Source organism: Glycine max, chromosome 15, assembly GCF_000004515.6.
Source record: "Glycine max cultivar Williams 82 chromosome 15, Glycine_max_v4.0, whole genome shotgun sequence".
Taxonomy (NCBI): domain Eukaryota; kingdom Viridiplantae; phylum Streptophyta; class Magnoliopsida; order Fabales; family Fabaceae; genus Glycine; species Glycine max.
Window position 1 is genome coordinate 9,458,179 of NC_038251.2, and position 70,203 is coordinate 9,528,381.

General features: G+C 31.3%; 8 protein-coding genes and 1 pseudogene across 13 annotated transcripts in view; 7 read left to right on the forward strand and 2 right to left on the reverse strand.

Moving 5' to 3' along the window:
- Positions 1-5,826: 5,826 nt before the first annotated feature.
- Positions 5,827-23,473, forward strand: LOC100816692 (sister chromatid cohesion protein PDS5 homolog A-B). Its single transcript, XM_006597553.4, has 33 exons — positions 5,827-6,145; positions 8,118-8,321; positions 8,503-8,684; positions 9,372-9,498; positions 9,632-9,850; positions 10,365-10,581; positions 10,660-10,805; positions 10,915-11,057; positions 12,458-12,607; positions 12,692-12,740; positions 12,822-13,013; positions 13,478-13,660; positions 14,258-14,412; positions 14,599-14,725; positions 15,473-15,622; positions 15,717-15,773; positions 15,918-16,054; positions 16,180-16,297; positions 16,472-16,615; positions 16,715-16,911; positions 17,660-17,816; positions 17,918-18,058; positions 18,591-18,662; positions 18,753-19,349; positions 19,447-19,554; positions 19,690-19,769; positions 20,194-20,245; positions 20,335-20,415; positions 20,534-20,571; positions 20,799-20,858; positions 20,948-21,090; positions 22,486-22,922; positions 23,036-23,473. The coding sequence occupies exons 1-33, from the start codon at positions 6,053-6,055 to the stop codon at positions 23,084-23,086; spliced, it is 5,007 nt and encodes a 1,668-aa protein (XP_006597616.1). The 5' UTR covers positions 5,827-6,052; the 3' UTR covers positions 23,087-23,473.
- Positions 23,474-25,153: 1,680 nt separating this feature from the next.
- On the forward strand, positions 25,154-27,857 carry LOC100779624 (C2 domain-containing protein). 5 transcript variants are annotated; one of them, XM_006596937.4, is made up of 4 exons: positions 25,154-25,420; positions 26,252-26,372; positions 26,484-26,579; positions 26,859-27,857. In XM_006596937.4, the coding sequence occupies exons 2-4, from the start codon at positions 26,262-26,264 to the stop codon at positions 27,150-27,152; spliced, it is 501 nt and encodes a 166-aa protein (XP_006597000.1). In that variant the 5' UTR covers positions 25,154-25,420; positions 26,252-26,261; the 3' UTR covers positions 27,153-27,857. The 5 variants fall into 5 exon arrangements, with proteins under 5 accessions (XP_006597000.1, NP_001242301.2, XP_006596999.1 ...); NM_001255372.2 differs by having other exon boundaries at positions 25,206-25,420; positions 26,255-26,372; positions 26,859-27,831; XM_006596936.4 differs by having other exon boundaries at positions 25,233-25,420; positions 26,213-26,372.
- A 2,231-nt stretch (positions 27,858-30,088) lies between these two features.
- LOC100817233 (DNA oxidative demethylase ALKBH2) lies at positions 30,089-32,149 on the forward strand. Its single transcript, XM_014767496.3, has 4 exons — positions 30,089-30,310; positions 31,008-31,124; positions 31,291-31,412; positions 31,809-32,149. The coding sequence occupies exons 2-4, from the start codon at positions 31,075-31,077 to the stop codon at positions 32,000-32,002; spliced, it is 366 nt and encodes a 121-aa protein (XP_014622982.1). The 5' UTR covers positions 30,089-30,310; positions 31,008-31,074; the 3' UTR covers positions 32,003-32,149.
- Positions 32,150-34,503: 2,354 nt separating this feature from the next.
- Positions 34,504-37,531, forward strand: LOC106796088 (wall-associated receptor kinase-like 1; annotated as a pseudogene).
- A 3,959-nt stretch (positions 37,532-41,490) lies between these two features.
- On the forward strand, positions 41,491-45,588 carry LOC100818297 (WEB family protein At1g12150). The gene is made up of 3 exons (XM_003547248.4): positions 41,491-41,650; positions 41,848-42,041; positions 43,125-45,588. The coding sequence occupies exons 2-3, from the start codon at positions 41,877-41,879 to the stop codon at positions 44,688-44,690; spliced, it is 1,731 nt and encodes a 576-aa protein (XP_003547296.1). The 5' UTR covers positions 41,491-41,650; positions 41,848-41,876; the 3' UTR covers positions 44,691-45,588.
- A 177-nt stretch (positions 45,589-45,765) lies between these two features.
- Positions 45,766-50,434, reverse strand: LOC100780513 (phosphatidylinositol/phosphatidylcholine transfer protein SFH9). Its single transcript, XM_003546156.5, has 11 exons — positions 50,140-50,434; positions 49,996-50,033; positions 49,248-49,331; positions 49,078-49,131; positions 48,796-48,873; positions 48,632-48,685; positions 48,455-48,514; positions 48,256-48,351; positions 47,759-47,860; positions 47,563-47,643; positions 45,766-46,311 (listed from the first exon to the last, which is right to left on the reverse strand). The coding sequence occupies exons 1-11, from the start codon at positions 50,192-50,194 to the stop codon at positions 46,024-46,026; spliced, it is 990 nt and encodes a 329-aa protein (XP_003546204.1). The 5' UTR covers positions 50,195-50,434; the 3' UTR covers positions 45,766-46,023.
- Positions 50,435-56,734: 6,300 nt separating this feature from the next.
- Positions 56,735-58,931, forward strand: LOC100781056 (U-box domain-containing protein 54). The gene is made up of 4 exons (XM_003546157.5): positions 56,735-57,248; positions 58,011-58,135; positions 58,218-58,333; positions 58,445-58,931. The coding sequence occupies exons 1-4, from the start codon at positions 56,966-56,968 to the stop codon at positions 58,641-58,643; spliced, it is 723 nt and encodes a 240-aa protein (XP_003546205.2). The 5' UTR covers positions 56,735-56,965; the 3' UTR covers positions 58,644-58,931.
- A 2,038-nt stretch (positions 58,932-60,969) lies between these two features.
- Positions 60,970-63,131, forward strand: LOC100818837 (U-box domain-containing protein 35). The gene is made up of 4 exons (XM_006597554.4): positions 60,970-61,539; positions 61,961-62,079; positions 62,540-62,655; positions 62,739-63,131. The coding sequence occupies exons 1-4, from the start codon at positions 61,158-61,160 to the stop codon at positions 62,983-62,985; spliced, it is 864 nt and encodes a 287-aa protein (XP_006597617.1). The 5' UTR covers positions 60,970-61,157; the 3' UTR covers positions 62,986-63,131.
- Positions 63,132-66,145: 3,014 nt separating this feature from the next.
- The window catches only part of LOC100781600 (serine/threonine-protein kinase D6PKL2), a 4,067-nt gene continuing 9 nt past the window's right edge, over positions 66,146-70,203 (reverse strand). Inside the window, exons 1-3 of one of the 2 annotated variants that reach the window (XM_014767923.3) lie at positions 69,978-70,203; positions 68,119-69,149; positions 66,146-67,147 (exon numbers count right to left, since the gene is read on the reverse strand). The exon at positions 69,978-70,203 is cut by the window's right edge and continues 9 nt beyond it. In XM_014767923.3, coding sequence (XP_014623409.2) covers positions 66,265-67,147; positions 68,119-69,062 — 1,827 coding nt within the window. In that variant the 5' untranslated portion in view covers positions 69,063-69,149; positions 69,978-70,203 and the 3' untranslated portion in view covers positions 66,146-66,264. Of the gene's footprint in view, positions 67,148-68,118; positions 69,150-69,760 lie in introns of both variants that reach the window. The other variant, XM_041009992.1, reaches the window with a different exon arrangement.

The following is a 70,203-nucleotide window of genomic DNA, read 5'->3' on the forward strand; positions in this document are numbered from 1 at the left end:
AAAGAGGAAGGAGATTTTAGGCGACGATGTCTCGTCATTGCTGGAGAACGATGAGGTGGCGATGGTGAAATTAGAATTACATATTGCGACAATAACACGGTAACACCGCAAGGCCAAGTGTTGCGGTAAACCCACTCTCTTAGCTATTAGAATTCACACAATGTGATGGTAACACCTTTAACAATCCATGTTGTTTGGTGGTGGTTGCATCGTTCTGTTAGGAAAGAGGTTTGATTCTTGCATTTTTTCTTTCTTTTTCATGTAATTTATGGTGATTTTTAACCTTCAAAAATCATGTTTTAAAATTTTCATACTATTTTTTTTATTTTTTCTGTAATTTATGGGGGTTATTAACCCCCAAAAATTGTATTTTAATAAATAAAATTAATAAAAAAATATAATTCTAGACCAAAAAAATGGATTAAAATTTTACAAGAATGAAAAATATACGAAAAAATTTACAAAGCAACATTTGAACTTTGGTATATTTATAAGGATAAAAAATATATTTGAATCTTTTTTAACTATGGTCCTTGTAAGTTTACTTTTCTTTATTTTTAGTCTATGTAAATTTGTATTTTTTTCAAATTTTAGTCATTGTCATCTACATCTATTAAAAAAGCTTGTGTCTAAAAGAAGGCGACGTGGCAATGCCACATGAGCGAACCAATGCTAGCTTTACATGCCATGTATTTGTTAATTATTTTAATATAATTATAATTATAATTATAATTTTTCAAATAAAAATCAAAACTCACCGTTTTGTTTTCAAAGACGTGAGAAATGTGTGTGGTTTTATACAAATAGGGTTTTCTAGTTTAGGGTTATTGTTCTCTTCTTCTCCGTTTGCCGAAGAAGTGAGTTTGTGTGGAGAAGTTGTGGGTTCTCCTTGTTGCCTCCCTTTGCACTGTTCTTTGATATTTCGCTCTTTCGTGATAAGACCTTGAGGCAAATGTTTGTATTCCCTTCTCTCTCTATGAACTATTATTTGTATTGCATGAAATTGGGGGAAGTAAAGAATAAGGGAGATTTCCAAGTGCTGAGGAGTAGATTTGGGGATATTGATTAATGATTATGTATCTTTGTGAGCATAGGTGGTCTGGTTAGGCAGAGACTTTTTTTGCCAGATAATGAATAGGGAAATAATCCATGTTTGTGTGTAAATCTTGTTAGATATTTTTTATTTATTGACAATTTATGTGGTTAATTGATTATTGGATTAAAGGTTATAAAATTATGTTGGGCCTGGAATGAATTTGTGTTAGGTTAAAATGATCCTTGCAAAATTGAATTTGTTGTTTTGCTAGTTGCAATAAGTTTTTCAACAATGATTATTAGTGGCTGTAGTTTCGTTAATTGTCTATTGAATGAGTACTCAAGTTTTTTTAAAAGCCTAACGAAACCAAAAAAAAGGACCATCTATCTGATTGCAACATCAAATAATACAACAATAGGAAAAAAAAAAGAACTCATTATTTTACCTCTCCAAATCTTGTTTGACTACCCCCAGTGCAAATGTGTCATAGCTTTATAATACTCTGATTTAATTTGGTTGATAATGATGGTTCAATTGCTATTATTCAACTAAATTACACTGTCAACAAGTTTGCCACACAAGCCTGCATAAGTGTACAAAGCTAAAAGAAGCCTTCATAGTATTTATTTTTAACATATTATTCCCCTTTCTATACACTAACTTTTTTATTCAAGAATAATAAATTATAACTTCTATCTTCATTGAACAAACTTACAAAATTATATTTTATGGTAGCTATGTTGTTATGCTATGATACATAACATAATTTTAGTATTTGCATGATTTTATTTCATATGCAGTACAAGTTTGTATTTGTAACATATAAATGTATTTTTTGAAAAAACATGTATATGTTTTTTGTTGCCTTTATCTTTTGCTTGATGTGGTATGTAGCTCCCTCGCTCTCAATAATATACTTTTATATGCAACGATTGTATGACTAAGTATATAGTATTTCAATTTATAGAAATGATATAGTATTATCTTAACTTTCCCTAGGTTGTTTAGGTTATTTCTTTTTTTTTTTATAAATATTTTTAAGTTTGTAATTTTCTTCATGCAGTCAATCTTTTTTTATATATATTTGAGATATTTCAATCTTAAGTATATTATTGATAGTATACACTAAAATATAACTATATGAATTGTAGTTATGATTAAAGTTAATATGTTAATAAAAATTCTTTACAATTGGTTAGATGAAAAATAATGAAGATAATAGAGATGTGGTTGTTGAAATTCTAGAATCTAAAAAGGATGTGACCTTCAAATGTTGAATTCTATTTTATAGGTTTAATGGAAGAGGAAGTTAATTCACACACAAAAATGGAAAATGAGGTTAAGAAGGATAATAAACAAATCACTATTCTTACAAAGGGTGCATGGAGGTACCTTAAGAAAGAGTTAAATATGAAATTAGGCAAGGAGTACACACCTAACCTATTTAAGAAAAAATCCAATCAATTGGGAGGAAAATGGAATGATCTTACTTCACTGCTGAAAATGGAGACTGAACTAGGAGACAAGTCAAGTACTAGACGAATTATTGCCATAAATGATCAATGGAACAAATTATGTGAGGTATGTTTCAATTTTTTTTTGTAATGTGAGGTATGTTTCAATTTAATATTACATTATTTGGTATGTTATTGCATATTATTTTACAAAATATTAACAACCTAAATTATGTTTTTTTTTTTTGCAGAAATATACATTTGCAAAGCAATTTAAAAAGGAAGAATGCTTGTATTATGATAAATTATGTGTTGTTTTTTGGGACAAAACTCCCTCTAGTGCAAATCAACATCCCTCTACCAAAAGTCCTTCAATTAATGATGATGATGATAATGAAGAAGACACTAATTTTGATCAAGAGGGAGATGTTCATCAGCCAAAAAGGAAAACAATTGTTCATGTTAGTGAGGATAAGAAGAAACTGAAAGCAAGAAAAAGTGATCAAATGACATTTGCTAATGCTTTGACAAATTTTGGAGAAACTCAAAATAAGCTTGAAATTTTGGAAAAGATGAGTGCGGATCATGTCACAACATCAACTTTTAGTGCTACAGGGGAAGTAAATGGACAAAAGTCACAAAACAATAAGCAAGATAAGGAATCCATATTGGCTTGTGTAAGGATTCTTCAAGGACTTCAAGGCATTGATGGTGCTTCTTTTACAAAAGCATTAAAGTTATTGAAAGAAGATGCTTTATGGAGATGTGTGTTTTTGGCATTATCTGATGAGCGAAAGAAAGATTGGGCCCTCAATCTTCCTTAGTAGATTTTACTATTTATTATTCTAATTGATTTATCTAAGCTTGTTGGATCTTTCAATATTCTAGTTAACTTTTAAGTTTGTGTTTGAATTATGACATTTTGTTTTTTTTTTTATATTTGCTTTCATGAACTTGATTGCATGGATTGTTGGAGTTATAAATGTTATTTACTTATGGTGTTATTTAGTGTTTAGACAATTAGTGACAAATATCTTTACAAATGGTGTGATAATAGTTGTTAACTTGCATGATAATTGTGATGGATATGACTATTAATAGCTTGATAAATGATTTTGATGATGAAGAACTCAAAAATATCATGTCTTTATGTTGACTTTGAATATTTTTGAGTCATCATAACATCATATAAGTAACTTGCATACGTTCTAAAGCATAACAACAAGAAATAAATATTTCAACATAACATCAACATTTTTACCAAGGAATCCATTGCAATCATATAAATTTGTACACTAGACTTACTACTTATATACTATGTATGTAGATTTGACTCCATGGAGGTTAATATAAGGTTGAGGATTTATCTGAGTCCCAACTATTATCAATAACTCAACCTCAACATTTTTAGCACTAGGTTGGAGATTTGATTGAACATCAACTCCCATCAATCTCCCAACCCTAGCATTTTTCAGCATAAGACCAAGGATTTGTTTAAGTACCAACTCTCATCAATCACCTAACATTAACATTCACAACACTAGGTTAGGATCTATCTAAGCACCAACTCTTGACAATCTCCAAACCTTAACACTTGCATTCTTAAGCTTTAGCAATAATACAAGCCAACAACTTATTTATTCATAAGCTTTAACAATACCAAGTCAATAACTTATTCATTTATAAGCTTTAGCAACAATACAAGTCAACATAAGGCAATCTTATGTGTATGTTATATTATACTATTTAAAAATATTAACTTATTATATTTTCAATTTTTTTTTCAGCTTTTGCAAAATTTTGTATGTTATATTATTTAAAAACTTTTGAAACACTTGTAGTTTTTGAATAGTTGTTATTATAAGATGTATTTCCTACACTTGAAATACGTTGATAATGGACTAACACCATTTTAATCTTATTGTATGATAATGTAGGTGATACATCTTATAACCATAGATGATAATCTATTTTCTAATAAGTATTTGATGTTTTTAGGTAACATTGAAGATTTAGTGTTTAAATGATAATCTTAGATTAATTGGTTTAGTGAAGGGTTGTAAGTCCTTTTTTGGTGGTGTCATCTTTGAAAAGTATGGCATTGGAGGGGTCTTGACATTTGGTAGTTTTAAGGTGACATGAATCTTAACTCATGGATTATATAGTTTTAACATGCATTTGGGCATGCAAAAAAAAAAAAAAAAAACACAAAAGGAAAGTTGACGAGACTTTGAAGGATCATTCTCCTCAATGTAGGAAGGTCCAACTTAAATGTTTCTATTTCACACTGTAAACTAGCCCATAGGATAGATGTACAACTAGGTCAAATGAGGAGTTAGTCTTATATATTATGGGTTTTGATCGAGTTTAGTTTAGTTTACATAAACAATCTGCATATATTATTGCTTATATTGAAACTCACGATGAACATCAACAAAAGTTAATCATTATATTTTTCATGAAACTAAATTTAAACTAATATTAATACCCACAATGTATGGACCTTTTAGGTTAGATGTAAATTATAATAGTTGTATAAACTATAGTTTATATTTAATTTATATTTTCTATAAATATTTTGAAAATAACTTTATAATTATTTTTTTAATAAAATAATTTTTTTTTATATTTGTATAAACAAAGGACTGTTTAATTATATTACCTCTAATAGAGTAAAACTAAACATGTTTCTTTTCTTTAAGTATTTTAGTTTAAAAAGTATAATTGATTAAACTAATACAATCACATTTCAGCTGAAATTTGACATCATTATTAATCGTTCAACGACAATGCTATTTCGTACAAGGATAACAAGTACTACCTTTAGAAAAAGGATAACAAGTACGCATTTTCACACAAAAAATGTGAAATAAGATTTGTGCAAAACAAATATTAGCTAAAAAAATAAGAAAAAAATATTCATAATATTTGGACAAAAAATACCATTCGTCTAATTTTTAACCAAACGTTTTTTCTTTGTAATGATAAAAAAACGGTTTTTTTTAATAACTATCATTCTCCATGGTTTTAATATGGTTCTGATAAATGTATGTTCTAAATAAGGGAGTAGAGTACGTAACCGACAGCAACTATAAAAACAGTTTAACCAGCAACTCTAGAATGGCAATAATCACTTTTTTTTTTTTTAAAAAAAAGGTTAACTTCATTAAAATTGTACCTTGCGTTTACTTACGTAGTACTTTCTGAAGAATGAGAAGGGCGCAATTGCAAGACGCACGGGTAGAAATGGGAAATTTCGATAGTTAAAGGGCACGGCTGCAAAAACAAAAAAGTAAAACTTTAAAAAGTCAGCAGTGCGTGAAGTTTGGCGTAGATTTGGATTTGGCTTCGCTGTTCGAAAATCGAACACAACACAAAAACAAGATAGAGAGAGAGAGAGAGAGAGAGAGAGAGAGAGAGAGTGAGGCAGAGAAACGAAACGAGAACCCTTGTCTTATTTTCACTCACTTCTTCACTTTCTTCTTCTTCCTCTGCTCCATAGCTTCCTCGAAACTCCTTGAAATTGCACGCGCAACGCTGAAACGACGTCGGTTTGTGCAGCATGGCGCAGAAGCCTCACTTTCAGCTCGAGGAGCTGGGATCCAAGCTCCAATCTATACCCTCCGATGACAACGTTCTCTCCGAGCTTCTTAAGGTGTGTGTGTCTTCGAATTTCTCCCTTCTTCGTTTCGCAATTGGTTTTTACCTGCTTCGAGAATTTCGTGTTTTTTTTAACGGAAATTTTGAATTTTTATCTTTATTTTTGGTTTTGGGGGTTAGTTGTGTCGTTATTTTCTGTTTGGGGAGCTACGGAGAAGAATACGGTGACGATTTTTCTCGGTTGAGTTGATTTGTGTGTTGGAATGAGTGAATTGAGGTCGAATGCGTGGATTGGTTTTGAGTTTTGTGGATAGGTTTGTAATTGTTTGAGGATTTGGGTTTTGTTTGTTGGTTTTTTTGCAATTGAGAAGAACAATCAGGGGATTTAGTGTGTTTCGTGTGAGGCTTTGGTAAATTTGAAGCGTGTTTATGGAGGCAATTTTGAGTTAGGTTAATTTGTGAATGGTTTTGAAGGTGGTTTAAGTATGTTTACTAGGTTAATTTGTTAAGTTTAATAAACTGTGCATGTTTTGGATGGTTAAAATGTTAAGTGGAAAAAGGATGAAGCTACTGAGTGTTGCAACTTTGCATGAGGATGGAGGGAAAGAAGTGAGATTAGAAGTGAAAGGAAGAAATTAGCAGCTTCATTTTATCTTATTGTCTAGAAGTGAAAGGAAGAAATTAGCAGCTTCATTTTTTCTTATTGTCTAGTTTTTGAATGAGTGAATCACTTACTTTATTGAAACCTGGATTTATTCGAATCAACGTGATGGCATTAGTGAAAGAGGGCATGCATGGATGAATTGGGGACCAATTTCCATTGTGTAATGTATTTGAGGTTGAAATTGTTGTTTACTAGAGTTGGATTATGAAATAAATTGAGAAGGATATAAACACATACACACACCCCAAAGTGTTGAATTAGAAAGATGTGGCATCACACTTGCTGAGTGATTGGTCAGCTTATTAGTATTGCTCTTAAAGTGTAACTAGTTGACATATACTGTACTAAGCATATTAGCTGGTTTCATGGCACAATATGATGCATATGTGGTAATTAATTCTGTCTTTTTCCTTAGGAAGGCTTTTACATCTCTAGTTCCTTAAGTGTTACTGTTTATCCTCTTTGAAAAATCTGAGAACCCTTTTAAGGGAGTACATGGATGAGGTGGCTCAATATGTATGCCATTCCTGTATGTTGGTAACCATATTGTGGTGCTGGCTTTGTTCCTACTAATAATCATAGGAACCAGCTGGCCCCTAAAATATTGTAACTTCAGTACCACTGGTACTCATTATTAATATATCATATCTATGTTTGCTGAGCAAAAAAAAATGTATGCCATTCCTGTATGTTGGTAACCATATTGTATTAACTAGTAATTGTGGTTTAGTCTCAAAATTCTTGGTCCTTGTTGATAAAGCAGTCAACAATAAGAATAGAGAAAGTTAAGAAACACATTAAGCAATCGACAACATGAAGAGAGAAAGTTAAGGCTTAAGAAACATATTAAGACTTCATTTAAGGTTTAGAAACTACTGTTTAGGTTGGTTGTATGGAGATACGACAGTCTTATGACAGTTCTTTGCTACCTAGCTTCAGAATCTTTTAATTATGGATGAACTCTCTAATCATTCCAGAAAATACTAATTTTGTTTTAAGTTTTTATAGAAAATTCTTTCTTTCTGCTCAACATTACAAGGTGTTGCCAAGAATGGACTTTTCAGTAGTACATAGCATTTCTATGTTATGGGTTTTCCATTATCTGATGCAAAATGAACATGCTATCACTAGAAAAACAGAAAACCAAGTTTACACTTTACAATTAAAACCAGTCCATAAGTGTAAAATGCTTGAAGTCAAATGTGTGCTATAACATTTCTAATATATATATATATATATATATTACCTATGTTGCTTCTGTACAGCATTAAAATTTTCTTTTCAAATACAAGTATTTTTTATTGGCAACTGTTAACCTCCCTCTACCCTTCCTCCCCTCAACAAAATATGCTCCCATCTGCAGCAAGCAGCAGCATGCCTAACTGACTTGGATCAATCACAATCGGCTTCAACATTAGAGTCAATGAAACCCTTTTTTGGTGCAATTGTTAAGCCAGAATTGCTGAAGCACCAGGATAGTGATATCAAGCTTCTAGTTGCAACATGTCTCTGTGAGATAACTCGAATCACTGCACCTGAAGCTCCTTACAGTGATGATGTTCTAAAGGTACCTTTCATTTACTCTTACTCTGGTTATCTGATAATATAATTATAAATTTAGGTTGTCTTATTATTCATAAGTTCCAGTATAAATAGTCTCTATCGTTTTACTTTCAGCCAAACATGAAGAGAAATTTAGTTAGGAACATAGTCTCCTACATCCTAATCATTGTTAGATCTTTTTGCAGGACATTTTTCAGTTGATTGTGGGCACTTTTAGTGGTCTGAGTGATACAAGTGGTATATCCTTTGACCAGAGAGTTGCTATACTGGAAACTCTTGCAAAATATAGATCATGTGTTGTAATGTTGGATCTTGAATGTGATGATTTGGTGAATGAAATGTTCGGTACTTTCTTTGTAGTTGTCAGGTTAGTTTATCACAAAGCCTTTTACTTATTTAGTTGAAGGTGTGTGAGTTCATGACAAAGAGTTATATTGTTTACTTGAAAGCTTCTGCTATTAAGCTTCATGAGATTGCAAACTTGATATTTTGTTGGTGCTCGTAGTTCTGGAGTCTGTTCTTTTTTCCTGGTAAAATAATTTGATAAAATGAATTAAAGATAATTAGACAAACAAAAACTATATCTTATTTGTATACTTGGAATGTGATGTTTTGGAATGGAGAGACAAATATTGTAATTCTGAAATAGTGAAACTAATATCTTTCATTCTTTTGCTCTGTCCTGCCTATCTTGTCCTTTTGTTTTTATTTTTAATTACATTGGGATACATTACGTGTGATGCTTGGCATATTATTGTATCTGCAACTATGCTAATATACTATATATAACACTAGTTTTTGTATACTTAGATTGATTTCTTCTTGATTTGTTGACTTTTTTTTTTATCTATTTCCTAATTATTCTATTATTTCTTTGAATTGTCTAATTTTGATTTATCGGCATATGTATTGAGTAATAATTGTGTGCTTTTAGCTTTGAAGTGTTAATCATATGTAGTACTTTTTGAATGCCAAATTTTCTATAGTACTTTTCTTGATTAAATATCTTCTTTGGATTAATGAGTGGTATTTGTGTTCTTTATTTCATGCTCAGAGATGATCTTCCGAAAAGTGTTCTGTCATCCATGCAAACTATAATGGCTGTTCTTTTAGAAGAGAGTGAAGATGTCCATCAGGATCTTTTATCTATTCTACTGTCTATGTTAGGTCGTGGCAAAACTGTAAGTACATTTCATTATATTGTTTTTCCTGTTATAAGGAGATAGCTGATGCTGTTGGAGGATGAATCTTGTCTTTTGTATTATCTCTAATATTATACAGGAAACATAATTGTCTGGATTTTCTTAATTTTAGAATGTTACTGGGGCTGCAAGGAAGCTTTCCATGAATGTCATACAGCAATCCATGGAAAAACTTGAACCGTGCATTAAACAATTTTTGCTATCATTAATGTCTGGAGACAGCAAGACAATGAACAGTCAAGTTCAATACCATGAAGTTATATATGATCTCTATTGCTGTGCTCCTCAGACCCTATCTGGAGTTCTTCCTTATGTCACAGAAGAGTTAATGGTAAATACTGATTTTGTTGGTTTTTCTGATGCTCTATACGGTTTCTAAAGTATCATTTGTTTCCATTAAATTGACCTTGGTGCTTATAAAGATATTTTTCATAATGTCAATTTTATGTTATCATGTCCTACAATCTTTACACTTCAAATGTCCAATCTTGGGTGTGAGGGGGGGTTTGTTGAGATCCCACATCAACTATAGATACAACCAAAGTAGAGCTTAAAAAGGCTTCTACAATCCTTACCTTACCTATAAGCTAGTTTTTGTGGTTGAGTTAGGCCTAACCCAAATTTAGGACTCTTAAGTAACCAACATTTTTAATTATTTAAACAACCTACTTTGTCTTCCTATTAACTACCTTTCTCCCCTAATAGTTTCTAATATCACCATTGCCAAGATTCACTTTGGCATCTTTTTATTTCCCATCAAATTTAGTTTGTGTCATAGGTTGTTATATTCTCGACTGTCATTCAAAGTGATGCCAGGATTCTCATTTGTAATTGGACATTTGCAGGCTGATCGGCTGGAGACACGTTTGAAAGCAGTGAACTTGGTTGGTGATATAATTGCTCTTCCTGGATCCTCCACTTCTGAAGCATTTCAGCCTACATTTTCAGAGTTTTTAAAGAGATTGACTGATAGAGATTTTGGGGTTCGCATGTCTGTCCTTGAGCATGTAAAGAATAGTCTGCTGTCAAATCCTTCAAGGGCCGAAGCTCCTCAAATAATCTGTGAGTCCAATGATATTCACTCTCAGATTTTTATGTTTTTATCATATCTGCTAAATTTGTTTGGCTACAACTTTTTAGCTGCCCTTTGTGACCGGCTACTGGATTTTGATGAAAACTTTCGAAAGCAAGTTGTGGATGTTATCTGTGATGTGGCATGTCATACCCTAAATGCAGTCCCTCTTGAAACTGTGAAGCTTGTTGCTGAGCGGCTTTGTGACAAATCTGTATGTATACCTCTAAAATCTAAATTACCCTTTTTCTAACATTCTCTCTTAACTCTTGACAATTTTAACTCATTGCATCTCAATTCCTTGTTTGGCTTTACATTTCCAGCTACTTGTTAGAAAACATACCTTGGAGAGATTGGCCGAGATTTATCGAGTTTTTTGTGAGAATAGTTCCATTGCAGTTAATCCCAGTGAATATGACTGGATTCCAAGGAAGATCATTAGATGTTTCTATGACAAAGATTTCAGGTGAAACACTGATGCTGCATAAGATATTTGATTATATCTGCATTTATTTACGTCGTGGTCATTATTTTTTGTGCAAGAGATTTTGCATTTCCATATGTTCGAAGAGAAAGGGAACATAAACCATTACTGTTATGTGAGAATAGAATAAGGACTTGAGCCATTGTTTTCTTAAAATTAATTTTAGTTGTAAATTTGAAGATGCTATTGTGACAAATTGCCTCTATGATCACAAAAAAAAAACACTAATGAAATATTTCCACAATTCATCTGAAGCTACATACTATTCAGTTTAACTCAGATTTGTTGAGAAAGTAGATGTGTTTTAAAACTTAATATAACACTACTAATTACATCTTATCTTATATGCTGAAGATTTTTTTTAATGTGAGGCTGAGGTTTGTATCTTAGAGTAAATAACTAAATATCATACCATGTGCCTGAGATATATTTTTGTTAGTATTAGTATGTCTATTTTTTCTCTCTTTATGAATAGATTTTTTAATTTAACTTTTATTCACTATCAATATAAAAAAGTTTTGTACTTGCATCAATGATGTATTGCCACATCATTTAATGAGTTTGACTTCTCAAGTAATTCTTAGTATAGTCAAACTCATTAAATAGGGTAATAACACAAGATTGGTTATAGTGCAAAATATTGTACCATGATGGTGCATCAAGTTTAAAATTTCTATTTTTATTTAGGGAATACTAAGATTAAAATAGGTGTAAATTTTAAATAACTAAACAACTAACCACAACTTACTATTATTTCCATGATGAAGTTTATATTTAATTAATTATATTGTGAAGAGACAAAAGCATTTAACCTGATATTTACTACAATAAAGATTAGGACTTTGTGTTTTGCATAGATGCTAACTTCTTGGTGTGATATGAATGAAAGAATTTTAGTATATCCTCCTAAAACTTAATAAAGAATTAAATGACAGTTGATTCATTTAATGTTTAGGGAACATAAAAAAGCATTCAATACTTCACTTACTAATTAGGAAGATTATTAGGAGGTTTTGAAATTATTCACCATTAAAGATAGTATGAATAATGAAATTCAAGTGGTTTCTCCTCATAGATAATCTGTCATGAAGAAAGCCCTTGTTATACTAGGTCAATGGCGTTCAAGTTGTCCATTGCCTTGCTTTGCTTTGCTTTTTTTTTTGTGTGTGTGTGTGTGTGCTTTTGATACTTTTGCCAGTTTCCATGTATTTTACTAGTACAAAATGGAAAGAGGTGGATGTCTTAGCAGTGAACACTGTTGTAGTCCTCTAAGTTTGTTTCTTTCTTTTCCTTTCTGGTATGTTTTAATTTTCTTGTTTTTATTTTCTTAGGAATAAAATGTTTTAGTTATTGATATTTCTTTTGTTCATTTCATTCTGCAGATCAGATATAATTGAATCTATTCTATGTGGGTCCCTGTTTCCATCAGAGTTTTCAATCAATGATATAGTTAAACGTTGGGTTGAGATTTTCTCTGGGTTTGATAAAGTGGAGGTCAAGGCTCTTGAAAAGATACTTGAAAAAAAACAAAGGTATGTTTTTTTTACCTCTGTTATGGCTTATACTCTTCCTAGTGTCTCACATTTTCAGTTTTCATGGTGCAAATTTGGTACCAGGTTACAGGAAGAGATGCAAAAGTATCTAGCTCTGAGGCAGATTAGTCAGGTATGTTACCGTGGAAGTTAGAAAGTTGAACTTTCAAAGGAAATTTGATGGGAAAATGGGATTGATCTCATTTAAATGCAGGAAAAAGATATTCCTGAGGCCCAAAAAAAGATCGGGTTCTGTTTCCGTGCAATGTCCCGTTCATTTGCTGATCCAATAAAGGCTGAAGAGAGTTTCCAGATTCTTGATCAATTGCAAGATGCTAATATCTGGAAAATTTTGACAGATCTTGTTGATCCAAATACTAGCTTCCATCAAACTCGTGTATACGGGGTAATATCATCTGAAACTGATAGATATGGTTTTGGAGATACTGGTTAGGGAAATCATAGTTACAAATTGCATGGGAATTGATCTTTGGGGAAAAGATATGTTAATTAAATCTTTGAAGTTTATACCCAACTCTTGTGGGATAAATTTATGAGCTTCAAAACTTGTTGCTAATGCATTTAAATGTGTCTCTTGTATTTGCTTTTCTGTTACTTGTATGAACTTTTTAATAAGGTACCAATTAAATGAACTGCATAGATGTCAACATTGTAATTACAAAGAGCTTTTCAACTTTAGGAGTCTATTAGGACTTAGGAGAGTAGTATTTGAACATTCAAATGGTAATATCTCATTGGATTAGGACTAACTGCTCTTATGTTTCTTTTTCTATTATTGGAAAGAAAGGAACTATAATTTACAGTTTGTTATTTACTGCTGTTGGCTACTTATTTACTTTTGGTCTCCAGGATGATTTGCTTAAAATATTTGGTGAAAAACATCAGCTCTATGAATTTCTGAATACCTTCTATATGAAGTGTTCCTATTTGCTTTTCAACAAGGAGCATGTAAAAGCTATTCTTTCAGAAATCAACACACATAAATCTGCAGAGAATGATCAGCATACACAATCTTGTATGAATATATTGGTGGTAAGAATATGCCATTTCTAGGTTTATTGACTTATTGCTCTTGGTTTTTGGATATTTGTATTATGTATTGTATATGGTAAACAATTTTCACTGCTGGTGAGGGGCAAACTAAGAGTTCCTAAACTTTTCTATAGCTGGTTCAGATTGCAAAGCCTTAGTTTGTCTTTGGCTAGCTGATGGTTAATTCATCCCAGAAGTTTTAAGAGTCACTTAGAAGGCCAATAACCCCTTTACGCTTAAAATGTAGAGAAAGCACAATCCTGCCAATAATATGATTTGAAGTTAGATTGAGGGAATGAGGTGGCAAGAATTGTGCTTGCTTTTTGTTAAAGGACGAATTGATACCAATACCATGTCTGAAGCATATTCGTCTCTTATATTTAGGCTGTTAGGAGAAGGCCAAATAATGGTTTATCAATATCTTTAGATAGTGTTGAGTTAGGATGCTTGTATTTATGTAGTGCCCCTTTCAATTATTTCATAGACTTCTACGATTTGTAATCAATCAGTGGCATGTTTTCAGTCATTTTGGACAGGAAAATTAAAAAATTGGACTCTCCTTTTCTAACTTTCATGTTAACTTGTGATGAAATGCAGATAATTGCTCGTTTCTGTCCAGATCTTTTTAGTGGCACTGAGGTGGAGCTGGTGAATTTACTGAAGGATAATAATGATATGATTAAAGAGGGTGTTTTAAATGTTTTGGCTAGGGCTGGTGGTACCATTCGTGAACAGCTTGCAGTTACATCAAGGTGCCACTTTAAATTTGATAACTCTTATAGATCCATTTTCTTTTATAATATATTCTTATTTCTCCTTGTTTCATGTAATTCTGTAGACCTTATGTTGCAAAGTCTATACTGTTAAGTGTTAAATTAGATAGCTCTTTTAGATCTATTTCCTTTTATAATATTTTTATTGCTCCTTGTTTCATGCAGTTCTGTAGACCTTATGTTGGAGAGACTATGTTTAGAAGGCAGTCGGAGACAGGCCAAGTATGCTGTGCATGCTCTGGCTGCAACAACAAAGGATGATGGCCTCAAGTCCCTTTCTGTTCTGTACAAGGTTACATATATTTAATTTACTTGTTATTGGATAATGTTGGAAAACCACCTTCATTGCAGTCACCCCTAACCCACCTCAGTTGTGACCTCTTTGGGGGCTGTCTTAATTGTAGCCTAAGGGTGGTGTTTAGTTCCACATCAACTAGATATATGGCTTAAATAAAACTTATAAAGCTTGGACAATCCTCAGCTTATAAGTTGGTTTTATGGGGTTGAGTTAGATCTTAAGCCCAAATTCTATGATGGTATCAAGCTACCTTAATTGCAGTCACCCCTAGCCCCCTTAGTTTTGACCTCTTCAGGGGCTGTCTTTATTGCTGCCTCAGGAGTGGTGTTTAGTCTCACATTGACTAGAGGTATGGTTTAAATAGAGCCCCAGTTTAGTGGAGTTGAGTTAGACTCTAAGTCCAAATTCTAAGAGATAATTATACCAATCTCCCTTGAGATTAGTCATAATTGCCCATAAATCCTTGTTTGAAAAATTACACCTACCCCTCATGCTTTGTCATTTTTAAGGAGACTCTTTATGGTCTGTACATAATAGTAGGGGATGCATATATGATTTCTTAAAAAGTAAAGGTGTCAAAGTATAAGAATGATTCAATACATAAAGTAAGGGAGATAGGTCTAGTTTTCCAACCTAGAAGGGTGTGAGTGTAATTTGGGCCTCAAAGGAAGTAGGTGTGATTCCCCTGTATTTCTGAGTTTTTTTATTCTGATTATTCTCTCCTTATATGCCCTTATGCAGAGACTTGTAGATATGCTGGAGGAGAAAACACATCTACCTGCAGTATTGCAGTCTCTGGGGTGTATAGCACAGACGGCAATGCCTATATTTGAAACTAGAGAGAGTGAAATTGAAGAATTTATAATAAACAAGATTCTGAAAAGTGATAGTGTAAGCCTTTTAAATTCCATTAAACGGTGTGCTCCTTTATAAGATGAGCATGGAAGTAATTAATTCTATTTAAATGCTTGTTTCATGGTTTCAGAAAGAAGACCACTCAAGAATATCTTGGGATGATAAAAGCGATCTTTGTGTTTTGAAGGTAGAAAGATATTCTACTCTATGTTTTTAGATGCTTTTAATAGTATTGGTATTCTGTAATTTGACACATTGGATAGTGCTTGTAAGTGGTAAGCTTGCCATTTTGAGCTTCTTTTATTCTGTCTTTTTTTTTTTTTTGCTGCAGATATATGGCATCAAAACCATAGTGAAAAGCTACTTGCCAATCAAAGATGCTCATGTTCGTCCTGGTATAGATGGTCTTTTGGATATCCTGAGAAACATGCTGTCTTATGGTGAAATATCAAAGGACTTACAGTCAAGGTATATCAGCTTCACAGACCTATATTTTTTAAATAATTAATATGAAAATTGTCAGTTTTTCTCCTTTTCATTTCAAATTGGTTCTGGGGTTCAGATACTGTGTACTCATTTATGCCCTCTTGCAGCTCAGTTGATAAGGCCCATTTGAGGCTTGCTTCTGCAAAGGCAGTTCTTCGTTTATCAAGGCTTTGGGATCACAAGATACCTGTCGATATTTTCCACTTAACTTTAAGAGCAACAGAGGTGTGTTCATCCTTCTGTACACTTAATTTCTTCTTTAGCATTTATGATTTGTTCACCACATTATTACCAAGAGAGACTTGCATTTTTACATATGCGTAAGCTGAAATTTGTTTGTTGAACTTTTCATTTCAATATAGAAATAACTGTTTCTATGTCTTCTTTTGGGTCTGATAGATTAGCTTCCCTCAAGCTAGGAAGGTTTTCTTAAGAAAAGTTCATAAATATATAAAAGACAACCTGTTAGATGCCAAATATGCATGTGCCTTTATATTCAACATATTTGGAACCAAGGATTCCAAGTCAGAGGAGTTTGCAGAGGTAATATTTTGATTGATTCAATCTTTTTTTGTGATTGCATATTTTCCTAGCTTTGACATCAGTTTTTGTCTTTATGATGACTTGTGTTTGTTAATGCAGGACAAGCAGAACCTGGATGACATTATTCACATGCATTACCAAGCAAGGGCTTGGCAGCTTTCTGGACAATCAGATGCAAATTCCTTGACCACTTACCCTGAATACATCCTTCCATACCTGGTTCATGCCCTTGCTAACATATCCTGCCCCAAAATTGACGAGTGCAAGGATGTTGGAGCATATGAAAAAATATACAGGTACTATTTCACCCGTATAGGACATCTCTATACTGGATTCATATTTAGCCCATGTTTTGGAACAACTTATTTTTGAGAAATAGTCATCTTTTTTTATTCTACATTCTTCGGAATCTGCAAAACTCAAGTGATTATTTATCCAAAATAAGCTAATTGAAATATGCATTTAGATATTCTTTTAAAACTGGTTCAAAAAAGAGACTTGAATCATGCCTGACCCTGGGGGGAGGGGAGCTTGAGTTAGCTTTGGTATTTCATAACTGTTACTGTGCTGTGTACTGAATTTATGATTTATATTATCAATAATGCTTATCGACAGTTGTATGCATATTAAAAAATATAAAGTAAGCCACATGCTTTCCTTGAAAGTTTGCCTTTGTGCAGTTTATGGAAAAGCTCAGATAATCTTAGTTTTGAATAATTTTAAAATCCACACTTGTCTATGTACAGTAAAGGTTTTTTATTTCATGAGTTCCTGTATTAATTTATAATTTATTTGTCCTGTTTGAACACCGTTAGCACTTACGGTCTGTTTGCATAGTTTTTTGTTTGGCTGTAGCTCTTAAATTTATCTATTTACTGATTTGTTGTACTCCACATATTTTTTGACTGTTGATGTTTTTGAATATGATTTTGGCATGCATCATGGGATGTGATACCTATAGATTTAGTTTGTACAGCTGCAAAATATGGGATATGTGGGGAACTCTTATTCTTTAGATTTTTTTATTCTGTCCTGAATTTTCAGGCAATTACACTTGATACTATCAATGCTAATGCAAAGAGATGAAGATGATAAGTCAGAAGTAGCTCTTAACAAAGAGAAGGAAATTATATCTACCATTGCTTCTATCTTTTGGAGTATTAAGCAGTCTGATGATGTGGTTGATGCATCAAAATCGAAGGTTGAGAGGATAAATCATTTTTTTTTTGCAACATAGATAAAAATTGCTAATGTCAAAGCTATGAGACTGTAATCTTATGTATCTGATCAATGAATGGCCAGAATTCGCATGCCATATGTGACCTTGGTTTAGCAATCACTAAGCGACTAGTACAGAAAGATGTTGATTTGCAAGGATTGTCTCCTTCAGTTTCTCTACCTCCAATGCTATACAAAGCTTGTGAGAAGGAAATTGACCCCATGGTATTTTCCTTCCTTGTCAAATTATATAGTTTCCTTCTGGTATGCTAAATTGCCAAGTGTTACTTTCTCATCCTATACAAAATGCCTCCCAAATAGTTTCTAATTATGGAAGATACTTTTATTAAATGAGGTTGGTTTATAACATTGCTAGTGCCTCTTGCTTGCATCATTACCTTATATTAGTTTTTAATCTTGTTAAAACATTTTCAATGTCTGTTTTAAGTTGTAGATTTTGTTGTTACTTTTGCTCAACATAAGATAGTTGATCTTTTATTTAATCAAACTTATGTGATGCCAGAGATTTGATATATACATTTGTAAAATTTAGTTAGAAGACATTTCCCTGTGATTACATATAGTTGATAGCACCTTATTGTTTGATGGAATGTGAATGGGGGTTGTTTTTATAAGCTTTATTCTGTACATAAAATTCATTTGTTGTAATCTTCATTGACTGATTTAAACATATATGTAAGATCTTGGATTATTTTAATTAAAAAGAAATGGTTATCAGTGTCATTTCATTTTGCAGGTAAGCGAAGTGAAATCCTGGTTGGTTGATGAAAGTGTCTTGGCTCACTTTAAATCACTTGAGTTAGAAATGGTATGTTTGATGCAAATGGTAAAGTTAAAAAGCAACTTTGGGTGCTTCTTAAATCTTGAATCAAGTGATAAAGTTTCTTCCATCTGTCAGGTTCCATCTCAATTAGCTGAGGATGATGCTTTAAAGGGCAGTGAAAGAGACAAAAATGAAATGCCCCTGGGAAAAATAATAAAGGACATAAAATCTCAGGGAACTAAGGGCAAAAAAGTGAAAAGGAAAAAGGCTGTGCCAGCTGAAACAAAAAAGGCCGAAAATGATATTGATATCTTAAATATGGTCAGAGAAATTAATATAGATAACTTGGGATTATCCACTAATTATGAATCAAGTAACGGTCATGAAAATTCCCTGAGTAAGAAGTTGCAAAACGATCCAGAGTGTGCAACAATTAAAAAACGAAAAGCAGAAGTAACCCTGGTTCCAGTGCCTAAACGGAAGCGGTCTTCCTTTGCCCATGGAAAATCAAGGTCAAGTAGTACTCCACCAAAGGCTCCTCCAAGAGTTTCAGGGGAAGACTCTTCTGGAGTGAAGTTGCCGTCAGGTGCAAAATTCAACCCTGATACACATAGCTCAGCAATGCAAAGGAAAAAGGTTAAAGACAATGAGGCCTCAATAAAAGCAAAAGTTAAGGCCTCCAAGAGCAATCATGACGATGACTCTGACAAATCTGAAGAGCATGACATGAAGGTGAAATCTTACTGTCAGGCAGTTTTGCACTACTGTAGGATCTTAAAGTTGAATTTATCAATGTTGTAGACTTCTGCTTATTTTCTGCCTCTTGCAGAGTCCTGATAATACAAAGCCAACTGACAAGTCCAAAAGTAACAATCTCAAGCCATCCATAGGATCTACTAAAAAGCTGAAAAGAAAAAGTATTGGAGGATTGGCTAAGGTAAATTTCTCCACTGCTTTTGTAGTTAATAATGTATTTTTATTTTTCAAGTAACTAGTGTCTCCATGCCATGTTATAATGTTTGTGTTCCAGCAAGTTTCTTGGATATTAGTTTGATTTGATTTTTTCCTGTAGTGTACAACAAAGGAAGGTGAAAGTGATGCTGAAGATCTAATTGGCTGCAGAATTAAAGTTTGGTGGCCTTTGGATAAGAAGTAAGTTCTTATATTAAATGTTGAGAGATCAGTTGTAGAAGCAAAACAGTATATGGCCACCATTTTTGTTTAGCTAAAAGACAGACAAGGAAATTTTTATTTTTTTTTATTTTTCATTTTTGGTGATGTTAGAAGCATTTTGACTACAGTCTCTAAAGATGACGTATGGGTTTAGCTGCTTTCTTTGACTGCACCGTTCTTAAATTTCCTATTTCTTAAGCTTTTCATGTTTCATCTGTTCTGATTAACTGCTTTAAATTTCTGACTGTCTCTGGATAATTATTAGTATACGGATTTCTACCATCTAATGTGCTTTTTGTATGCCTTCTCTAGTTTAACCCTGGAAATTAATTTCTAGAATCCCTAATTTCTTCTCGTTTTCCTAGGATTTCTATTTAAAGTTCCATGTGTTGATGTACTGCAGATTTTATGAAGGCACTGTTAAGTCTTATGACTCTTTAAAGAGGAAACATGTGGTAAGCTTACACTCTGAATTTGTACAAAGTTATTCTGCCTGCTAACTTACAATTCTGACACAATTGTACTGTGGCATGTCATTTGGAAGATATTATATAATGATGGGGATGTAGAAGTTCTCAATTTGGAAAAGGAGCGATGGGAGCTTAGTGACAGCAAACCTACTAAGGTCTCCTATTTTCCATTAGTCTTTCTTTCTCTGAAGCATTTCTGCTGTTTCCTCTAGAAGATATCAAATATCTCTGAAGTATGAATTTTGATTCATTTTTATATTATGAATTTTCCAGAAGCTAAAGCTCTCAAAAACTGTCTCTTCCCCTGAAGTGTAAGTATTCCCTTTATAAATTAATTTTAGTTTAGTTGTATTTGGAGGAATATGTTTCACTGTACATCTGAATATGAAAATTTCCATAATATTTTTTGATTAGTTGAATTTTCATCTGCTTTAAGTGTGGTGTGTGTTTTATTTCTTCTAGCTTAATTAGATTCTTGTACCCCATTCTGAATGTGGTGTCTTCCTTTTGTGGGTTATTTTTCTTGATTGTTTTATAGGTCTACTGGGAAGAAGCAGAGAAGTTCTAGTGGTTCAGCAAGTAAAAAGACAAAAAAAATGTTAGTGGAAAAATGACATTCTATGTACATTTATGATTCTATTCAGTGTTGTGTTCTATCATTATAACTTGTATTATTTTGGTGTTCAGAGTTAATGGTAAGAAATCTCCAAGCAACCATGTAAAACATGGACAAAAAGGTGCCTCAAAAACTAATTCCCATAATGAGGATGCCAAAGAGAGTTCTGAGTTATCAAACCCTGAAGATATATCTAAAGCTGAGATTAACTCAGGTAATGTAATTTAAAAGATATGATGCAATATCATATATAGATTGTCATTTACATCTCCTGATTAATTACATGTGATGATGTTTGTGTGTATTTTTGCAACTTTGTGTACTGGATTGAATGCTTCAGGACCTTTGGAAACCAGGTTGTTATATTTCAATGCTACTTTGTGAAATAAAAAGAACATTTGTACTAGATAAAACTTAACTACTCTTCATCCCCTAGCAGGTTATATTTCTTCATGTTTGATTAAACGGTTGTTTCTGTAAATTAGGTGCTTGGTATATTTGCATGTCTTACCTAGGAGAGTAGTTTCTGTGCGTCAATCTTTGGTACATCTGTTGCAGGCATGCTTACTGTTGACCAACACCAGTCTGTTAGTATAATTTCATAATTTCCTTTTACAAGATACGGGTAAACTATCCAGGTTTAAATGCACTATCCATTCAGATAAATAGACACTCTCCATGTCAGAAAGGGAATGTGTTATATCTCAAATTCCTATCAAATGATGACAGCATCTTAGTGTCAGTTAGGAAAATAAGTTTGTGTTGTCAATCCAGTGGAGTATGTGAAAAGTCATAGATATTATCTTTTATCTACCATATCCATTAAAAAGCAGCCTAGTACACGATGCTCCCAACATTTTGGAGGTCTGGGAAGGCCCAAAATGAAAACAGCCTTACCCTCGTAAGAGTCTATTCCTGTGACTAGAACCTGTGACTGTCAGGTCACAAGGCAGTAACCTTAATGTTTGGCCTGGCCTCTCCCTCTTCCATATATACCAATCAAAAGGAAACTATAATAAAATAATGTATTTGTTTTTAAGTAGCTAATCTTTGAATAGAAATTTTGATGATTAAGAGTAGAAAGCGTGGAAGATGTTAGTTACCAAACTCATTTAATTATCAGTTTTGTTAACCCTATGGGCTGATGGTAAGAATGCAGAAGTGGAAACTTTTTATTAGGATAGAAAAGAAATAAATGACTTTTGTATTTCCAATATAATAAATGTTTTCTTCAATAAAAACTGTCCACCTTGGTATTCTTAACATCAGTCTTAATGTTTTTAAAAAAACCATTTAATTATCATGCTGAGAAATGGGCATTATTTGTGATATTGAATCCGATAGTTTTAACTTAATTTTTCTTTCATTAGGTATCATGTCAATCTATATTTTTTATCATGCCATGATCATTGAGAGGTCTTGCTTTTGTGAAATGGTTAATTCTTAGTTTGCCAATTAATTAGCTTTGGAAATGAATATTATGCTTGGAGTCTCATCAACTATAATTAATTGTAATGATGATTATGTGGTTCCTCACTATTATGTAAGACTTCTGTTTCTTTTTCGTCTGCTCTGTTGTTTTTAAATTTTGTTTGATTTTCTATTCTAGGTGGTTCTGAAGCAGAACAGGCTGAAGGGTCTGATGTAATTGTAACTAAGCAGAAGAAATCTAACAAGAAACCAAAATCAGTTTCACGAGGAAAGAAACTTAAAAAAGAGAAGAGCTTGAGGTATAAGAAAGAGTCAGATGAAGAGAAGCGGGAATCAGACCAAGAGAAGCAGGATCATGGTGAGAGGCTTGCTGAAGAGAATATCCCACAAGGAGATCAAAATGATGATGCAGAAAGTAGTTCAAAAGAGACAGATGGCAATGAATCAAGAGGAGCTTTGAGAGAAAATGGTAATGAAGAAGAATCAGGTTCTGGAGGGAATGAAAATGACAGTGATGGGGAAAAAAGTAGTCCTAGAGAAGTGGAAAAATCACCTATAGAGTCAGCAAGTCCTGATGGTGCCAAAATTGCTGAAGTTTCTGATGACGAGCTGCTGGTAAATTGCTCATCCTTTGCGGAATTGTGGCACCTACTTTTATTTACTTGATAAAAATCTAGTACATTTAATTTTCTAAGTTAATCACTAATCACTAAGAATGGCTGATGCAGAGCAAATGGAGGCGTCCCTCGGGAAAGAAAAGCTCAGGGCAAAAACGGTGAGCAGTTTGACAGTTGTAGCACAAATCCCTGAAGATTTCAGTAGAAGTAGTGGTGTGGCAGCATTTAGTGTGTTTCAGTTGAAGTATAGGTATCAGAGTGGATGATAACTGCCATTATTGGCACACTAATAGATATGCTATGCATGTCTTGCAGCCACCTTGTAGATGTAATATTATCAGTTGTCATCCCCACGTTTAGAAAAAATTTAAAAAAAAGAGTGCTTTAGGGTTTTCTAGGGTTGTAATGCTAAATGACCTTTTATTAGTGTAGGTGATAGGTTTAGCATATGATTCATGAGGATGTTTTCATCCTTCCAACACAATTGATATTCCATTGAATGGGGCAACATGTACAGCTATACGTGGGGATAATTGTATTTGTAACTTAGATTGTTTGTACTTTTTAGTCTTAGCATCCGTGAAAAATATGACCTAACCGTCCAGCTCCTTCATGTTGTTTTGTGTTGTACATGGTTTATGAACCTGCGGTTTTTGATTTTATGAACTGAAAAAATGAGTTTCGCGACGTCGACGACTTAAAACTTGGTAATTTTGACTTTTGATGCAAGGCACGTTTCTTTTGTTCGATAATACTTTATAAAATGTTGTTCCTAACACTCCTTTATAAAGTAATACAATTGATAAAATATGTATTTGGAAATACAATAATTTTTGGAACAATATTACTAGTACATTATTTTTGTGTACTTTTTCTTGAAAGGGCATTATCTATGCATACTTATTTCTTTCGTAATTTATATTAAATCAAGGACAACAAAAGCAGTAAAGAGATCGAAATATAGTTCATGAGTGTTGTTTGTGTAAAGTAAATTATCTCGTGACCTTGAAGGATGTATATTTCTTACATCTTTCGCATAATAATCTTCCGAATGAGAAGTTTGATTTTACTTGCATGCCAAAAAAAATGAGTCTCTTGATGACGGTGGTTGTGGTACTACTCCACTGTATGACACTTTTTCTATATATATAAAAAAAAACACTAATGAGTCTGGGTTAAAACATGTCTATTTTCACTTTTTAATTCTTTCAGAGATTACTATATTATATTACAAATGTTAATTTAATTTGATGAGCCCACCTAACTAGTAACTATCACATCCCATGTGCCATCAAGTTATTAAAATATTACTATTATAAGTGAGTGTGATAGCATTCTTTTCACAACCTTTATACTCATTTTATTAGAAACTATCTAAATACAATTTTAAAGTATCTGTTAAGATGAGTTTATTTAACGTGCAACAATTTTTTATTTTATTTTTATACAACGTGCAAAAATTGGTTTAACAAATCACTAACTAAAGACTTAAAAAGAATTCATCAAAAGTTAATGAAATCTGTACAGAACTAAAATATAATGTGCATGCTTGATAAGTAATTTATATTTTGATTTGTTTAATTGTCACGGTGGGAAAAAGATGCAGAAGATGAACTGTAGGAAAAGCAAGCTTAGTGGCGCACGCGGTTGAATTGAAAGATCAAAGATCTGATCCGACTTACGCAAAGCCGAAGAAGGAACAAGAGCGTTGTCAGAGTCAGCAGTGAACCAAGTCACCAAACGCGCACAAACTGCTACAATGCACTACCTTTTTTTTTTTCTTCTAAAATATATTTTTCATCTCAATAAATATTAAAATATTTAAAATTCGTTCTTAAAAAATTTTAAATATATTTTTGATCCTCACAAAATATAAATATTGATATCTTAGATTGAAATTGAATTTCTCGAATTCAATTCTAAATCAAAATATCATATAAATATTTTGCGAGGACAAAAACATATTCAAAATTTCATCTACACGAATTTTAAATATTTCAATATTTATAAAAATAAAAAATATAATTATATTGTTGATACAAAATATATATTGATTATTGATAATTTATTTCTTTAAGAAATTTAACTCATTATCTTTGATGAAAATTTTCCATTTTAATTATATTTTTTTATCCAGGAAACTTAAATGGAAAACTTTAATAAGATGAAATACAATTGCACTCACATAGGTGTTAGTGAATACATATAGTTTGATAAGAATAAGAAGAATAATAAAAAAAGAGTGGCGGTACTAGTAAAACAGAAAGCAAGCAAAAGAAGCAAGGCTGGTGAATCCTGCGGCCAAGACAGTCCATCTGTTAATAATGCATAATGGTATCATATCCTTTCCTTTGACCGACAGGTGTGAATCTCACCTTTGTCCTCTCCTCTCATTAACCCCACCTGTTGCTACCGGTGAAGAGGTTGTTCCACTGCCTTTAAGTCTCATTCTTACTCATTGCTATTCCTCATTCACAAATCACAACATATCCATTGGTGAGTTCCAACTTCTTTCATGTGTTTCTTTGCTTTTAGCTTCCCTGAGGGATATACTATCATATATCTCAGTATATCCTTTTTCTTTTGATTTTTTGTTTAGTTGAAGTTGGATCAGTGTGCCAAAATGCTAAACACACTTCACTTGTGATTGGGATCGGGATCTTTCTCTTATATCCACTATTCTTTGTTTTATTTAATGTGGATTTAGTGATTTACTGAGGAATACACCCTTCATTCTTCCTCACTTGCTTACTTCTCATTCGGTTCAATGATCTATTGGTTTTTGTAGTCGGTACTTCCCCTTCTTTGCTTTCCGAATGCTTTTGTGATTATTACTATAGCAAATTTGGAATATTTAGTTACTTGGAAAAGCTAAAAAAAACTCAACTTTTGGTATGGGTAAGTAAGTAAAGTAACTGAGTATTTTCCTTGCACTATAAGCTCCCTTCTCTAGCAGAATCCTATTTTATTCTCTTCTCTTGTTTGGTTCATTTTTCGTTATGCTTGCATTGAATAATTTTGCTGCATAAATCTAATTAACAGAAAGGGAAAAGTTCCATTTTTTTCAACCATTCCTTTTTTCTTTTCTTTTTTCCAATTTGGGGTGGAAGAAGAAATGAGACTTCCATGTTTTGTCTTTCCACTTGGCGTTGATAACTCGCAATTCTTTGTAAAGGGGAAGTGTTTTCCTCCATTCATCATACACACTTGGCATCCTTGCTTTTGTTTTGTTTTGTTTTGTTTGTTTCCGACATGAACGGTGAATATTTCAACTGTTTTTTTTTGTAGTGTGGTATACCATGTTTGACTATTAGTTTAACTTGTTAGAAGGAGTATAATGGGTGAACAATTGGGGCTGCTAAAAGTCATTGTTGTGCAAGGGAAAAGGTTGGTGATCCGGGATTTCAAGACCAGTGATCCTTATGTTGTGCTCAAGCTAGGGAATCAGGTAAATAAGACTTATTTATATGTTAATTTCATTTTTGTCTTGTTTCTATTAACAATAACATTAACATTATGTAGCATATTTTAACCTTGAAATGTTGTTAAATTGTACCAGACTGCAAAGACCAAGGTAATTAATAGCTGCTTGAATCCTGTTTGGAATGAGGAGCTGAATTTCACTCTGACAGAACCCTTGGGAGTTCTGAATTTGGTGAGCTCCATGATATTTAGTATGCCGCTTCATTCTTGTTTTCTTCAATCTTGGTTAATTTTGTCCCTCACTCAAGTATCCTAAGTTCCATAAAGGAAACCAATTATAAAAAATATGAGCGCTAAAACCATGTTTCTAAAGTATGGACTAGAATCAATTTTGACCAAAAATTGTGGGACTTAAAACATATTTTACCTATTCTGAAATCTTGAATACTAGGTACTATTTATTAGCTCTTATGTTGTATAGCTGAGTTGTTTCTTTTTTTTTTTTTAATAGGAAGTGTTTGATAAAGATCTTCTGAAGGCTGATGACAAGATGGGGAATGCTTTCCTGAACCTTCAACCAATAGTCTCTGCAGCCAGATTAAGAGACATCTTAAGAGTGTCCTCTGGTGAGACGACATTAAGGAAGGTCATACCTGATGGTGAAAACTGTCTTGTCCGTGAAAGCAGTATCAACTGTGTGAATGGTGAGGTGGTGCAGAATGTTTGGTTAAGGCTTCGTGGAGTTGAGTCTGGGGAACTAGAATTGACCATCAAGTTGATCACACATGTTGCTCCTGCAATATAGTGCAACAATTGCATGTGTCATAAGTGTAGATCTCTAACTAACATTTTATGTCTAGTCGAGTCTTGCTTTTGATTAACTCCTGCATAGATGTTTCTACCCAAAAGTGAAAAAAAAGAAGCTTTTATAGGTTTTTGGTTTCTCAGTCCAGGTCACTTTTGTTTCTGGTCGTTTTTTTAATTTCTCAATTTCAAAAAAATACTCTTTTTAGTCCCTTCTGACTGATTTTCAGCAGTTTGGATTCATAATTATAGCAGATGCACAGAAAAGAGTCTTTTTTAAAATGAGGGACTGAGAAAAACAAATTTAAATTTGAGTGATAAAAAACAAAAGTAACATAGTTTGAGGAACCAAAAACATATTTAAGAAAGAAAAAAAAAACATTAATAGAAGCATATTCCAATGAAATTTAGCAGTGAATTGGTGATGCCTCATCCCCAGTTAGATTAAAGCCACTAGATGCTGCATCTTCAAATCAACAAGTAGTGATTTATGGCTTATTTGAGCTTATGGTGTGCTACCCTTGTGTTATCTTGTATTACATACCCTCCTCCCCAAAATAGTACAGATTAATATTCATTTTAGCTATGAGCATTCATTTGGGTATTGCGTGAGTTTTGATGGTATTGTATAGATTTGCAGATAAGTCAAGAAAAGATAAATTGTGAGGCTGATGCTTGCTAATTTATATTTCTTCACTGCTAGTTATATAAATTTACACAAGTAGAATAGAGATGGATCTATTAAGTATTTGTTTGTTTCTATTCATTATTTTAAAAAAATAGTAGTCTTAAACTTGTTTAGAGTTAAAAAAAAATACATCTTTTACATAATTCCTAATTCCTAAACATGTGCTAAATTATTCAATAATCAAAGCCTCAAAGGAACTGTCTATATGCTCAACATTGTTAATGTAAAAAATTGTACAAGTATAATTACTCGGCCATAATGCAGTTATGCATCTGTACACTCAAGTAACAGTAACACTACATATATACCAGGATTTTTTAAGCTTTCTAAATGGTGATATATGGGGGAATTTTCCAGTGTCAGATTTCATTATTTCAAGTCCATAACAAATACTCATCGATGAAATTGTGCTGGACAGTTTCAAAAACCAACATGCTGAGCCAAAGCATAAAAACGTTTTGCTAGCAAATTTTATTATTGATTAACTAAGACATAATATTGTCTATATATATGTTTTTAATTATTTGAAAATAATTATCATCTTCGTATTTTTGCTTTTATTTAACTAGTTTTAAAGAATACTCGTTAAAAAAATATCATGTGTTTTAAATGTTGAATAATGATTACTGAACTAGATATAAAGTGAAATTCTATTTGTTGATGGTAAAACATTTATAATTTATAATAATAATAAAGAAAAGTCCCTTGCATTTATGAAGAACAGAGACTACTGTTTACTTGACCGGTACTTGTACTGTGCATCACATGCTCATAAATTTTTATAGACATTAAGTGATTTGGTATAATTGATTAATGTCTTGAAATTAATATTAAATTATTTGGATATTATTTGAGTGATGTTTAATAAAAATAATTTTTAAGCAATTATTTCTCAGTTGAACTTTAAATGAGTCGAAATCTCTTACACGAGATGAATCGGAGAATTAAAAAAAAAATTATATAGGATCGGTATATGTGTTATTTAATTAACCTATTAATCCGGTAGGTCTCCTGGTGGGAGTATTAAAGAGTTTGTACGAGGTGAGATCTTATTATTACTTTTTTTTTTCTAGTGCTGGTTATTATTATTACCGTACATTAAAAGAATATTTTTTTTAAAAAAAATCAAAATAAATTAAAACATCAAATAGAATCATATAAAGTTAGATGAAACATAATATGATATAGTTCACGAATAATCTTATTTGTTAAGTATCTTGTTAGAAATTTGATTCTTTACATATGATAAATATTTATTGGAAAAATTTAATCTCTTAAATAAATATTAATATTTTGAAAATTTAATTCTTGACTTTAGGCGAATTAATGCTCATAAAAAAATAAAGTTGGATAATAAATATTAATAGCATATGTTTTAACATAATTTAAATATATTTTCTATTATTAATTAAAATTTATTAAAAATCATAAATTTTTTATAAACTTCATTTCGTACTTAACGACTCTTATTCGTGAATTTATTTATAGTTACTAATAAATTTTAACAAATAGTAAAAAAATGTGTTGATTTGGTGTCATTTCATTTGTTGGATAGTTTAGTTAAAACTACAGAATAATATACTAATGGTTGCACAAAATTAATATATCATCGAATCGATAGACATAATTTTTTAAAACTAAAATAGACTAACTGATTTTTTTTTTCTTTTAACAAGTTTATTGGTAATGTCTTAACATGTATAATTGATTTATGTTGTGATCCACTCACAATCGCTTTAATATAATTTTAAAGTTTATTATTATAAAAATTAACAAGTTAATTATATATAATAATTTGTAATTAAATGATAATATAAATTTTTATATTATCAATATATATATATATATATATATATATATATATATATATATATATATATATATATATATTCTCTTTCTTACATTGGCACGTAGTTATAATTAAAATATAGTACAAAAATTACTATTATTTTTTTATAATAGTCATTTTACAAATTATACTTAGGATAATTTATATTTTACTAATAATAATGCATACAAATTAAACTTGTTATAATGTTAATATATTAAAATTAAATTTAAAAAAAAGTAAAAAACATGTTTACGAATAAGTTTATCTAAACAAATATATTTGATATTGGTATTATTATATTATTTTACAAGAGGAATGCTTGTAACTACTATATTGTATCCGATAAAGTTTAACTATAAAAATAAACAATTTGGCGGCAAAATTTGCAATTTTATTATCTATTAGAATTAGAACGTGAAGAGGCTACTAACATTTTGTGATCACCGATGGATGTGTTGAAGCTGAAGGCGGTATCGGAAGAGAACCCTAGCGAGACTGTGAAAAGGGAAACGGAAGCGACGTCGTTTACATTCAGAGGTTAATACCCTCCGATCAGTCATAGAAATGGTTCCATTATCTCGACAAACACATACCATGGATCAGACCCTCCATTCCCGTCTTCGGAAAATCATTCCTTCAGGTTCATTTCATATAATTCTTTCAAATTCAACCCATTCTCAGACCTGGGGTTCCTCCAAAATCTCATCTTTTGTTGATTACCCTTTGAAATTAAAATAAAGCTGTTAACTATTAATCTAATTTATTTAATATATATATATATACCCCTTTTGTTTGGCAGTTAGTGTAACAAGTGATCATATGTTCGTATTCTTAGAATTTATTTAGAACTTATGTGTATGTTAACATTGTTTATTTTTGTAATGGTTACTATAAAATTCTTATACCGAGTGATCTCTAATTAGTTTTATATTCTTATTCAACGGGCTTAGCTTTTTTAATTTTTTTTCATATATCAGGTTAACTTTGTGAATTGTGAAGTTGTAGTTTGTAAGTTGGTATGAATATGAAATAAACAAATATTTCCCCCCAAAGAAAAATGTTACCAGACACGTGTTCAAGTTCCCTAAATACGTAGTTTTTGGGTTCGATCTCAATATTAATGTGTATGGAAAGAAAAAAAAAGTTATTGATAAGGGTCTTTACTGAATGAATCCTCTCATTAGAATTTTCATATCCTTGCTTGTAACTGAAGATATAAGAGAATGATAGGCACATAATTTTGACATGATAAGATGAATCCTAACTTGGAGATTACTCTCTTGTATATATAAACGGAAAGGTCCTAATGTTATGTAATTTAATGTAATTCTCTGCAGCCTCGAGACACATGTTATGTTGCAACTTCAGGATTGACTGAGTTGACTTACAGTGGATATCAGCCTCATGCATATTCTTGGGATGATTATCCACGACTTAAAAACATGTTGGATGCTGTAAGAATGATTTTAATCATCAATTCTGCTAATGATGATGACAATGTATTTGACTAATGGGTTTTTTAGCCCATGTTTGTTTTTTACTTAATATTTCTATCTTCTTACTTCTGAAGGTCTATAAAGCTCTCCCTGGGAGTAGTTTTAATAGCTTACTCTTAAATAGGTACAATTGTGGTAATGACTATGTTGGTTGGCATTCTGATGATGAGAAGCTTTATGGACGGACGCCTGAAATTGCATCTCTAACTTTTGTTTTGAAGAAGAAGCCATGTAAAAAATCTCGTGGTATGAATTCTTTTGTTATTGGAGTTAGCAATGCACTTAGAGTTTGTGTTTAGTTTCATGGTGGAAAGCTTCAAAACTGATTTTGCTTTTAGTAAAAATACGGATGTTTGGATATTGTTCGATAAAATTGATTTTGCCACCAAACCTCAGTTTTACTAGAATAGAAGTGATAAAAAGTAGCTTGTGTTGAGTTGAAGAATTTACACTTGCTTTCAAGGTAAAAACATTCAAATATAAATCAATTCACTTCAAAATCAATTTTAACAAAAATCAATTTTGCAAAAGCCCATCCAAACACACGTCTCTCTTTTTCTAACTGTGTATGGGTAATACAATAGTAATGAACCTTTATGTGGGTATGCATGAACTTATTATCATTTGTTGTGGATCTTCCAGATGGAAGTGGTGAACCTGCCAGCAAGAGATTAAAGAAGGGTAGCCATGATGCTGATCAGCATACATTTAGACTTAGGCATGGATCCCTTATGGTGATGAGAGGATATACCCAAAGAGATTGGATTCACTCTGTGCCTAAGCGTGCAAAAGCTGAAGCTACACTCATTAACCTTACCTTTAGGTGGGTTTTTTGATTGGCTTGTGACCAAAGCAGGTTTGTGGTAAATCTGCGTATGGCATTCTAGAAGGTATCTGTTTTTTAGTGACTGATTGATATGAAAATTATAATTTTGCAAGATTTTGTCTTATTTTGAGTAATATGATTGTGTGTCTCGGTTTTATATTTCAGGCTTTATGTAGATGCTAATGTTCATACAATCTAATATACACAATCCTAAACATTTAACAATAAACACATATGGAAACCAATCATCATGCCATACCATTGCACATCAATTCAATGCTCATGGAATCAACAACTTCTTATTTGAGCAATCAATTGGCTATGTCCTCTAACATAATATCAACATGATCACTGGCAAGAAACATAACATGCGTCAAAACAATTTGATAAACACACGTAACTCTGATTCGTGGGAGCAATCATGGTTTTGTCAGAATCTGTTTTGTGGGGGTAGTTGCTACCATGACATGAGGATGCATACACTTCGTAACTTATGAATTCACACACACACATTCTCAAGGTCTATACCAACAACTCCCACTAGCCTTCCTTCACCTATCAAGACATAAGGTATGCTCACTCATATCCAACAACTTGACGGGCAAATGCATACATGGTAACAGCAGTGCACATTCTTCTATTATCCTTAAATTGTCATTTCCAACTTTTCATGTGAAAATTTACTCAATTCAACATGCCCATTACTATTTTTACACATAAAATTTAAACTAGTTTTATTTTAAATGATAATAATCTTAACCGTTTTTATAAAAACAATAAACACACAATGATAATAATAATAATAATAATTTTATTCTAGTTATCACCTTAACTATGACAGTAATAATAACAAACACAACTAATTTTATATAATTTTACACTAACTAATCTTAATTATTGTTGTTATAATAATAACATAAATAATTAATTTTACACAATTTTACATTAACTAACTTAAAAACATATACCTATATACATGAGAAGTGCTAAGGGAGAGACTCGGCCCCGTGCCCGCTCCCCTCTCCATCCGTATCTATTGACACCCCTGTAGGGGATGCAAAAATATGAAACTTCAGGAGAGGTGTTAGGTGTTGCTGTAATTTTCTCTAAAAAAATAAATACCTAATGTGTTAGTTTCAGTTTTAAATATAAGTAAATCATAACAACTTTACCTTATTTATCAATATTATTCCTAAAATCCCCTAAAAAAGATATTATTCCTAAAATCCCCTAAAAAAGATATTATTCCTAAAATGATATTTTATTTTTGATATCAAATTTTTTTAAAAAAAGAATAATTAAGAAAAAAATCTATCTTTTAAATAAAATCAACACAATTAAATGATGTTAACTAACTTTTTTAATAAATATAAATTAGTTTTTTCCTCCTCTTATTTTTGAAACTGAAGAGAGTATGTTTAAATTTGGATACAAAAATAGAATTCATAATATTCTAATCTTATTACAAGGACAACTAGATCATGAGAGAAACGTTGGATATGATTTCAGATGTGATATTATCTTTTATAATGTTGCAACTCAGATTTCTTATTATCATTAAAAATCAATTTAAAGAACATAAGACATCTAAATATATTTATTACAATAAAAGATAGTTTCTAAATAAAAAAATCTAAATTAAATATAAATTTTAAAATAAATTCAAACTAAATATAACATCACAAAAAATAATTAAAAACCTCTTTAAGAGAAACTTCTGAATTGAAGTTCTAAAATTCTTCAATGTGATTATTCATTTTGCATCATCCTATTCACATTAACAAGAAAACTACTAGAACCTTTACTTCATTGGATTTAGCCTTAAGATATTATAATAAAAACTAAAGATGACTCCTTTTTCTACATTTTCTTATGTCTTTTTCATATTTGGTAGATTATATACATTACATAACCCACATACACGGTGTCTTATAATATCTTGTGCAAATCCTCTTATGTGCTTAAGTTCTTTGGCAAGAAAAAGTTTCCAGACGTCTTTTAGCATATTGAGCTACTAATTGAGTTCCACATCTGAACTAGTAATGGATATTTTATCATCCTCCCAAATTAAATTTTCCTATACAGTGTATATTTTGTTAAAGACTATTTTTCTTTCTTTTTTATTGACTAATATGTGCTTAACAAAAAAATTGTTAAAGAAACAAAATAAACTACATATTTCATAAATTCTCTACTACAACTACCTTGTGGATTTGCATATAAGTACATATATAGTTATAAGACTATAAAGTTTTCTAATCTCTGTTATTTGTTAGTTTAACCTTAACTGTTAGAGTGTTAGGTGTTTTAATGAGAATGAAACTTGCTCCCAATTGCATATAAGTAAAAGGACTTATTTTTATGCATTTATGAGCCAAATAAGTAGGAGTTTCTGCAAGCCTTGGATCCATCATTTTACTCCTTGTTTTATGGCGGTTGGGTAAAGTTGTAATAAAAGACATACTGCAAGTTGTAATAAAACACATACTGCATAAACGCAGAGAAATGTTCTTCAAAAAAAATGGAGGATTATTGTTAGAACAAAGGTTGTCTTTGGTGAAGTTAATGATGATAAAGTTAAACTCTTCAGCTTAGAGGGCTTAGAGAAGGCCACTGACAACTTCAATAAGAATAGGGTACTTGGAAAAGGAGGTCAAGGAAAAGGAATGTTAATAGATGGAAAAATTATTGCAGTGAAAAAAATTCAAAGTTGAAGGAAATGTTGAAGAATTCATCAATGAATTTATCATTCTTTCACAAATTAACCACAGAAACGTGGTCAAGTTGTTAGGAAGTTGTTTGGAGACTGAAATTTCTTTGCTTGTTTATGAATTCATCCCTAATGGTAACCTTTTTGAGTATTTGCATGGTCAAAATGAGGATTTACCAATGACATGGGAGATGCGTTTGAGAATTGCCACCAAAGTAGCAGGAGCTTTATTTTACTTACACTTAGCTGCTTCTCGACCTATTTATCACAGAGACATCAAGACAACAAATATACTATTGGATGAAAAGTATAGGGCAAAAGTAGCAGACTTTGGTACATCATGAATGGTTTCTATTGAAGCTACTCTCCTCACTACAGTAGTTCAAGGAACATTTGGATACATGGACCCTGAATATTTCCATAATAGTCAATTTACAGAAAAGAGTGTCTACAGCTTTGGAGTAGTTCTTGTTGAACTCTTAACAGGGCAAAAACCAATATCCCTCCTAAGACCAGAGGAAGCCAAGAGTTTAGTCATATTTCATTCTTTGTATGGAGGAAAATCGTCTGTTTGATATTATTGATGAAAGAGTCATGAAGGAGGGGGAGAAAGAACATATCATGGCAGTTGCCAATCTTGCAGGTAGATGTTTAGAGTTGAATGGGAAGAAACCACCAACTATGAAGGAAGTCACAATGGAATTAGAAGGAATTCGAAAATTGGAAGGGAAGTCTAATACACTAGAAAGACATGATGATCTTGAGCATGTCCCAACTGAAGACTATCAAATATAAGTTCAACTCTTGATCTAAATAAAAGAACACCAACATTGGAGGATATTCATATTCTTACCATATAACTCGTGAGTATTCTTAATTTTCCTTGTGTAAATAAAAACCATTTGTGTTTTCATAAATTGATTGAATAAGTGATTTAATTAAAATGCAAGAAGAACTAAATTTAATTTAAGTATTTAAATAAATTAATTAATAAATATGGTGAGTAATTATATGTTGATGTGTGTTTAGTGGATTTTATGATGCTTGGGCCTAGAAGGATGGACTTTTGGTTGAGAAAACACTCACAGAATTTCTCCTTCACTCTCTTCTTCTTCTCCTCCCAGAAATCCACCCCCTAGAGGTTAGAGATTTTGGTTCAATAGCTCAAAGGAGACCTTTTTCTTCTTCAATTGGGGACCATAGTTGATCCTTGACGTGGTAAGCTCATCTTTTTCTCTTCTCATCAGATTTCAATTTCCTTCTCTTGAAAGCAACCATGGAGATTCCATGGAGATCCTAAGTTTTGGTGTAAAAAACTGATTTGGATTTGTTTTGGGTATGGTTTGGTACCACCTTAGTGTGGGTTGGTGAAAAGCTTCTTCCTTTTCTTTCCTTCTTCAAAAGTCATCACCTTTGGGTTTGTAGAGACAAGGGAAGTTTATATTTGATTTGAGATGTAATTGTGATGTGCTTTGTCATTTAAAATGTTATATTTTCATTTTTGAATCCCACAAATTGGATTTATACCAATTTATTTGAGTTTTGAAGCCTCGGGAAGCCATTAGAGTGTCTTTTCTGTATTTTTGTAATTATAGGACCCGAGCGTAAGCAAGCCCGTCCTAGACAGCTTAAGTGAGGGAAGAAATTTAAACTTTTGGGTCTCAGCCAATGTTTAAGCGGGCTGCTTTGAGACCGCTTAACTGGGCCAAAGACAGCCATCTTAAGCAAGCCTTGTTATCGGGCACAATACATTTTTTGTGCTCGCTTAAGTGAGCCAGCTATGCAAGCTTAAGTGAGCTGATTCTTGGATGCTTTTAAATCTCTTTTCAAATGGGATACATATGAAACTATCTTTATTCTATGAGCTTTTATAATTATGCTAAAGTTGAGTTTAGGTTGAGATCATGAAATTCAAATTCATATGAAGATTTTGGTGTAGTGATTGTTAGAATTGATGGTGTTGAATGTCTTGTTATGCTTATTGAACTATACATGGGTTCATAATTGTGACGAGGATAAAAATGGTGAATTTATGATATGACGACCTCTTATGATGTTGAAATTGGTGAATATTTGAATGATTGAGGTATGTTGGTTTGTTAGTGGAGTTGATACATCATGCATACATATATAATTGGCATTTAATAGACACATAAGTTGAGGATGCTTAGTGGACTCCCAACCAAATACTGAAAGTTTTCTTGGTGGTTAACATTGAATGGACCTATAGAATAGTTGAGTGGGCAAATTCTTATGAGTTAAAGTCTTTGCAAGTCTTACCAGGTAAACCATTACTTACACTCATCAGTTTTTTATACAACCATACTTCCTCCACAAAATTAAGAGTAGGTGTCCCCCAGTGATAAGAAAAGAGGACTATGTTAAGGGATGTGTCCATGTTAATTGCTCATAAGGTGAAAATATTCTTGGAGTGGCGTCTACATGGCATGACATGATTCATAAATGTGTTGTTTCTTGATAATGAATATTGTTGATAGTTGGCATTTTATTTCCCGAATTTCTTTTTAAGTTGACTATGTGCTTTTACTCCCTTGCATTTTTTGTTTAAAATGTGATGATCATATTGTTGACACAAGAGCGGTTAATGATGTTGGAGGAGCATGACGATCATTTTTTATGTGGACCTTGTTGATGGATTTGAGGATGAGATCTGACACTTAGTCTTTTGTTTTAATTATTGTAGCAGGGGATCAACTTAGGGAATAAATGTCATCTTTATAAACTTGTTGTATTTATTCCTTTAAGGAAACCCTTTGAGACTTGTTATATTTGATTAGAGATGTTGTGTTGTAGTTCTGTAATTCACAATATGCTTTATGACTTAATGATGTTTTATTTCATGATGAATGATGATTAGATGAAAGAACTTAAAATGAATATTTATGTAGTGTTACGGTTACGAGTGTAACATGACACTACGGCATATTGTAGAAACAGTCTCTTGTAATGGTTGAACCTAATTATAAGATTTCTAAAGTAAAATGATTTTAGTACCCAGAATGGGTTGACTTGAACTTAGAGATACAATATTCTTATATTTGTTACAATTAACATAAAAATATTTAAGAGCATCTTAGGTTCTCTTTCGGGATTAGTTTCCCTATTTCATCTTTGATTCTTCTTTTTTTTGTCAACTATTTCCTCTTTGATTCTTAAGATTAGTTACTACATTTTTTTATCATATAATTTGTTTCCTTAATTAATTAAGATTATGATTAGTATAAAGAAGGGCTAGTGCCTATGTGACTCATGCTCTATATATTGGATTTTGAAGCAGCAGACTAAGATAACAAGATATTTTTATATAGCTCATTCATTTTGACAATTATGTAACTTTTTTTTATTGATAAGAATAAAAACATGTATTAAATAATTTATAATAATTTATGTATCTCATTTAACCAGCTAAATTTTCTTGATATCGTGTAATATATTTGACACTCGAATATTTTGTACGATAAAGTGACAAAATTGCAAACTCCTCGTCAATTTTATTATTAATGGTGTTGAGTAATTAGGTAAATGACGTTAGAAAAATTGAAAACTCCTTGTCTATCATTAATTTTAAGGATTTAATATTTAGTTAGAATTAATCTAAAATTTTATACCTTAGATGTTATTGTATTTGAATTACAAATATCATTTATGTTATTTAGACTCTTTGTTGAATATATATTAATATTTATTTTTAAAAAAAAAATAGAATATAAGAAACTCGAGCACCCCTCAAAAAAAAAAAAAAACTCGAGTTAAGGAAACATTTCATATACACGAGTACTTCACCGAACCGTCTTAAGACGAATACTGTCGATCGATTACCCGTTTTACATCAAATATATAGCAATCAAACACATCGAGACTAAGAAACTTCTCGCTCAATTTAGAAAGTTAGCTTCACAATATATTCATCAAAAAAGGGAAAAAATAAAAATAACAATTTATATTACAATTAAAAGAAAGAGAAGTAAAGAATCTGTTAATATAAACTTAATTACACTTTTTGTCCTCCTAAAATCTTCAATTCACGATTTTGATATTTTTCTAATCATGGAATTTTAGTTTCCTAATTTTTCAAATTAAGTAAGTTTTGTCCATCTGTTAGTTGATCATATGTTCAATGGCAAAGCTTGAAAAAAATGGAAGAGCCAAAATAAAATTAAGATTAAATATATTAATTAAATGTAATAATTTTGATAATATCATTATTATAATCTTTTGTGATTGGTTTTAAGCATTTGAATTATATGGTATTATTCAAATATTAACTATTTATTTCATTAATTATCATCTATGGTATTACAATTTTTTTTTACTTTATCAATAACAGTCCACAAAGAAAACTCATAGGTTCAATTGTATAAGTCATATTATATAAGTTGCAGTAAAGAAAAAGTCATATTATATAAGTTATCCTATAGCAAAATGAAAATATAAAAGTCAGAGAAATAATAAGTTTGAAAAATAAATAAAAATAGTTTGAAAATGTAATTAATTAATAAAAAGTTCATTTATGAAAAGTGTTATTAAATTATTCATAAGAACAGATTTATTTATTTTTACTACAAGAACAGATATTATGAAAAACAAAGACTTAAAGTGAAATATTAATATAAATTTATTTATTAAGTATTCTTGATTTTGTTTTCTATATTTTGCATATTTTGATTTTATATAATTTACATATTTTTTATTAGTTTACACACTCAATTACTTATTTTCATTAGTTTTTTATATTTTTTTATGTTTAGATGACATATTTTTCACCTAAGACAATCTTATTCTAGTTGTTAACTCTTGGGAGCATCAAAATGACTAAATTCTTTCTCTAAGTATTTAAGATAATTATATTTTCAAGACTTTTCATTAAACTAAAATAACTTCACCTCGATTGATTCACGGAGTTAATGATATATTTTTTTATTAGTTTGCATACATGTTATAATTTTTATATATATTTTTATAAATTTTCATATGTATTATAAGTTAAATATACTTTATTAATTTACAAATAAAGTTGTATAGTTTATAAATGTGCATAATTTGGAGACAAAATTTATACAATTAAACAAAAAAATCTGAAATTAAAGATTATGGGAAAATAAAAATTATAACTAACCCTTTAATTAATATATAAAGATAATTAATGTTTATTAAAGAAAAAAAGGAAAAGAAATCATATTAACCACTTAACAGTTCATACCTATTATGGCCGGTTTTGCTCGACTCGTTCTTCCGTGGGGGTTCGAATCAGGGGGAGATGCAGCTGAAATGTCAGAAAAAAGTTGAAAATATTTATAATAATGTTATTTTGTACAAATGCTGATAACAATGTCTATTAATAACAAAATGATTTTGGGTTAAAAAAAAATGCAGTAAAAAAAAGTAGAAAAAATTGACCAAAGAATCAAATTTGTTTAAATTTTAAAATAATTTTTTGGTATAAAAATAAGGAGACTTAATTTGCTTAATAAACTTACTGGTTGGATATATTTTTAATTCTTGTAAAACGTGCAAAGTAAAAGTTTTTATTTATTTCTCTAAAATCAATAGTCTTGGTTCCTTCCATCGTATGATATTGCTACACTGCTTATGTGGTGGCATTCAATAATGCATTTGTGACGTCATGTTAATACATGATTCTCAAAAGAAAATTTGAGTAATTTTAGTCCTTTTAATTTTTTTGCCTATTTTTAATTTTTTTATTGCTCAATTTTTAGTCATTGTTTTGCTAATTTTAGTCCCTTTTTATTTTATATTTGGAACTACTTTTAAACAATAAAAAATAAGGGACTAAAAATTGACAAAAAAATTAGAGAGACTAAAAATGTTAGACAAAAAATTAATGACTATAAATTATCAAAAATATTTTGAAGGACTAAAAATTATAATATAAAAAAGTTGAAAGACTAAAAATTTAATTAACCTATAATTTGTTTCTTATATTTAAGAGCAAGTAATATTTTCTATTTTATTTCCTTTTGTTTTTATTCTTTTTTTCTTTTATATTTATTTTACTTCTAGTCTAATCATGTCAATAAAAAAATATTCTTTATTTTTTTCTTAAAATATTATATATGTTAGTCTCTTATAAATGATAAGATTATAATAATAATAATAAATTTTTTTATTTAGTCTAATTTTCAGAAGACTTTTTCTCTACTAATATGATATGACATGATTAATAAATAATTTTTTTAATTATATAATCATAGGTTTGATTCTTAACTTATATGTATGAAAAAATATCAGTTGAAAAATATCAATTTCTTAAATAAATATTAATATCTCAAAAAATTAGTTTTTAACTTTCGAATAAGGATATCTTTACATCAGAAGACTTGTCTTCTCTAGCAACATGCTATCTTTTCCAAGACTAAATTTTAAGATTGAAAATTGTGTCATCACTCCTTTTCAACTTTTTTTTTTCTTTAAATAATCAATGAACACTGATATATCGACACTTTAATATTGTAAATATATATTTCATCATGGTTCATTTGAACCTTCCATATTTTCCGCATATACCCCAATGCTTTCCCAACTACAGAACAGAAAATGGTCATTATTGTATTTGACAACCCTGTATGCATGGTAGGCATTTTCTGTCAACACCACCACAAACTTCTCTGCCCCTTGAGCTAAATATAACTTATATATAGCCAATTCTACGTCCAAGCAAATTTAACCAACCATATTTTAGGAAGTTCCTTTGTTTTCAACGGTCTCAGGAAGGTGAATAAAAGTTGGACTTAAAAGGAGCCCACGTTTTCACCTAGGTTCTTTTGAATTCCAACACCTCTACTTTGCAAATTCTTTATCTGGGCCCTACCAGATCAATTGAAAGGAGGAGTCCCTGGATCCATTATTTGTTTCATTCTCTTAAGGACATTGCATTCCAGGTCCTTTGTTGTAACATCAAACATTAAGGTAAACATAACTTTAGTCCTTTATGCTTTGGATATCTAACATACCATGTGTAAAATGTGGTGCAATGATATTATATATATCAATGCTGGTTTAAGTTTGAAAGCATATAAAATATGTTGTTATGTAGTTTCATATGTATAACGAGATTTATCTTAACAATGCTCATTGTTATGTATATATCCCTCTCCTGCATGCAGATACCGTTTGCAAGTAAGAAAAATATATAATGAGTTTCAGAATTAGAGATCAAGAAAGGGACACTGATTCTCCAAGAGAGGCTGGAGAGATTGACACAAGGGCTCCATTCCAATCTGTTAAAGCAGCTGTTAGTTTATTTGGTGAAGTAGCCGTCTCAAAGGAAAAACGTTCTATCAAGAGAAGATCATCGGAGGTAAACATCAAATGTAACTTTTCTTTTAAAGAAGTTCTAGGACAAGGATTCAAGATTAAAATGAATGAAAGTTATGCTATGTTATAGATAAAAGATATGCCAATAAATAAAATACTTGTAAAATTCTTTTTTACATTAAGTGAAAACATATAATAGTTCACACCGCAAGGGCCGAAATTTGCATTGCAGCAGCCGCAATACCCGAAACCGCGACCGCAATCGCTACCACAATCACAATTTAAATTCATGCTTGGAAGCTTGAATGCTTGATGCCAAAGACATGACCCTGGATGCTGGTTAATTATAGACACTTACAAGCTACAATTGATACTAGAGTCTGGTTGAAAATATGCCTGAATATTTGCCATTCCATAGTTTTTTAGAATTTTTGTTATATTTCAGATTTTTAGGATATTATTTAGACAAAGATAAGGATATTATTTTTATCATTTAGACTTTAAGGATGTATAATCAGTTTGATTTTAAGATTAGAATGTTGTTGGCTGTTGATATTTTTTAATTGTGTTACATTTTGACTCCATATATAAAGCTCAAGAATAAAAGTTTAATAAGTTCCTTTGCCTAACATATCTCTTCTTCTTTTGAAAAATCTTTTCTTCTAATAAAAAACCAACAAGTTCTTGTTGTCTTTGCAAGGCGCACACAGCTTAGAGATTTCCAAGTTTGCATAATTTCTTCCTTTGCATGATTTTGAGTTTGGGTCTATTTAGATAAGTTTCTCTAAAAACACTTCTAGGATGATAAAATAAAAAGAAAAGAATGAAATGAGTTTCTCCATAAGTTAAAATGATCTCTCCATTAACTAATTTATTGATATCATCTCATCTTTTAGAAAAATTATATAAAAGAACTTTTACAAATTAACTAATGGTTAGTTAATTGAGAGGTCATTTTAGCTTATGAAAAAGCTTATCTCATTTTTTCTTATTGTTTTCTCCTAGAAGTGCTTTTAGAGAAACTTACCCAAACAAACCCTTTCAACATTTGCATCATTTTTCATTATTAGTAGTGCCATTCTTTGTGAAGTTATGATTCATGATCAGTAACTTGTGTGATTTGCAGAATGTGCTGGAAAAGGAGACTCAGCTTCTCTTGGCCCAAAGAGAATTAAACAAAATAAAGAAACAGCTAGAAAGTGCTGAGAACACAAAATCCAAAGCCCTCTCCGAGCTTGATAAGGCCAATGTGACCCTTCAGGAATTGACAAAGAAGCTCAACAGTGTGAGGGAATCTAAACAATCAGCAATAGAAGCTGCTGAAGCTGTGAAGAATCAGGCCAAAGAACTTGAACAGGCACTATCCCAAAAAGCTATAGGATATGAAGCATGGAAACAAGAACTAGAGCATGCAAGAAAGGAGTACACAACAACAGTGAAGGAACTAGATGCTTCCAAGCAAGAACTCAACAAAATAAGGCAGGATTTTGACACAGCTTTGGAGGCAAAACTGGCTGCATTCCAAACAGCAGGAGAGGCTCAACGTTCCGCAAAATTGAACACAGAAAAGCTCCATGAACTCAAAAACCAAGTTGCAACCATGAAAGAACAAATTGAACATTTGAAGCTTGCCTCATCACAAGCCCAAGAAGATCAGGCAAAGGCCATGGAAGAAAGAGAAGCACGGCTAAGTTTCTACGAAAATGCCAAGGAAGAAGCACAGAATAAATTAATTGCATTGAAGAATGAGTATGAACCCGAACTAACACAAAGCCTTGAGGCCAAACTTGCTGAAACAAGTGAAGAGATTCAGGTTCTCCAAAAGCAGATACAAGAGGCACATGCTTCTGAGATGGATTCAGTGAGACTAATAACTTTGGAGATCAAAGAAGCAACAAAAACACTTCAAGAAGTTGCTGAAGAAGAATCTTCCCTGAGAGACCTAGTGGATTCCCTTAGGAAAGAATTGGAACAAGTGAAGAAAGAGCAAGAGGAACTCAAGGAGAAGGAAAAGGCAGCAGAAGCTCTAGCTGTTGACCTAACTGATCAACTACAGAGTAAACCAGAAGAGACAATGGACAAAGAATCTGATAACATTGATGAGATAGAATTGAAGATCAAACACCTTTCATTTGAGACAGAAACTGCAAGAAGGGAAGAGGAAGAAATGAGATCTAAAACACAAGAGCTGAAGCAAGAGGCTGAAAAATCCAAAGCAGTGGCAGAAGAACTAGAGAAAAAACTAGAGCTTTACCTGAAACAAGCTGAGGAAGCAAAAGCAGCAGAACAAAGAGCCATTGAGGAGATGAAGATGATGTCAGACAGTGACAACACCCAAGACACAGTCTCAGTTGCAGATTCCAATGGGAAGATTGTGTTGACAGTTGATGAGTTTGCAGCACTGAGTGGGAAGATCAAGGAATCTGAAGACTTGATTGACAGAACAGAAACAGCAGTAATGGCTCAGGTGGAAGCAATCAACACAAGAAAGAATGAAGTGGACAGAAAGGTGGAGGCAAACCTGAAAGCAATTGAGGAAATAAAGGCTGCAACAGATATGGCTCTGAGGAATGCAGAGATGGCGGATTCTGCAAAGGTTGCAGTTGAGGGTGAACTAAAAAAGTGGCGTCAAGAAGAACAAAACTTGGATTACTCAGACAATTCCTCAAGACCAATCTCTCTGCGTATTTAGAATTGAAATGCCAAATGGGGTTATCATTTATCAATATTCAATAGCATTTATTGGCTTTGTGCCTTTCTCTTGGTAGATTAGAGGCTCCTTGAATCACATGATCAATCATTTATGCATAAAAAAAACTCTCCCATTTCGCTTTCAAAGCCATGTCAATGTTTCCATCTTCCATGCAAATGTGAATGCTCATTGTCAAAGTCCTGGTTTCTTGAGTTCCTAGGGAACACAGAAGTTTCATATTGTTTTTTTCCACATTTTAGGGAAAATATGTTTAGATGTAGTTGTTGGTTGGTTTTCATTATTTACCATCGTGGTAAGGTGAAGAAGCTTGTCGAAGAACATGCATGATATAATTATAAAACATGTATATCTGTCTCCCAAGAAGCCATTCAAATTCAAAGTGGCTGAGGCTAGCTTTTGCTTATTGTTGTTGCATGCATGAATAACTAGCTATATATTGTAAGTTACCAATTACCACGTATATGTTGGCTATGCAATACTATATTATCAGTTATCACGATCATAAAGTACTACGAATGATGCACGGTAACACGTTTGGATAAAATTTCTGTGCACTGGTTTCCATGAATATCTAACTAACGTGGGATGTTTTCCTCGAACAATTTTTTTTTTGGGTACGTAATAGTAACATTTAGTTTTTTTTTTTCTTTTTTTGATTTAATACGAGATCCATAGTATCCGAATGTTAAATTAGACTGGATCAACTGAGGGTAATACTACTTATTCTTTCTTTTCATATTGTTAAGTATAACCTTTTTAGTATAAATTTAATTCTTTTGAGCATAAAATGAAGTGAATGAATCACTACAAAAATGAAGTCTACTAAATTCGAACCGTTTTCCTTCTCTTTACCATGCACAACTATTTCTGAGATAAATGTAATACTAATATTATTTAAACAAGAAAATGAGAATTAGCAGATCTTTTTCTCCCACAAATCTAATAGCAGCATATACATACTCTTTATTTCCAAGCTCAGTACTTCGAACACAAACTGTTTTCTATTTGAATTGAGAAGGCAATATGAAGATTAAAAAAAATGCAAATATCAAGCTTAGAAGAAACATGATAATTATCATCATATTTGACATTTCTCACTTTGCATTATGGCATAATGCAAAGCTGGGATCCGCTTTATTTTGACTACTCACTAAACTTCTCAATCTAAGATAAACAAAGCTAACTAGTACTGCGGAATCCTCATAATAGTGTGGAGGAAGAACCGTTGTTACATCATTAGTTTGGTTCAAATGGTTAGTAGGACAGGTAAAAGACAACATGGCCAAGACACCATTGGTAACAGTATCAATCTTCAATCACCATTCTCATTGCTGATCTTAAACTTGTGTAGCTCAGACTCTAAAGTCTTGACAATCTCTGCTTTCTCGGCAGGAGGTTCGGGAAAATCTACATGGAACGATCCCTGCTTGATGGGTTCAACAGCTTCATGGATTCTGGATTGCTCCTTGATGTAGTTGTAGAGCTGCTTATGGAAAGGATGATCCACGGAATAGCAATTTTCATTTCCATTCTCTGAATGTCTTGATGATCCAGAGCCTTCTCTTCTACAGAAATGTGGCAGAGACGTGTAATCCATGATCTACATGCAAATTTCATTTGTTAATTTCAATTGAATAATATAAGGTTACAATGCATTTAGCCATCTTTTTTCTCTATTAGAATAAAAAAGAACTGATCCACGTGCTTACTAATACGGAGTGAATTAAAAGTAAAAACTTTCAGGAAAAAAAAAATGCACTTCCAGAAGAATGACCTGTGCTACTCTTGCCACTGCTTCGTTTTATAGAAAACAAAATGCACAAACATGAATATGTAAATATGAAAGAGAAACAAAAATTGCTTGAAACTGAAGTAAGTTCTTGATTTTTTTCTCTAAAACTCCTAGCCAAGGAAGAACTTCACTGTCCTTGTCTAGAGTTGACGGTAAAAACATAAAGCAAGTCAAATTATCTTACGGTTGCTTTTAATATCACCCTTTGCAACTTCTGATATTGCTATCATTTGCACTCCCTTAAAAAAAGGCATCATGTAGCTTTATTTTATGCAAAGTTCTAAAACTCCACCACAAATTACCAAAGTCCTCAAAAACCCAAACAGTTTCAATTTCCCCCTTGTAATGGGCTTCGGTTATATGTTAATGCTTTTCTTTTGTATTGAATTGTTTCTTCGTTTTTCTTTTTTCCTTTTTTTTCACGAATACATCCAGCTAGCAATGAATAGATTGTTGATTATAAGGACAGGAAACTCAATGTTACAGATCTATAGACCTAATAAAACACTCTGCTTATGCTTGGGTAATGTACTTTTTTTAATTCTGAGACAAGCAATCATGTATTTCTACAATGTTCTAGATTTATGTTGTGTAGACCATAAGGTGTTTCAAGTGAATGTTTGATTTGTTCGGGAAAATGTAACATTTTATGACAACTAGTTTTGAAGGCTATTTTGAAGTATAAGGAGGGCAAGACTTTATGGCAACGTACAGTGCATGCATGAGGTTGAAAGAAATGCAATAAAGATTTTCAAGGAGCATACGCTACTGTCTCTTATCTGGAATAAAGTTGCCAATTTGGCATCTCTATGAAAAAAAATTTCAAGAACTGCCTAGTTTTCGTTTTTCCTAACATGTCTTTTCTGATTGCGTTTTTTTCTATTCTGCATTTGCCCTTTTATCTATTCTGAAATTACATGCTCCATTCGAACAATTGAGAGCAAGCAATGTGGAAAAATAAAAATTCTATCATATATGATCTCTTCTGTTGTGACTTGGGAGTATGTACTTCCACTAGTCCTTGTCTAAGAATTTAAAATAAAGAAATGAATACCTTACCTTTAATAGCTCATCTCGCCCACAACCTTGTAAGACTTGTACTTTTCTTCTTGTCCTCTCTTGTAAAAGTGGCTTCACAACCTGCTAATGCAAAATGTTTAGCACTTCCCTAGGTGTCAAAAAGTGCTCAACTTAAACCAGTATAAGAAGGAGAAATATACAGGAAACCAAGTCATAAGGAATAATATCGTCTTACCTTCCAACAAGCTGAAAATATGTATGGGGCATTTACAATGTAATAAGTATTTGTTTTCTCGGGGTAGTTCAGATCATCAATGGATGATATTATTGTTAACAACTGCATCAGCATGAAAGATGACTAAGCAATATTGGAAATTATTTAAAAACAATGGAAAACAAAAAACTCACAAAGGTTTTCTGCTTTATGCATTTGCTCACAAAATAACAACAAAAACAGTTTGATCTAAACTGAATCTTCGAGTGCAACTTTGAGCAAGTATAATACTTTCAGATATGCAATAGTTTATTGATCATTATATGTTAATAGTAAATTCTAAAGTTTACAGACACAAATTTATTTACCGTACGACTCCTAATTAATGGCGGTATTACTTACCATTTAAACTTAAACCTGCATGTTTATTGTCTTAACATCAAAGTGCATTATGAATACACTCAATTCACAATTATGCTACACCTACTCGACCAAATAGTTGTATCATTAAAAAGTACCTTTATCTGATTCAGGGCTGACAACTTCAGACCAGTCATATCCAAAACCTTTACACATGTGGTAATAGGCCGCTCATGCTTCTTTGATGCTGAAGGCTACAAGCATATATGGGTCAAAACAAACAAAAGGGAAGAAGCTAAACTATCAGGTTAATAAAAAAATTAAGAAGCTTAGAAGACTCCAAAGAGTAATACCCACCAAGATTACACGATCACGATATTCATTAATTTGAATGTGAGACTGCACATAATAATGGACCTGCAATCATACAAGCACCCGAAATAATGTTAGATAGGAACACAAGGCTTTAAGATAAAGAAATAGATAGTGCTCCAAACATAGCAATGTTCCTTTTCCCTTTTATAACAAACTTACAGACGCTTTGTCAAATGTGCTAAGCCCAACACCAATTGCAAAGACTGGCAGACCCTGGAAAGTATGTCAAATCTTGATCAATGACAGTAAAAATGTGCATGTATATAACAATCAAGCACAACTACGACAAAATGGACTGAGAAAATATTGTGTTTGAAGAGCACCTCTCTGGAGTACCCGGACAATCCTATAAGTTGTGAATCACGAATGCCTCTGTATAAATCAGTAGGGATTATTGGTTTCTGAAAATGAAACAACATCCAGGCTTAACATGCAAGAACAAAGTCATTTGCAATAACGTCTTAATAAGATTTTGCCAATAAATACATAAAGGGACAGAATAAAAACATCTCTTAATTACAGGCATCCACCTAACTGAAAAATATGAACTACCAAAAGAAATGTCCAAACAATAATATACAAAGATAAGTAGAATATAGACTTACAGATAATATGTTGTCAATCTCATTTTGTACTCTCCACTTTAAACAATCGACTATCTGAAATATAATGTAGGCATTTACAAATAAATTAATTGGATATTAGTCAATTTACAGCAATAAACACATATTTGCAAAGCATTCAATAAACAACACTTCCACTGTACACGTCTTACCATTTTATGGGCCTTGGTAGCATTCCACTCCCTTGCTTTTAGAAACCGCGTTAAGGTTTCGGCGACACATCCTTGATGAACATTCTGCAAAGAACAGCAATTAAATCCCAAAAGGGAAGATAAAGTGCTTCTCTAGTGAAAAAACTTGTCCTTAAGCAGTTGCAATCAGTTGCTAAGAGATCACCAGATCTCATCAAACCTCATTATAATTAGAATAGGTAGATAAAATCACACACAATTGATTAAATTATCAGCTATCCAGAAACAGAAAGATCTTATTATTACCAATTATATATGTCGGTATGCTTAAATAAACAACAGGAGGTGTAAAACATAAGAAATGATTGTCTTGACTCCTTCAAACAAGTTAACCAGGAAAGTTGAAGATATATATACACAGAAGTGCCACATTGGTTGAACTACATACTTGAAATCAGATCTCATCCCCCCTCCCCCCTTCCCCTTCCCTTTGCTGAATCATTGCTACATGTGAAAAGTCTTAAACAGGAGTGGAGGAATGCAGAAGAAAAATTAGTCACAACCTTAATGAAACACATAGACACAAGTACAATCACTAGAATTTCAGGGTTCCAATGCCCATAGTAAACAAAAATCCATTGAAACAAGACGTGCTATTGACACAGGTCAAACACAGGAGAGAGATCAGGATCAACAAGCATACACCCAAGAAGCAAAAAAAAATGAAATGTTAAAATCAGGTGGGAAGGTGTATAGCTAAAATGGTCACCTGAAACGTTCTCTGCAGTGGCTCCTCCTCAAGTAGCACTGTCAGAAAGAAACAATTCAATAAAAAAAAAGGAGAAAAGAAAAGAAAGAAAAAGGGGTGAGAGAAAGATGAAAAAGGAAAGAGAAGATGAGATAAAGGGAAGACCTTGATCCATGAGAGCTTGGAGTTGGTTGAGGGCATCCTGGGAAACAAGGCCCATTTTGGTGGTGTTGAGAATGAGAGAATGAGGAAAAGCAAAAACCAAGAACAGAAGAGAATTGAGTTTTTTGTTTGGTTGTTGTTTTTGTAGCTTTAGCTTCACTCACTCACTATCTACTATCTGGAGTTGAGTCATTGCATTCTTTTCCTTTCCTTCACTGTTACAGATGCAGTACTGCACACCAAAGTTTGATGTTATGTGTAGTCATTCCACTTAATGCACAGTCAGTGACTCAGAGGTAGATACCAAGATTCAATGCAAATGAAGCATGTTATTCACATTGATTCATCTCTCTGTGTTTAAATTAAAATTTTGTCAATATTTTAAACGTTAGCTTCAAATCCTATTTATTTTGGTTAGGTGCCGTTTATAAATAACTAATACTAATATTGTTGGTACAAAATAAGTATCTTTTAATCTTTTACCAAAATAATTCTCCACAAACGAGGTAGAATTATTATAAGAGAACAAAAATTATAGTAAGTATAATATAAAATAATTTTATACCGTTATATAAAATTATTAATTTTTATAATAATTACATTAAAAGTTATATTAAGAATAATGTGTGACTAATAACATTACAAAATAATTTTAAAATCATTAAATTTTTAATATAAATACCAAGTGTTTATTTTTTTCATTCTTAAATTTGAGATAATAATTAATTAAGTTATAGCAATTTCATATTCTTAACTTACTAGAGTTAATTTTAAAAAATGAACAATTTATACTATATCTTGGATTCAAATTTTATTATAAGAAAAAAAATTGTACTTATTGATTTACACACATTCGGTGGTAATAACTAACATTATAATCACCTACATTCCACACATGTTTTTAAAATAAAGTAAAATCTAAAATATAAACTATTTCAAATAAAAAAATGTATTGTAAAAAGCTTATATAAGTAACATTAAAAATAAAGATCATTCTCACAAAAATCATTCAAAGAAATAGTTACACCTAAAATAAAAATATAAATATAAGTAACACTAAAAATAAAAATTTAAAGGGTTGAATTTTTATTAATTATGAATATAGATCCACCTTATATCTTGTCAATCTAAAAGAGTTAAATTTTCAATTTTGATGATGATCAATAACACATTTAAGTATCATTTTTCATACATAAGAGTAAAAAACAAAGAATGAAAGAAATGATATTATAATAATAAAAAAAATAAAAGAAAGATAGAGAGCACATGAGAAATAAATTAAATGGATATTTATAACTCTTTAAAGTAGAATTTATACATAACATAAAACCATCAATTTGATCATAAACATGAAAATGATAATACAATTTTAATTATAATCAATAACTATAAATATTATTAATTTTAAAAATAATTTCATTATTAAAAGATTTTAATAATAGTAAATTTTTATAACGAACCAAATAAAAAAACAAGAAAAAAATAATATACTATAATATTTTAATATATAATAATAATGTCTACTACTTTATTATATATAATAATAATAATAATAATAATGTCTTAGACAATTTTAATATATATTATTTTACGGTATATAATATTATAAATATTTTTAGTTATTTTGTGAAATATATACTTTTAAATGTACCTTATTTTTAAAAATAAAATAAAATTAAGGATAGTCAAATATTATTTAATTTACTATTAGTGTGAAAAATATAATTTAAAATAGTATAAAAATTATATAATTAGGGTTAATACATTTAAATGATTATGGATTAACTTAATTAAAAATTATATTTCACAAATAAGTTAACTTAGAGTTCATATTTATTTATTTATTTTACATAAAATTCAATCTTAAAACTCATTGACATATATATATATATATATATATAACGGTTTCTTATTAATCTTGTTTAATATGATTCAATAGTATTTTAATACATGTAATCATTAAATCTCGATATTCATTGTGTAACTTTAATATGATATTAAAATAATAAAAAATGTAATTACTTTTTTATTACTGAAAGAGTTATTTTAGAAAACAAAATTTAAAATTAAAAAATATTGTTAACTTTATCATACAATAAATTTTGTAACATATATTTTTACATATAGCTATTTTTATATAAAAGTAAAGCAAATAATATTTATTATTTAATTAATAAATATATAGTTTTTTCAAAAATTAGTTATAAAATAAAATTTACAATAAAAATAATTTAAAAATTCCTATATCTATATTAACTATTAATCTTGTATCATTAATTTATATTTATCTAATTAGTTTTGATTTAAATAATTAACATTGAATATAACTATTAATAATTTTATTTTTAAATATATATATATATATATTATTTTATAACTTTAAAGTCATGAATTTAATTTATTAATTTTTCAGAAGTATATTTTAAAGTAACTAATTATAAAAATAAATAAATTTGTGTATATATATGATTATTAAATTAGTGTAAATTTTTATATTTATTTTATTTAATAATTTTCCTTTATATTAATTCAATATGTAAAATTAAATATTACATATAATGAAAATTATTATTAATGTAAGAAGTTATTGATTTTATTAAAATATATCAACTGCTATTGATGAGTGTTACTTTGAATTAATATAGTAACAAAAAAAAGTAAAATGTTCTATTTTCCTCAAATCACTAATTTTACTAACATGATAACATAATATTTAAAAACTCCTTTCAAATCATTAATAATTTTAGTGATGTGACAACATAATATTGATAATGTCAATTTTAAAGTTTATTTTTTATATATTATAAATAGATAGATTAAAGTTTACTTGTTTATGAGATATAAATATATTTTCAATTAAGGTTTAACCTTATATTCATAATAACTTAATTAGAAGCATTTTTTAACCATTCAAAAGCATATTTTGAAAATAAACTTTTAAATAAGATATAAATTTATCTTTCAAATAAGCTTATAGACTTTTTTTATGTAGATTAACATCTTTAATGTGTATTTTAATAAATAAATATATGATCTTAATACTCTGTAAAAGATTATAATAATAATAATAATAATGACAAAAATTATTATTTATATATACCTAAACCAACTTATCAAATTTAAAAGTGTGTATCTTCTAGACTAAGGCTTATAGACGGTTCTTGCCTATATGCACGTATTTTGACTAATTTATTTCTTTAATTGGTCAAAACTCAAAAGTCATTATTTGACAAAATAAAATTATTTTTAAGTTGATTTTGGCAACTTAATTTTTTTTTTTGCAATATAACTTCAAATAAGTGATATATCTAAAATATATATAATTTGACATATATAAATGCTTATTTTTAAAATCAAAATGCTTTATGGGAAATTGACAATTATTGGTAACTTTGATTATGTTTAATAAAATTAGTTGAAAAGCTAGCTGAAATCGAGAAAGTTATTTTGAAAGTTGAAAATTGGTAGTTGAAAGTTGAAAAATTAACACATTAAATTATAAGTGTTCGATAAAATTAATTCTTGAAGTAGTTGTAAAAGTGTAAAATGATATAAAAATAATAAAATTATGATTTATTTTAAAAAGATAATAAAAAAATTGAACAAATGTATTGAGAATAAAAATGAAAGAAAATATAAAAAAAGTTAAAAGTTAGAAGCTAAGGTTTTAAAAAATACTATTTCAAGTAATATTTTAAAAAATATTAAAAACTATTAAGAAGCTATTAAAAAAATTTACTTATCAAATAGTTAAATAAGTTTTTCAACTAATAAAAAAACTAAAAAATAACTAAAATACTTTGTTCAACATAGCCTTATTAGGTTAGTTAAAAGTTAAGCAAAATAAAAATTAGGTTAATAAGAATATTAGCTGGATTAATTTAATGACTCAATAATTACTTATTAATTTATTATCTTTTCCTAGTATGTAAGTCACCTATATACCTACCTTCTCTAGTCTTTGGCTTGTTTGCCAAATTTTATAAAGTTACACTTTTAATTATTTAATTAGTTTTTATAAAATGTAAATTTTATCAATTTAGTTATTAAAATAAATCTAGGTTTTTACCTGTTACGGACCAAGGCTTGTTATGAACCAATTCTTAAGGCCTGACGTAGCCTATTTCAAAGCCCAGGCTGGTCTGATAAGCCAATTAACTGTCACCTCATTCTCAGTCTGGCCAACGAACGAATAACAGTCCCAAATTTTCCATCAATCTAATTCTATTTTAATTTTTTTTTTATTTCTAGCCATGATTGTTTCTGTTTGTTTGGATTCAGCTCTAGTTTTTTGTGTTGGAAACAGTTTCTTGTTTGGATTCAGGTCTAGTTTTGTGTTTGACAGTGACCATCCAGTACATAAATTAAAAAAAGAAAAGAAATCACAAAGTGCATAGAATGGGGGAACACATGGTTTTATTTGTTGACCCTCTTTTAGAAATCACGAAAATTACTAGGACTGCCGCCACGCCAGGAAGCCAAAGAATGGAGCAATTTCATTTTATATTTTCCTTTGTCAAAATGGGAATGAGAGTGAAATCTATAATTACCTAACGTCTTCCAAGCCTAAGGCTGGGGGTTGAAGTCTCCCAACACCAAATGTAACAAGTCCCTTGCATTTGAATTCTGTACTCTCATTTTTAATCATGTACTTTTCAAAGAAATTTAAATGGACCAAAATGTTTCAGGCTCTTTCTTTTGTCTTCTTCCTGCTAATCATGTCATGTTGCCCTCCAACATCCTCTTCTCATCCACCATTGCACCACTGCACCACACCTAGAAAGGAAATCACATAATCACATATCTAAGCTCCTGGCATTTAAAGTTTCTTGTGTCTGCTATTTCAAAATAAGAAAAATGTTATTCTAAAATAGTTATTTCAAAATGATTTATGTTGGTAATTTTTACATTTATCTCTTTTAGTTAAGTGAAATTTTATTACTTAACATTTATATTTTAATTCTGGTCGTTAAATTTTTTTTACTTCATTAGTTAAAAAATTTTACCAGTAAAAATTTTTCGAAAATTAAAATGTAAACTTTAACAATTAAAAAAATTCACTTATTAACTACAAAGACTAAAATGAATAATTTCTAAAAAAATAATTAAACATTTCGATATATATATATATACTTTTGAAACAACTATTTCGAAATAGAAAAAAGTTCATTCTACAAAACTAGTTTGAAATGAGATTTTTTCTATTATGTAATAGTTAATCCAAAATACATATACACTTCTAAAACAATTATTTTGAAATAGAAAAAAATTCTTTCCAATAAAACTATTTCAGAATATGAGATTTTTTTTCTATTCCAATACATATATACACTTTCAGAATACGTATCCATTTCCCCAATAACTATTCCATAAAATAAAAAAATCTCATTCTAAAATAATTTTATCAGAATTTTTTTTTCTAATTCAAAATGGTTATTTTAAAAGTGTATATCATACAGCCTTGTAAGAAAGTTTGGAAATATTTCAAAATTGAGTGGTGCATTGATTCAAATACCTAAGTCATTGAACATTTGTAAATAGCATAATATCAGATTAGCTTATCAAGCTTAATGATCTTTTTAAAAGCCTAAATTTAGCTTTTTAATAAACAGGTTAGACTAAACTATGTCCTAAAAAAAATGAGACGAAGGGTGATAAAAAAAATAATGAGAGTTAGAGTTTGAGATGAGGGAGCTGGCAGCGGAGGTGTGACTTGAAATTTGAAAAAAAATTATGCTCGCCTTGTTTTTTTTTTTTTTTTTTTTAATTGCAATCTTGATTCCCTTTCATTTTTATATGTAATATTGGTTTTCTTTTTTTTTTTTCCTACAAATTTTAATGTTTTAGATTTTAAAAAATCCACAATTTTAATATTATCTTAAATTTTGTATATGTTAACTATTTAACTTAACAATTAACTAATGTGTCTGCATTGTGATGAGATAAAAATTAAAATTTAATAATTAAAAATAATTTAACTAATTAAAGTGTAAAAAATAAAAGAAATAAACTTACACAAAATTGGTGATTGAACTAAAATTTCCTCTTTTTTCTAAAATTTAGAGAATAAAACTATAGAAAAGAATACAAAGTTAAACACAAATCAAGAGTTAGACAAGATAGAATTATAATTTATCCTTATATATTTGTCTTTGCACGCGTGACACATCCAAATCATGCGGTGTGAGAAATTTGTTTTTTAAAAAACAAAAATCGACGTTTTCAATAAACACAAATAAAATAATGTGCTTGATTTGACTTTATCACATTATAATTTATAATATGTTTTGAGAAGTACAAGGAACATATTATTGAAGATTTAAAATTGAAATTGATTGAATAGGTCTTAAAAGAGTAGAGATTATTTTTTATTCTTTAAACATAAAAATATAAATCACTATAGTCTTATTTTTATAATTAAAATAATTAGTATCATTTTCATTTTTCAAATATTTTTTTTTTTTTTTAATTTTGTAAGAACTAATCATAGATATAAAAAATAGTGTTTTAATCCCCCACAATATCTTACGTAACACACATTAGGGTCCATCACGACACAAATAAAAGTCAAAGTTGATGTTCAAACACCAAATTTCCTAGTCCTCGAACCACATAGCTTTTCACATTCTCAAATTTGTCTCCTTAGGCCGGTGCTACTATTCAACTCCATACATTGTCCTCTCTCTCTCTCTCTCTCTCTCTCTCTCTCTCATTTATATCACACTTTCTGTTTTCAATTTTTCATTTACAGTCTCTTCTAAAGCCAACCACTGCTACTATTAGTATTTAGTGCCCTTTCACTCACAACAAGAAGTGTTCACTGATATAAATGTCTTTGTCTGTGGAAGACAACTACTATGGCAGAAGCAGCAGTGTGAGTGAGATAGAGGAAGAGAATTCTTCACACTTGCACTTAAATGATGATGGTCCTAATCCTATGGTTACCATTGGTGAAGAAGAGAACGAGGATGAAGACACTGTTTATGTGGCTGTTGGTAAGAGCCAGAGTAGCATGGAAGCCTTGGCATGGACCCTCAACAACTTGGCCACTCCTTCTACCATGCTCTATCTCATACACATTTTCCCTGAGATCAAACTCCTTCCAAATCCATGTAACTTGTCTTCTTTTTTTCGCATGTCCCTTTTATTTTATTTTTCTCGATAAATGTTAGTTTATTAGTTTTTTTTTTGTTAGAAATGTGAGTTGGAAGATTCAAAATAGTCACCTTTCTCCCCTCCCTTATCACTTAGCCAATCTTGTATTTCCATTTATTTATTTTGTTGTTTTGGATTTTAGATTGTAAATTTTCAATCTTTTTTTTCTGTCTATATGGTAGATAGGTGGTGCAAGTTGTTCTCACCCTTGGCCTACCCAGAAAATTATTGTCTCTAAGGATCAAGGGATATATATATAATGGATGATAGTTTGATAAGGTTACCAAGTTTACTATATATATATATATATATATATATATATATATATATATATATATATATATATAATGGTTGATAGTTTGATAAGGTCACCAAGTTTACTTCATTTTTTTATTATTATTTTCATTTGGCTTTCTTCAGTTTAACCTGGGAATCAATTTTGAGGGCTTAAAGGTTATAATGATACAAGAGTCAACAAATGGCTACTAAAATTGGAGTTCTCAAGTCCCAACTAGTACGATGATTGAAGTAAAGGATTATGAATTTCAAGGACAAAATGTCAAAACTCGTGTAGAATTCTTTAGATTAGACTTGAATTTTCCTTTCTGAAAATGCAAATAGGAATTTCCCCAAGTTGAAGTTTGAATGCTATTTCTAAGCAACAATATGCATCTGTGTGTTTGTGAATGTCTCTTATCACTGTGTTTTTGTAATGGCAGTGGGAGTGGGAATGATTCCAAAGGACCAAGTGAGTCCTGAGCAGGTAGAGAGCTACATGGCTCAAGAAAGAGGCAAGAGGAGAGAGCTTCTAAACAAATTCCTCCAATTATGCTCTGCTTCCAAGGTACTAATTCTACAACTACAATGGAAGTACTTTCCAATTTCACCCAAAAATCAAGACTTGAAGTGAGAAAAATATCAAGCAGGTTAAGGTGGACACCATCCTGATTGAGAGTGACTTGATTGCAAAGGCTATCATTGATCTGATTCCAATTCTTCAAATGAGAAAACTAGTGATTGGAGCCAGCAAATCCCAAATAAGGTAGAATACTAACCATACTATCAATGTATCTCATTACAACTTTAGTTTTGGCCTATAGAATAAGCATTTTCATATTTGAAGTTTTGAACCACTAAAATTTTGGTTGCACAGAAAATTGAGATCAAGGAAAGGGAGTGGCATAGCTGATCAGGTACTTCAGAATGCTCCAGAAAGTTGCAAGGTGAGCTTTATATGTGAAGGAAAAGAAGTAAATGAACAGATAACTCGTGCCATTGCTACTGATCCTTCCATGTCCCAGAAAAACAACAAGCATCAGCAAAGTGCTTCATGTGTTTGTTTCAACTTCTAAGCCAAAGCTTTTCATGACCACTGTGTCACAGAATTGCAGCATAGGGAATAAATAGTTCCCTAAATGAATGTTGGTTTTAGATTAATTTTAGACTTTGAAAAATCAACAACAATGTTGATGAAAAACGAAGTGTTTGATGCAAGAAGAGAATTTTCATACAACATGACAAGTTTTTATGTAACTTGGTTGGGCTGCTAATGTTTTTTAAGTTAAGGTAGTCCTTATTGTAAACAAGAACTGCAGGCTATAAAGTCTATTAACTATGAAAGATGTGAAGTTATTTCTTCAGATTGTACGTCGTATTGAAATGGAGTAAAGTTTGGAACAAAACGTGGTTAATTACTTTATGTACGTTACACTTCAGAAGGAGACACTACCAAAACTGAACAGGTACACACACAAGTGTCCCATTGCTTAAGACTTCCCATGGATTTTAGCTGATTATTTGATTTGATGTGCTCGTAATATGCTAAAAATAATTAGAGCATGATTTTTGACAAACTCGTCTGAGCTACTAATAAAAAAGAATCGGGCATTAGATTATTATTTTTTTTCTAAAATCAAAATAGTTTTTTTAAAGAAAAAATAGTTTGTAAACTAGTTTAAAACCAGTTTAATTCTTAAAACTAATTCAATTCTGACTGGTTTTAAAAATTGATTCTCAAATTTAGTTTAAAAAACCGATCGCTTTTTAAAACTGGTTCTTGCATGCTAAGGTCTATGAGCAGCGTAAACATAAATATTAGGCATAAAATCGCTAGGACCAACTTAGTAGTGTATATATGAGTTCATAGATTTAAACTTCATATAAAAAAAAATGTGCATAAAGAAAAGGAAAGATATTAAACTCCGTATCAATGGTTTTATGGAAACTTTAATTATGGAAATGCTTTTTAATTATTTTAAATGATATACTTAGACCACATTTACTCTCTCACTCAACGTATATTAGAACCTTTATTGATACAAAATTATCTTATTCTTTTTTTGGTATAAACGATACAAAATTATCTTAACATCACATTTAGTATCTTTGATTATAATAATTACATGGGATGTCAATTTCATTGATTATATGCTAGCATATCATTAACGTATCATAATGATATTATTACTTTGATTGAAAATAAATTAAACTAAAAGAGGGAATAGCGTGAATATCATACAAATGCAAACTAGTTTTTTTTTTTTTTTAGAGGAAATGCAAATTAGTTATGAATACAAAAATTGTGTTTTTGTATTTCCTTAATTCGAGCTTGATGAGAGTATTTTCATATCCTTTTTGCATTTTGGCAAGGAAGTGGGTATAAAATATTTGGGCCACCTAAATCATGGCCGGATTCCACATGTGGTAAAATCCCTTTAACTAGCAAAATATTGTATACAGTATATATGCTTTATTTAATTTGTTATATTTAAAATATTAACCGAAAAATATTTAAAATTATGATATATGTAATTAATTAATCAAACATAATAGACAAAAATAGATACGTATAATTTATAAATGATTTTTTTATTTTGTTTTACTAGATTTTAGGAGTTTAAATCGTCACAAGACATATTTTAAAATATTATTCATTAATCTAAATTTTGAGAGTTTAAAGCCATAAATTATATTTTTAAAATTATTAAAAAAAAACATGTCATTAATTAGCCACGTCAGCTTTGAAGACCAAAATGCACTATTTTCAAATTAATGAACAAAAAAAAGTGCTTTTTAAATTATGAGAGTACAAAACATTTTTAATTTGAAAGACCAAAAGATCAAAAAGATATTTAAATCAATAAACTTAAAAAAAAAATCCACTTAATTAATTATTTTCGCGTGTGATATGCTGAGTTGTACACCATTAACAATATAACTATATACTCTTATTCCTTAAAAATTCGAATATAAAAAACTAATCATATTGGAATCATAATTCCATTTCCAAGCCAAGAAACAAAACCCAATAATAAAACCCTACTATAGGTACACCGTACACGATATGATCAATTATGAGCTTCTAAATAGAACATGTAATTAATTAACACAAGTGTCCAATTTAGTCGTTATCTAATCTCCCATTTGAAAGAGACGGCATCATCATTTATTTAGTATAATATTGTGTGTATGTGATTTGACTTTAAATAGAGGTATCCGGCCTAGTTTACCTCATGGCAATCCCTAACTCGGTTTTCATTAATTATCTTTATTTCTCTTTTTTCTTGTTTAAAAATCTTTCTTGTCACCTTCATATTACTTTCTTACTTTAATTAATTAATTCTCCTCATATCATTTTATTTTTATAATATAAATTTGCTCGTACACCGCGTACTCCTTGTTATCATTGCTCTAATCTATATGTGCATTCTCAAGTCGCTGAAGTTTCGTATTGGTTATGCTTACATAATGAAACTAATCTAATCCAAAATTCTACTCATTTTTTTAGTTTTTCTCTAATTAATCACAAAGTCTACAAAATCATACGAGAAACCAAGTTGATGTAAACTTGGACAAAATTGTCATCAATGATGTCAGTGGAAACGGGGCATGATTGTTTGCACTATGATTCCGATGAAGAAACCTCTAGTTGCTCTTGCGGTTTCATTGGATTTCGGAGAAACCAAGTGTTTGATTGCAGCACCAACGAGATAAACAATGAAGATTCAGAGGAGCTATTTGAGATCAATCTGAAGGAGCAATTGGATACAATATCAGAAGAAGACTGCGAAAGCAGTGTGTTCTCTTTTGATTTTCATAACGACAAAGATGTTGTTCATGTTGCAGTGGACCACGTTGGGGAATCAAGCATGGAAGCACTTTTATGGACTTTGAATCATGCTGTCACACCCTCTACCACTGTCTATCTCGTACACGTTTTCCCTGAAATCAGGCTCGTCCCAAGTCCATGTGAGTCGTGTTCTTATAGTTCGCATAAGCTTAAGAGAAATTATTACATGATTTATGATAATCATAGTCTTTATCAATTTCTATGTCACATATAATAGGTTTATTGAAAGGCTCTACATGACATGTGACATGTAGGTGAGTATAATTCATTTTGAAATATTTGATTATGTCATGTGAAGATTAGTCAAGATCATAAACATGTGAGGGTCTTATACCATGTAATAATTTTTCTCTAGCAAGATTAATTGGTTACTTGTTGGTGCTATTCAAGGAATGAATTACAAGGTTGTTACCATTTTGATTAATATAAATACTGAAGTCAACGGGAGAATGAAGTGGTTGTTTCCATTTTATTTAATGAAGCCATTGATTTAGCTGACTTTCTGTGCTTGATCGTATTGCTTTTGATGTTTGATGGCAGTTGGGAAATTTCCAAGGAGTCATGTAAATCCAGAATATGTTAACTTTCACTTGACACAACAGAAAAGCAAGACAAAAGAACTCCTTCAAAAGTTCATCGACTTGTGCCTTGATTCAAAGGTAAAGAAATCTAACACACATACACGCACACAATACCCTATTTTACACTTGAAAAATATCACTTTGGCGGAATTTAGTCTAAGAAAAAAAAAAGTTACCAAATAGTGTCTCAAAATTACAAATGTGAGACAATTTAGTTCTTCATCTGTTTTGTTAATATTTTTTTGAACTAATGTCAGTCACTAATAATTTTTTAAGGTAAATTGATACACAGTCAGTTTTTTATAGGAAAATTATGTATTGAAAATTGAAGACAAATGACTAAAAAGGCTATTCACTTTGTGTAATGTTGCAGAATTATTTAGTGCCTTCTTTTTCCTTTAAAAACTAAATTGAGCCAAGTGTTTTTTTTTCAGAGACGGATGTGTGTGTGAGAACTAAAATTGGGTCGAGTGATTTTTGCTTCTGAGAAACTTTTCTATATTGAATATTGATTGCAGATAACGGTAATAACATACAGGTTAAGGTGGAGATTATGCTTATTGAGGGTGACAACATTGCCAAAGCTATAACAGACCATGTTAGAGTTCATAGTATAAGGAAATTGGTGATTGGAATTACCAAATCTAATTTAAGGTACCTTTGCAATATCTGAAATTAAATTAATAACAATAGCCTTTTTACTAATGTGTCACGTATTTTATTATTGGGATGAGTAGCAAATCCGTCTCTAGAAGGCGAAATGCCATAGCAAACAAGGTCCTCAAGAACGTACCAGAAATTTGTGATATTAAAATAATATGCGATGGAAAAGAAGTGATTGATCAGATGATAGGTTGCAACTCATCATGTTCCAGTGACAGTAGAAGTTCCAGAGTTTCACAAGAAGAAAATGAATCCTGTGGTTTTGTTCCTCTTATGCGTTTTGTGCCAAATCCTATATGGTTATTTAGACCAAGATTTTGATCAATGAATATGTATAGTAACTCTTCTATTTTTGTTGACCCAAATGTTAGACTAGGAATAAATAGGATTCATACAGAACTTGTGTAGTAATGAACCATGTCTTATAATAAAGAGTAATATCAATGAGAATATATATATATAGTCTATTCTAATTTCTAACTAACTAGTGATCTGCATGTGAGGCATGATAATCTTCCATGTGGGCTATTGGGTTGCAAGTATTCTATGATAATATTGCTATAACGTGTGCTAGCTGCAGAGCCAATATAGAAATTGTAAATATACACGCGCAACATGCAGCAAGAGTTTGAGATCAAAATATGTGCGCTTCTTGTGAAAGAACGCAAAATCTGGTTTGGAATGTATTGAAGAAATCGAAAGAGAGCGTGTTGCTATTTGCTAACACTCCTTGTTATATACTTCTTTTTTTTTTGGTAAAGAAATCTCTATAGCTGAAAGTCATGATGAATCTCCTTCAAGTTGTAGAGATTATCGAAATAGATTTTGTCTCTCCTAATAAAAAAATTTCATACACACAAATCACAATTAGAGGATCGTTGTCAACATACTTAAGGAACTCAATCATCTACTAATTTTGTTAGGATGCTATTATTCTTCTTGTATATACTAATTGGCATAGTTAGGTTTTAAAAACATTTAATAAAATAGAAAGAAAAAAAAACATTTGAAAGGTTTTGCATGTTAGCCTAAATGGACTCAAAAAGGCTTGTGACTAGTTTTGTGATGGGCCGCGACACCTTCATAACCAAACCTCCATTCTCAAAATTCAAAGGCTTTTGTGTCTAGTCTCTTGAAAATCCTCCTGCGTATCAATCACTCTCCATTTCAAGCAATTTTTGTATTGCACGCATGTGCATAAACTAAACCTTAGTTTAATAGTGATCTATGTCACAACAATTTAGAAAGAGACAGAAGTTCAACTCTTTGATTAAACCAAATAACGACTTAATTTTCTAGACTTTTTATTCAACAAGCTTTGGGTTTTGTTTGTGTGTAAATCTATTAGCTAGCTTCCTTCCTTTCTACGGCAAAAATAGATATTAACCACCCACACGTAACAACAGCCAATCAATTTAAAACTCAATAAACATTCATTGATGGGGCATAGAACTAAGTTTGGCTAAAGAGGATGGGGCTTGGACAAGGGCAACTTTACGAGTGATAGGTAAGGACTAGTTTGGTGGAATAACTGAATAAGTTGAATTTGAATGCTTAAATGGGAGAGTACAAAATTGGATTAACAAAGTATTGGATTGAAATATACTAGGAATTTTTATTTTTACATTTCTACCCCTAATTTAGAAACATAAATGAACTAGAGCTTAAAGTAATTTGTACTATCTTTTTCTTAAAGTAAGTTGATACAACTTCTTTTCTAAAAAGTAAAGGCAGGCATTGTCGATGGTAATCAATACCACAGTTTTTAAGGAAAGGCTCTTTAATTAGAATTTAAATAATCTGCATTTTGAAGGGTATATGAATTTGACATTAAATTGTTCCAGAGTTTAATCTGTTTTTACAGAAAATTAAAGAATCGGATTTATTTTATTTTATTTTATATTTTAGGTATCTTAAAGTTTTATTCAAGACAGTTATATTTTAATACAAGGAATGTTATAGGCACTCTTTTGGAAATCATAAATTTTTCTAAGTTTTACTTCTCATTTAATATAAATTAGGAAAAAAAATCATTAAATGAAAAATAAAATATATCGAAAATCATGATTTTCTATAAATTCTGGAGAAATTCTTTAAAAAAATATCAAATCGCTAACATTTTTTTCATTTTAACATTAGTTTGTTTATTTTTCTTCGCATGACATATCACCCAATATATTACTTTAATATAGAAGAATTAAAGTTAATATAAAGTCAAATTTTATGATTGAAAAGATATATTTTACCTACCATCAAGTCCTTATACATGAATAGAATAAATAGAACATAAAAGCTACAACCTACAATGTACTACATCGGCTCCTTTTTAAGTTTTAATTGTCGTTTAAAATAGTAATAAATAAATTAAGAAATAAAATTTATATTCTCTTTTTTATTAAAATCATTTAATTTCGCATTATACATTTTTATTTATTTTATCAATTAATTTTTTTCATTTGTCTCTCTTTAACTTTTTGATGAATACATAAAATAATTATGAATTAAGTAAAAATAAAAATATGACTGATATAATATTATTTTAGGATCTGGCCCAGTTCCGGTGAAAGAGTACATTCCAACAACTACATTTACAATCATTAACTTACTAATCAATGCCTGAAATTGCAATAAAAATCAAATATATCAATTAAAATGTATAACGAAATTATAATCTCAATTGATTTTGTAGTCTTCCGTTATTAATCCATTTTGTCTTCTTTTATTTTCACATTGATTTATTTTGATAAAACAAAAACATTTACCTGTCTAGAATTTATTAAACCGCCATCTGGCAATTTACCACCAATCTATACTCAAGAAAAAGTAAAAAAGAAAGCCTAATTAACATGAAATCATTTGAGTTTAATGTCAATGTACAAATTTACAGTATCCAATCACAAATCATTGTTTGGCTGGATAAGCTTATACTGTCTAAAATAAAACGTTCAATTAGCTAAGAATGTCTTACATTACATTCATCCCTTGGAGGAACTTTACCAAGAGGAGAGGATACAAATTTCTCAACTAAACGTAATCCTACAGTGTCCAACGACCAATAGTAATGCTCATGGAAAGAAAAATCTTACTAATTATATTGCCATAACAAATAAATAAAAACACATAAACAGACTAATTCTGCATTTTAATTGATTTTTGGATTTAGATTCTATGACAGTGCATTCAGGCAATGGTGAATTTCTAAGCGGAAAAAAGTCCTTTTGTGATGACATGACACTTGTTTACAAAGCAAATAAAAATATACTAAATCTTCATTTTGTTTGATGCCCATGTGCTCCATTTTCCACAATTACATACTTACCAATACCATTGGGACCTTAAGAGCATCATCACCACCATTGGCTGGTTGGAATTCCTAGTAGTGCATTGGCAGGCAGTGTTGAAATGTTGTTTTTATAAGCCTTTTTTTGAGATGACAGAGAAGCTATGCATTAATTATGCCATACAAATTTGAAACTGCAAATAGCCAACAAAAACAAACATACAATTCCTCATCATATCTGTTCCTGAAACATTGAAAAACAGTTCCTCCCCCTCTTAACAGAAACCATTTGCAATCAATATATTGTCTCTACCCTCTCTCTAGAAGAAATCAAACTCCAGATAATTATCAGAACCTTTCTGATTAGCTATTGACATATGGTTAACAGCCTTTTCACCACCACTTGATGAAGCTGGTGAGGGTATCTTCTCAAACTCTACAGCCTTGGGGATCTCGGGTGGGGTAGCACATCTGATCAATGCCCAATTCACACCTTCAAAAAAGGGGTGTTGCTTGATCTCAGTAGCGCCTCTTTTATATGCCAATCTGTGCTGAGGTTCCTTTACAAGCAACCCCCTTATAAGATCCCTTGCCGCAAAACTCACAACGGGTGCTTCTGGAAACCGCAGTGGCTGACCGACAACGTTAAACAATGTAGCTCGGTTACCGGATCCCTTGAAAGGCGTTTTACCGAACAACAGCTCATATAGAAAGATCCCAAAAGTCCACCAATCAACTGCACTCCCATGACCTTCACCCTTAATGATCTCCGGTGCCAAGTATTCGTGAGTTCCAACAAATGACATGGACCGGGCATCGGTAGGCTCTGCAATGAGCTCAGGTAACGGACTCACTTGGTTGCCGATTTCATTTTTTGGCTTCCTGTCTTTCTTTGATTTGCTAGAGAAAAGCCGGGGTGAAAAGCATGTAGTAGGAGCAACACAGGATGGTTGGATGCAGGAAGGTGGCTCAATACATGCAGGTTGGACACAGTAAACAGCATTCTTTCTTAAAGGCTCAGAATCTGTGGACGAGGTTTTAACGAGGGTCGGACTAACAGCACATCGGAGGGAGAGGTCAAAGTCAGAGAGCATAATATGTCCATCATCCCTAACAAGAACATTTTCTGGCTTAAGGTCACGGTAGACAATCCCAAGCATGTGAAGATACTCCAAAGCCAGTAGGACCTCTGCCACATAAAATCTGCAAGTTACAAGGAAATTAGCAGTGGATACCATCAAATCATAACATAATTGCCAAACCAGGCAAAAAACCCAAAAATGCAAAGCAAGAAAAGAAATCATGTCTAAGAGGCTTAAGAAACATCAAACATCTAATTTCAGCTGACAATTTTATCAAAAATCAGAGGTTAAGGCATACACCTGCACTGAGAAAATCCCTGTAAAGGAAACTAAACAAATTCCCTAGAGTTGTTTTAATATTAATGACGATTAAAATTTCCACTTAATTTATCTTTCCACAAACAAGCTTTCAAAGATTCATTTTACTCTAGTTGAGGTTATGTACTTGTTTGGACATTTGTTAAAATCAAAGCAGACATAAAACCCACAATTTGATATCTGAAATTGTCTGCAATTAATATTTGACTTCATATAGGACTTGAACAAAACAACCAAAGGCATCATAAACATATGAAAAGCAAAACATTGCATGCAAACCCACATGCAAAGGAACTCATATCACAACCTCCACCTATACTTTTCATGCATGCATGGCACAGGAGGATTCTAAACTTAAAATTTAATGTTCTTTACATAAGTATAGTCATCGTTTTTCTTAATCCGCATACAAGGATTAAGTAATCTAAGCATTAGAAATTAAGTTGTTTCAATATAGTGCAGTAATTAGAGCAACAAGTACGGGAGCACAAGCATGATTCCACTGCAACTGCCTACATTAAAATTCAAGGGATTTCCCAAGGCAAAATTCAAAAAATAAAATATGAATATAAATGCTGCAGTTGTACATCCTGAGAAGCAGACTCAAATCTAGTTTCTTTCCCTGTAGACTATAACAAACCAGCAAAGCATTGTATCTGAAATTGGATCCAGTTTTCACACAAGTAATAATGTTCAGGGGGAAATTCAAAAGGAGAAATACAGCGAGTATTATATATCAGTATGACTGAACTGAAACTAAGTTTTAAAACATACTTTACTGCCTGCTCAGGAAAATGCTTCCCTGGTTGCTTCTGCCTAAGAGTATGGAGGTCACCACCTGGGCAGAATTCCATAACCAAGCATGAGAACTTCTCTGTCTCAAAATGGGTGTACAAAGTTGGGAGAAAAGGGTGATCTAGAGACTGCAGAATTTCTCGTTCTGTCTGAGCACGAAGTAGCTTTTTACGACTTGCAAGGGACCCTTTGTCCATTACCTTCATTGCAAAGTAACATTTAGTTCCACTCAACTCGGAGAGGTAAACGCTGCCAATATCCCCACAACCCAGCCTCTTCAGTAATCTAAAGTGACCTAAACCCAACACCCCATCTCTACTTCGAACTGCTTGGATAGCTTCCCATCTCAAGTCATTAGCCTTGTGAGGTTTGTTTATGCTGCTACTAAAGCTACTACAAGTACTCTCATCACTCACATCACTGCTTGTGCTTCCTCTGCAAATACTGCTCTTACCACTCTCAACAAAATCAGCCCGGTTGCTGATCTTGGCACTTCCACTTGTCTTTGCAAGACTGCTGGCCCCATCACTAACTTTGGCAGAAACAGAACTGTTCTTCACACTTCCATCTTCCGACGTCTTTTTGTCTAGATCAATAGAGCTTTCCTGTGAGCCTATGTTCTCATTAGCAGCATGAACTACTTTGTCGAGAACAGATGAGGAAGCACCAGAACCACTTTTAATGCTCATGGAATCAGCAGACCCCTTTAGGGTTAAACCTCCTAACTTCTTGATTTCAGCAGTTTCCCCGGTATTCTGCTTGGATGCGTTCGCTGCATACATAGACAAATCCACAGGAGCAGCCAGCTCTGTTTTCTCCCCCTTCTGCAAAGAAGACCCTGTGTCTTTTGCCTCAAGGGTTTGAATCCCAGCCGTCTTCTGATGGTGTTTTGGGAGAGCTCTAGAACTAGTTTTCGAGTCCATCAGAAATACTAAAAAATTTCAATTGAGATCAAATTGACCAAATCCACGGCCTAGCATCCATTTAACTCCCCAAAAAAAGCAAACAACCTATGAAAGGCATCAACATCACAAACAAGTAGTCAGCCATCTCCCCACAAAATGGGAAAAAAAAACATTCTCAGTTTAAGAATAACATGTTGACAGAAATTCATCAACCAATCCACTAAGCAAACACTTCAAACATCAATAAATAACATCACAATAAAATTGTCTCACATTCAACAACAGATAAATAGATCCATCAATAAGTAAAACCAAAACAGTCCCTCCCACTGATACAACAAAAGTCCATCATCACATAACCAAAACACAAACAAGATACTTAACCAACCAAAGACCTTAGACTCCACCAGAGTGGTAAACCACATGCCAAATTATTCATGAACAGAAAGTTGACAAAAACCTAAGACCCATGAAGCAAATAAAAAGCATATATATTTTATATCCCTAGCAAAGTCGCATGCATAGCATGATCCGATTAGTAAAGCTCAACAGAGCTGGAACACCAACAAGTCAAGAATCAACCCAAAAACACAAAAACACATAAGGGTGGACTTCGAAGACCAAGAGAAGAGTAAAGTATGAGTCAAACTTGCCAGCAAAAATTGGAGATTTTTGGAGAGATAAAAAAAGGTATTGGGGTGGTGGCGGAAAATTACCAGAAGCAGGTGCAAGAGAGTGATCCTGAGAGAATTGAATTAAAAAAATAGATCTTGATGAAGGAATAGCGGTTTAAAGTGGAATCAGAAGCAGATCCGAAGGAGGAGAGAGAGACCCAAATGGAAAAAGAGTTAAACTTGAAGGGTTATGGAGAAAACCCAGGTTGGGAAGGGAAGAATTGGAAGAGGGGAAAGTAGGAAGAGAACAAAAGAGTACCTAATTTGAAGGATCAGAACACAGCTTCGTAGCTTTTGCAGAGAGAGAGAGAGAAAGAGAGGGAAACACTGTAGATAGGGAGCTCCTGGTAGCTTAGGCCTTAGAGAGAGAGAGAGAGAGGGGTCAAAGGGTAAAGAAAGGCTTTTTTCTTCATTCAATAATTTCAATGGTTTTTTGTCGCCAAAACCAAGAGAGGTCCAAATCACTAAACAGTTCTGAGGTCTTG

Bases quoted from the DNA above. Each gene is read 5' to 3' on its own strand.
- LOC100780513 (XM_003546156.5), bottom strand. From the start codon at position 50,194: ATGGGCCTTGTTTCCCAGGATGCCCTCAACCAACTCCAAGCTCTCATG. The intron at 50,034-50,139 runs GTCTTCCCTTTA...TCTTTCTGACAG, and splicing joins CCAAGCTCTCATGGATCAAG to TGCTACTTGAGGAGGAGCCA. The intron at 47,644-47,758 runs GTAAGACGATAT...TTGCATTAGCAG, and splicing joins TATTTTCAGCTTGTTGGAAG to GTTGTGAAGCCACTTTTACA.
- LOC100818837 (XM_006597554.4), top strand. From the start codon at position 61,158: ATGATGTCAGTGGAAACGGGGCATGATTGTTTGCACTATGATTCCGAT. The intron at 61,540-61,960 runs GTGAGTCGTGTT...GTTTGATGGCAG, and splicing joins CAGGCTCGTCCCAAGTCCAT to TTGGGAAATTTCCAAGGAGT. The intron at 62,080-62,539 runs GTAAAGAAATCT...AATAACATACAG, and splicing joins ACTTGTGCCTTGATTCAAAG to GTTAAGGTGGAGATTATGCT.
- LOC100779624 (XM_006596937.4), top strand. From the start codon at position 26,262: ATGGGTGAACAATTGGGGCTGCTAAAAGTCATTGTTGTGCAAGGGAAA. The intron at 26,373-26,483 runs GTAAATAAGACT...AAATTGTACCAG, and splicing joins TGCTCAAGCTAGGGAATCAG to ACTGCAAAGACCAAGGTAAT. The intron at 26,580-26,858 runs GTGAGCTCCATG...TTTTTTTAATAG, and splicing joins CCTTGGGAGTTCTGAATTTG to GAAGTGTTTGATAAAGATCT.
- LOC100818297 (XM_003547248.4), top strand. From the start codon at position 41,877: ATGAGTTTCAGAATTAGAGATCAAGAAAGGGACACTGATTCTCCAAGA. The intron at 42,042-43,124 runs GTAAACATCAAA...TGTGATTTGCAG, and splicing joins TCAAGAGAAGATCATCGGAG to AATGTGCTGGAAAAGGAGAC.
- LOC100816692 (XM_006597553.4), top strand. From the start codon at position 6,053: ATGGCGCAGAAGCCTCACTTTCAGCTCGAGGAGCTGGGATCCAAGCTC. The intron at 10,582-10,659 runs GTGAGTCCAATG...ACAACTTTTTAG, and splicing joins CGAAGCTCCTCAAATAATCT to CTGCCCTTTGTGACCGGCTA. The intron at 16,912-17,659 runs GTACTATTTCAC...CTGAATTTTCAG, and splicing joins GCATATGAAAAAATATACAG to GCAATTACACTTGATACTAT.
- LOC100781056 (XM_003546157.5), top strand. From the start codon at position 56,966: ATGTCTTTGTCTGTGGAAGACAACTACTATGGCAGAAGCAGCAGTGTG. The intron at 57,249-58,010 runs GTAACTTGTCTT...TTGTAATGGCAG, and splicing joins CAAACTCCTTCCAAATCCAT to TGGGAGTGGGAATGATTCCA. The intron at 58,136-58,217 runs GTACTAATTCTA...AATATCAAGCAG, and splicing joins AATTATGCTCTGCTTCCAAG to GTTAAGGTGGACACCATCCT.
- LOC100817233 (XM_014767496.3), top strand. From the start codon at position 31,075: ATGCATATTCTTGGGATGATTATCCACGACTTAAAAACATGTTGGATG. The intron at 31,125-31,290 runs GTAAGAATGATT...ACTCTTAAATAG, and splicing joins TTAAAAACATGTTGGATGCT to GTACAATTGTGGTAATGACT. The intron at 31,413-31,808 runs GTATGAATTCTT...TGGATCTTCCAG, and splicing joins GCCATGTAAAAAATCTCGTG to ATGGAAGTGGTGAACCTGCC.